Source organism: Brassica napus, chromosome C4 (genome assembly GCF_020379485.1).
Source record: "Brassica napus cultivar Da-Ae chromosome C4, Da-Ae, whole genome shotgun sequence".
In the NCBI taxonomy this organism is placed as follows: domain Eukaryota; kingdom Viridiplantae; phylum Streptophyta; class Magnoliopsida; order Brassicales; family Brassicaceae; genus Brassica; species Brassica napus.
In genome coordinates, this window is record NC_063447.1 from 5,929,218 (window position 1) to 6,000,687 (window position 71,470).

Consider the following 71,470-nt stretch of genomic DNA (forward strand, 5'->3'; position numbering starts at 1 on the left):
AAACACATATAGGTGAAAACTAATTTTTGAAAAAGCATTTTAGTTTTCCAAAATCTAACCCTAACAATACATACAATACTACAACATATGTTTGCCAAACTCCTAAACCAAAGTATTTCATGATTCACTACTTCCACTCATCTATCTTCAAAACAAATCAATTTTATCATATCTTAATTTATATCACTTAAAACTGTTTATAATTACTTGATTTTTATTTTTCACGCATCAAAATATTTTTTTACAAGATTTATAAATTATTTTTAAAATAAACCGGTACCACACGACTTACACTTCAGTCGTCCAGACGACTTCCAACATCTCAGACGACTCAGACGATTTACTAGGGCTATATTCGTAAAAATGGCTTCTGTTTTTTTGTTTGGTCACAAGGGGCTGAGCTGTAATTTCACTAGGCTTTTAGGTTAGTTTTGCATTTGATTCAAGTTTGGGTATAAGTTTGGGGTTAAAATCAAGTTGTGGGTTAGTTTTGGCAAAAACCCCTTAATTTTTTTTAGAAATTTAATTTTTATGTTTTTTGTAATCATATATGTGTATACCATTTTTTTAAATTATTAGTAAGAGGTTTTGATAATTATATTGAATTTGTAATATTGCATAACTATACACTTATACCCAGTGTTTTGAAATCCGATCCAGATCCGCGGTTGAATCGGTAAATCCGATGATCCGGTATGTAATCCGATTTGATTTTTAAGAAAAACTCATTATTTAATACAGTAAAACCTACAAAAACCCGCTAAAACCTAGAACCCGGCTACCAATTAAACCATTAGTAAGAGGTTTTGATAATTATATTGAATTTGTAATATTGCATAACTATACACTTATACCCAGTGTTTTGAAATCCGATCCAGATCCGCGGCTGAATCGGTAAATCCGATGATCCGGTATGTAATCCGATTTGATTTTTAAGAAAAACTCATTATTTAATAATACAGTAAAACCTACGAAAACCCGCTTAAACCTAGAACCCGGCTACCAATTAAACCATTAGTAAGAGGTTTTGATAATTTTATTGAATTTGTAATATTGCATAACTATACACTTATACCCAGTGTTTTGAAATTCGATCCAGATCCGCGGTTGAATCGGTAAATCCGATGATCCGGTATGTAATCCGATTTGATTTTTAAGAAAAACTCATTATTTAATAATACAGTAAAACCTACAAAAACCCACTAAAACCTAGAACCCGGCTACCAATTAAACCAGTGGTTGAATCAATACATACTTTTTAATTATTAATTTTTTAAAAGTTATATTATTAGAATGTTTTTGTATTCTAATTAGGAAGTTAAATTTTTAGTTTTATAAAAAGAAAGATGATATGATTTTGTAGATTAAATAAAACCCGCTAAAATTCAGAATCCGACTTACCAGTTAAACCACTGGTTGAACCAATACATAACTTTCAATTATCATTTTAGTTATATTATTAGAATCTGTTTGTAATATAAATAGGAAGTTAAATTTTTAGTTTTTATAAAAAAAAAAAGATGATATGATTTGTAGATTATGAATCTATTAACAAAACTAATTGTTTGATTTGGATTAGTTCATTTTTATTATCAATTATCTATTATAATTTTATGATAGTATATATATATGTTGTAAAATATAATAAAAGAAAATCCACAAGAAACCTGTGAAACTAATTGGTATGAAAAAATATTTTATATTATTTTCTATCACCCAATAATACATCATATTTGTTATTATCCTCTTTATGTTGTATAATATAAATAAAAAAAATCTTCAACTGAGTTTTGATAGTTCTATTAAGATAGCATTGTTCGCGTTTTACAATGATCATAAAACGTTATAAATTGTTTCAACTGCGGTTGCGGATGGTTGTAGATAAATAAATGTAAAAATTGTTTCTAAATGTATTTAAAATTTAAAAAAATAAATATTATAAATAAAAATATCATAAAATTCATTTTATATTTTAATTTATAGTCACTAAAAATATTATAATTTATATTACAAAAAAATTAAACCAAGAATATCCACTATAATTTGAAGTATTAATATTTCTGTTGCTGAAGATATGTAATTTAAATAGTGTAATCCAATTTCTTAAGGTTATTAGATATATCATAGTTTTCAGGTTCCTTAACGATATAAAAAAAACAAAGCCTATATTAAAGTTCATAACCCAATTTGGTTTAATCAATTTACGGGTTAGCTGTATAAATATTAGGATGATATGCATTATAGAGGGTTGTAGACTTGTAAGAAATGTATGTTACGGAACTAATATCCGTCGACAGTTTTACTTGTTAGCTATTGTTAGTGGGTTCCTACTATTAAAGAATTAAAGTAGTGGTTACAAAATATATATTTAGATACATTTAGAAATTATTATGGTTTATTTTTATAAGTATATATTATAGGATTATTTTTTGGACTAAATCTATATCAATAGGTCATGTTTCTAATTTAATAGTATTGATCATATATGGAGTCATGAACCTAACTAAATGTACTTTATCAAGATAAACCCAATGAATATATACACTCTATAACTTGGCTTTCTTCTTAAGCAACACCGTCGTACGTGCTCATACTTTGTAGTAAAAGTAACAAGATTATACTTAAATATATGTGCTTTTAAGGGTCAATCATTCCTAGAATACACAAATTAATGGTCAAAGCTTGAATGAAACAAATGTATTTAGTACAAATAGATATCTTGATTGAAATAAATGTATTTAGTACAAATATAAATCCTATGTAGGAATCCAATGAAATGAAGAAGAAAAAGGTGAAGCATAATAAATATAGGATTCTGAATGATGCTTTGCGTGACAAAACTTGGGATCTAATCTTTGGCAAAAAGAGGGTGTTGCGTAAAGCCTAATAACTATGAGTGCGAGACATCGATGCATGCAAAGGGAAGACATAAACTTAGCAATGGTCCTTTTTGGTCCAATCCCTTGAGCTTAAATTAAGGGTTTTCATTTAAAATGAGTGATTGCTTTTTTTTTTTTTTCAAACAATGAGTGATTGGCCTTGTTGAACGTTTTCTCATTCTTTTCTTGTTAGAACATCAAAATAGATAGCTTGCGCGAAGGACTAACAAGAGTTATTATAATATGGCATAGTTAAAGAACTAGTGAAGACCATGAAATTCTAAAACTTTTAACTCTGAATAAATTGAAAAACATAAATTATACTAATGATTATAAAACATGAAAATTAAATTAACGTAACATATATATGAATATATGATGCAAGTACTTGACGTAAAAGGTTCCATTTGAGGAAAAAAAAAAGGTTCCATTTGAGTATTTGGACTAATATAAGCATAAGGTTCCATTTGAGTAAAGGTTCCATTTGAGTATGTACACTTGGAAAAATCCAGGTTATTTAATTGTATAAATTTTTTTTAATAAATCTAAAATATAGATTTAAGTAAATTTGTATTTCATTTTGTGATTTGAAAAAGTAAATCACTTATTTTCATATTTTAATACATTGGTAAATCTCTGATTATTTTAAGTTCGTTGCTAGTCCACCAATTCCTTAATCTGTCGGTGGAAAACTTACTGTGGTTAGCTTTCAAAAGATTTCTCCAAATAGATTTTGTTCAATACTTGCTAACACCCTCATTAAAAGTATTGACCAATATTATCAAAATATTTTTTTTAACGCTAAAATGATTAATCATAGATAAACACCAACTATTGACCCAAAAGACTAACATCATCTTTTTTTTTGTCGACAACAACTGCTAATCTAAGAAAGAGGTCATGCCAGTTTAGATAGCCAAAGTTATAAATTATATACTTTTTTGGTAAAATATTGGATTGGAGATATTATAGGCAATTTAAGTTGAAACCATCAGAGATATTTAAATTAGTTCCATGATTTAAAATTTAGAGGCTAGAGCTAAATTTTTCTTATTTAATATTTATAAATACTTACACTGGCTAGATTGAAGATATTTTCATGTTAAAATCCGTATTGAAAATGCTCTAAGACCATTTCCAGTAATATTTCATTTTCACATTTTGCTTTATCTTTTGTTTCAATGATATTTTATTTTTTAATTCTTCAAAATTTACAGAATTAAACAATATTTATTAAAATTTGGAAACCACTGTTCAGTTCTTTATTTTTGTTATTTACAAACCAATCAGTAACTTTAACATGTTGTTATTATGTATTTAAATAAATTATAGGTGTTAATGTCATCTAATTAATTTCAAAATTTATATTATTATTTTCATCTAAATGATGTTGATAAAGAAAATCATGCAAATATTAATTTTTGAAAATTCTATGTTGATCTAGAAAAATTAGAATAAAGTAAAATAATTTTCATTTCAGAATGCTTTGGTGAGTCATTTAAAAATATATACATTTGGTGTTTCTTTATAAATCTAATCTATTTTTATTAGTAAATTTGAAATATATAAAGTGCTGATAATAATTAATTATAAAACGGTAAAGTAAAAATGAAACAAATTTTGAAAATATGTTGCTACATTTTTGAATAAAAAATCAAAATTTTAATAAAAGATAAAACTAACCATTCATAAATACTCTGAAAGTTAGAACGAAAGATCATAAAGAACTCAAAACCCTTTTAATGGGATGATTGTCAAGGATGTAACTGTAAAATTTTACTATAAAATTTAGTTTGTAGATTTTTTTTTTGAATATAGTTGTATTTAATGTAAGTGTAGAAATTAAATACAAAAAAATTCTAGCAATATTTTTTTTGCTTTGGGAGATAAGGTTCATGCAGCTACTTTTTTTTTTAATTAATTAAAATAATATTGGTAAGTTATATAGTTGTAGATAAAAATTTAAATTAAACAATTTGATAGAGACCAACCAGTTAAAAAAAAACATATTGCCACGAAATCTTCTTCTTTATATAAATACCTCCAATCTCTACACGACGTGTTTTCCTTTTGTTTCTAACGACCTCACGTGATCGTTTCAAAGGAATCAATTTCTTTTTGAGTCCCAATATGGCAATATAGTTTGGCCCCGAAAATTTGGCCCCGAAAAATTCCATTACAAAATATGTAGTCGCTGTCAAACACCGTTTATGCAATTTGCTTGTACAGCAAAACGCACAGCTTTTGTTAATTCATATACTGGATGTACATACTTCTTCTGTTTTTAACAAAATGTTTGGTTTAACATTTTTTTCTCCTGTTAGGCAAAGAGTGCCATTTTAGAATTCAGTTCAATTTATTATTATTTTCAGTTTAATATTAGTTACAAAGTGCATTGATTTTATAAATAAAATTATTTATCTCAGATACTTTAGTTAAATAGATAAAATGAAAAAACATAAATGTATTTTATTCATTTTTAATATGTGAAAGTGTCTAAATGACTTTTTTATGAAATAGAAGGAGTATAATACAAACCGACAACATAATGACTTGATATTTGTTTGTGAGTTCATAACAATTGCTTTAGAAAAGTTAAACTAGTAATTGGTATTTATTAACTAAATATTTTACGAACTCGAATATGTCGTTGTATATTTTTTTAATAATATTAATTTTGAAAATAGTAAAAAGTATAAAAATATAATTAAATTTTAATTATTTAGTTAAATTATAATCAATTTTAAAATTAATATATAGGAATTAATTTAAAGAAATCATAATATAAATTAAAGTCTTAAATTTTATTAAACAAAATCATTGTAGAAATAAAATTTGTATATGTATTAAATTAATCGACTGAAGAAAAATAAGATGATGTTTACAAAAAAAAAAAAAAAAGATGATAGTGATTGTGAAAAAGTGTAAATTAAGATGTTGAACTCATACAACTATAGTAACAAAGAAGAAAAAAAAACTCATACGACCATTATATACTGTCTTAGAACGTAGGATACCTTCTTACATTTAGATCTTAACTCACTTTACAAGTGGTAGAAGCGCATATGTATATATATAAAATTCTGCAACGAAATAAATGTAAAGACATGAATTCGTTGGGAGACGAGTGGTAGATACATAATTCACATGCAGGTGCATTTTTACTCTCATGATGCGAAAGGGAAGGCCTCTTAAGCAGTTAAGCTTCTATGTGACTATGTGTGCATGTGCATACTTTGGTTAATTTGACAACTACCAAGTATGCAATTGCAAGTTCATGTATGTTTGGACACGGAGTACAAACGTAAATTTACTTGAAAAAATATTGCATTTGTGATCAATTTGGAGCAACTGCTACATTTTCACCAATTCAATAGAAAATACATTTTCGTATCTCTAGTTGAATCACCATCCAAAATCTATCGTCGTAAACAATTTTGTTAATATGAAAATTTTGCAATAAATTTAGCTTATAAAACACAAGTTTTATGCATCTCCCGTTTGTTTTATTCTATGTTTAGATTGAAACTCTAGATGGATTTATTAAGGCTTTGAATGAAATATGCTACGAATGAGATGCAGATGAAGATGCAGATTTTATGCAGAACATTAAATTTGCAGATAGTTCTGCATTTGTTTTCCAATCATCTTTTTAAATGCAGAATAAAAAAATCCAGTTAAATCTGCATGCAGATTCATTTTAGGAAGTAAATCACTCATCTGCAATTAAAGGGGAAAATGTGCTGGGTATTTTGCAGGAGACAAATTATGTATTTATTTTTTATTTTTTCCAGCATTGATTCTTTATTAATAATTTCAGTTAGCCCATTTAATTCATTTTAAAACTAAAAATGAACTCCTTTAAAATTATAGTTAAATAGTTTATTTCATTTGTTATCTTAAGTAATAATTTATTTTAGACAAATTTGCTAATAAAAAGATGTAAAGCATATATTATTTATTTGTATAGTATATTCTATATAAATTTTCGTGAATATTATAATAAATATTTAGTTTAAATATAATAATTATTATGAACATTAATTTTGGAAACTAATTTATAGATCTGTAGATAAATAAAGAACTGTGTTGGACAGCATGATGGAGACAAATCTGCATGCAATATCGTTTGATTTATTTTTTCAGTTTAATATTAGTTGTTTATCAATAGTTTTGTTTAATTCACTTGATTCATTTTTAAACCAAACATTAATTTTCTTTATAATTTGTTTATAAAATGAATATGAAACATATATTACTTAAACCAAACATTAATTCACTTGATTAATTTTTTACGTAGTTCTTTAGACAAATTTATTTATAAAATTAGTAAGAAACATATATTACTTATTTATACAGTATATTCTATACAAATGTTCCTGAATATTATAATATATATTCAGTTTAGACATCACTAATAATTTTTAATTTTAAAATACTTATATATAAATATATAATTTATAACTTGTAACTTATTAAAAACCTGGATTATCATAATATTTTTTTGGGTTTTTCGAGTTTATAGGCGGTTTTTAGAGTTTTTTTTTGTTTTTTGAATTCTAACTTTAAACCTAAATCGAATCGAAACAATTTTTTAACTTAATTATATTTATAAAATAGAAATATGACCCAAACCCGACAACATTCGAAACAATGCAATAAAAAAAAGTTGGTTTTCCTAAGTAAATCCTAATAATTACAACCGTAATAACCCATTCCGACCCAAACCATGCAGAGATTGGAAATGCTAGTTCTAGGGGTGAAAAAAATGATTTGGAAAAGCTGAAAATCGGACAAGAAAATTTTATGGTAAACAACAGAGGAATTATTGCAAATATGGAAAAAAAAATCTTTTAGCGTTATTGTATGTTGTAATTGTATTTACCTTTTATATAATGTTTAAATTTCCTTGTATTTATTAAAATAATAAAAATAATTTGTAAGAATCTGTCCTCTTGTTTTAGATATTTATCTTACAAAACTATTTTTTTAACATTTGGTCATGGAAACTATCTTGTTTTAGAATTTGTTCTCTTGTATTTATTACTATTTTTTCAAAAAGGTATATTGCATATCTATCTAGACAATTTCCTCCGGTTATGGAGACGTTTCATTCAAGGTTCTTTGTGGGAGTATATCGATGGTTTGATTTCACCCGCAACGAATCATTAATTTCCGTGAAGGATCTCTTTATCTTTTGCGATGCCCGGTATCCAAGACTTCAATTAACAAATGAGATTGATATTCAATCTCGAAGTGTGTTATTGTGTTTTGATGAGCGGATTTGGGACCCGGGCATATTATATTCATGGAGGTTTGACGCATCAATGGAAAAGCAAATAATGTTTGGCATCAATAATATTACAAGACCGTGTAATCTCATCAAAAAGATGATGGCCAGAAACGACGATTTCATTATTTTGGGGTTGATTCTGAAGAAGGAAAGAAATCGGTTTACAATCGGTTGGCGAGTAAGGCTTCGGTATCCAAAGCATCGTAGAAATTCACTTCTTCATCGTTTCTATTTAATGTTTGGCTTTGTAACTAAAAACTTGTGTTTAAGTCTGTTTATTTTTGATGTAAGATCGATGTATGAACAACTCTTGTATGTGACTTAATCAATGAATGAATCAGTTGTCGTTAAAAAAAAACATTTGGTCAAATATGCTAATTTCATAAATAAATTAAATCAGTTAGATCTGCATTTGTTCTGCGTGATTTGCTTGATCTTCATTTGTTCTGCGTGATCTGCATTTAGAGTTTGATATGCATTTTTTTGATTTGAATGCCATTCGAAGCTAGTACAAATGCAGATTAAATGCAGTACATTTATGATGCAGATTGTTCTGCATTTTATTTTTCATTCAATGTTTTCAATACAGAACAAAATTTAATTATAAAATATTTAAAGATTTGGATGCAGATTAATGTTAGTGTTTATTTTTTTAATCTGCAGAGAAAAAAAATAGAGACTGAAACCATGCTGAAAACCAATCACATGCATGCATATTTTTTCTCTCTCTCTATTAATGTTTTATATTATTTTATTGTTAACTTATTTAAAAATACAATAACTTATTAATGTGTAGGTAAATTACTTTATTTAAAAATAATCACATATTCTCTTTAAATATATTTTAATATTTTATTATAGTTTTTTGTTTTCATACAATAATTTACCTACTATTACTAATAAAAATATATAAAAATATTTGTGTTTTACATATATATTATTTTGTATCATCTAAAATATATAACTATAGTTATTTTATTTATATTATTGATAACAATTAACATAAATAAAATAAGTAATATTGTTTACAAAAAAGTAGTTGTTATATTATGATATTTTATATAAATAGTTTAATGAATTCATGCAAGCTATTTAACAATTTATATTTTAATTTAATATATTTATAAATCAAAAGGTTATTTTAAAATCGCTTTATATTTTTATAAATAAAATATATTGTATTATGTATATATATATTGTTCTTTAATATATATTGTAACACTTTTTGTTAACATATAACACATTAACAGATTTTATATTTTTTAAATAAGTTTTTAAAAAATGTTTCTTTTTAATTAAAATAATAATAATAATAATTGTTTATATAATAATTTGGACATTCAGCTCATTTTTTCAAATATTTTCTAGATTTTGACCCGTTTGGGTTCAGTTAATAACATTTTTGGTTCGGATATGTTTTATAACACCCTACAAAACTCATTCAGGTATTTTTTACATTTTGGACTTGGTACAAGTCAATTTTTCGGTCCGGGTTTAGTTCGAAATTCAGGTTAAGGATTTTATGTCCAGCCTTAATTAACGTATTTGGATCTTAATTGGATTTTAATTTGGACTATAAAAATAATTAAAGGGAAATAGAATACTTTTTGTCATTTTAATGAATTTAATATATTAATTAGAATGATAGTTTTTTTTTGTTTTACGGCTTTTTTGTTTTACGGTTTTTGTTGTTGTAATGTTTAAATTTTTTTGTATTTATTAAATTAATAAAAAAATTGATAAGAATTTGTATTTTGTTTTAGATATTTAATTTATAATTTTTTTTAACATTTGGTTAAATACACTAATTTAATAAATTAGCTTAACCAGTTAGATTTGTATTTGTTCGATTTGTTTGATTTACGTTGTGTTTTCTTGATCTGCGTGTCATTCTAAACTTAAGGTTAAAAAAAGAAGAGAAACTCGAGATGGATTTGTTTAGCTACCGATGATTTAATTCTTCTCTGATACGTGGCCAAATGGTTACAAGTGCAGAACAAAACGGTGAGAGCTGGCACAGGTTGGGCCGACGTGGTAAAAAATAAGATTTGGAGTGACGTGGTCGATATAAGAAGATCTGGTTGGTGCATAGATATGCCTTGTCATCGCCATATATTACAATCCTTAATGCTCCTCGACAACCTGTCACTCCTTAAGATCTTCGATCATTTACTCTATTTTTATTTTTATTTTTTTTTAAATAGAGTAATTATATAATAGAATTAAATGTTATTTCAATGATACTTTATTTTAAAGTGAAAAATAGAATGATGAACAAAAAATAAAAAAATTACTCTATATATAAAATAAAAAATAAGTTTACACTATTATAGATTAAAAAATAGAATATCATTGGAACATTTTAACTCTAAACTTTATTTTATAACGAAAAATAGAGTGTGGTTGAAGATACCATAAGACCATCTCCAACCCATACCTATTTTTCCTCTATAATTCCTACAAAAATAGAGTAATTCTATTATAGGGTAAATTTTGCTCCAACGGTTTACTCTATAATAGAGTTACTCTATTATAGAAAATAAAATAGAGGGATTTTATTTTTTTACTCCAAATATAGAGTGAAAAAGTGAAATCCCTCTATTTTCTCTTCTGTAAAGTAAACTATTGGAGTAAAACTTATCATCTAATAGAGTTATTTTATTTTTGTGAGAATTATAGAAGAAAAAATATGTATGGGTCCGAGATGCCCTAACTATTTTCCCATTTCCCAATTATCACTTAGAAAAAAACCTCTGATGATTATTGATATTAATTGCTGTTTAGTATGGCAATTAACCATACTACCTTGAAAAGTTGAAACTGATACATAGTATACATTATAATTTTATACTACTGTTAGGTTGCTGTTTTTGATGATGTTGGCGCGCCGATTGCCTAAAGGTTAAATACTTGAAGTGCGTTAGTGTGCATGTTTTTTATTCAACAAGAAAAAGTGAAAGTTTGTGTAGCAAAATTACGGAAGCTAATTTAAAATTCATCGAAGTGCAGTATCGAAATTTAAAACTAAAAATTCATCTATTACTTCTAAAATTTTTAAACTAAGGAAGTATATGTATAATTTAACAGATGACCGTTAGCTCTAAGAGAATATTTATATATACTACAAGCAAACATAACCATAATTAAATTGTACGTGTTTCTGCATAAAATATTTTTAAAAGGCATAGTCAGATAAACGTAGCTACTACATAAACATAAGCTATACATTAATCATACTAATATGAACTTACATCCTTGATTCTCTACTCACTCGATATGAAGCTTTGACTTTTCTCACGTGAGGAACTAAAAGAAATGGAAAGCCTTCCTCTTTAATGTATTTTTTGACAATTTTCATGACACAAAACATTGACTGACCAAATAGGACTGTATCACTTTACGTACCGCTAATGCACGGCGCAATAGGTGGGCCGATGAATGCGGGCGATGTGGGTCCTCCATTTATTTATTTGTTTTAACTTTTTTTTTCTCTGTTTGAAACTCGATTTGATAAAAAAAAAAAAAAGCACCTTCTTCTATGTAAAGTGGGAGTGAGTCTCTGTCTATACTTGGAAGTGAAATATTTTGAATGTGGGTGTAAATAACTGGCGGCAATCGGTAGAAAGCTACTGAGAGATAGATATTCAAATGGAAAGGCAATTGGAATAACTCAACTGGCGGCAACTGCTTACAGGGCCGTGCCTGACTTTTTAAAGGTTAGAAGCAAGGAAAAAATTTTTGGCCCCAAAACTAGTATTATGGTGTTTGAACACATGACATTGACCAATGTATAAGCATGCTAAACCACTAAACTATCAAAGATTCTTGTCAAATTGGCCCCTAAATTGCTTATAAATATATTGGCTCCAAGCATATGCCTGACCAGCTTGTGGTCAAGCACGGCCCTGACTGCTTATCATGTATAAATTCAAACTTGTTGCAGTGGCTTATGCATGAAAATAGAAAAGAGGTTTATGACCAAAAAAGGTTAAGAAACAATGTGTTTACTGTTAAGCTTAGCAAAATATGCTCGTGATTGATGCTGCAACTTGTTTTTTAAGCATACCAAATCCTTTTTTTTTCTTGTCCCAATTCGTAATGAAAACCTCGCTTTTTGTATAACCAATAAATGAATAAAACTAACGTTTCCTTTTCAAAAAAAAAAAAAAAAACTAACATTCACTGTGTGATGTTTTTATAACCATGGATAAATGAATAAAACTAGCATCCATCGACCAAGGGAAGACTAAAAGAATTAACTCGATGGTAAGCATAACAAAATATTTCCATCAAGTTAATTCTTTTAGTCTTTGCATTATTCTTTTTGGTCAACTATAGTCTTGCATAACCAAGAGCTCTTGGCCTAGTGGTAATGGAACTCCAGCTGGAGTGCCCGTCCTGGGTTCGAGTCGCCTTAGCCACCTTCCCGCCTATAACCGTGCGTGTCCGGATGGAAGACCTCGTGGGGATTAGTCTAGGCTTACCGCCTAGGATCCCCCACGGATATCAAAAAAAAAAAAAAAAAAAAAAAAAAAAAAAACTAAAGTCTTGCATTTAGATTGATAAAAATGATAAACAGCTAAAGACTAAGAGCATCCGCATCAATGAACTCTCTCTTGGAGTTCATAAGAATTTTTTAATATTTTTTGATGGAACCATGAATAGTGATGAATTTCTATCGTTTGTGCATATGTATTAGTGAACCTGAAGAAGAGATTCATAGGAATAAAATAATAATTTTTTTTTTTGGTTTTTAGTTTTTAAAATATTTGAAAAGTTTTTATTCAATACATTAAGAATATTAATGAACATACAAAGATTATTCATCTACATTACCAAAAATTTTTCATACATTTTCAACTAAATCAGCTTTCAAAAGATGATGTTTCTCTGAATCTCGAACTTCATTGCGAACGCCTAACATATTACCGATATTAAAACTTGTTCTCCTTTTCACCTTGGAACTTTTGCTTGACTCTCCTGACTCGAACTCAGATGTATCAATTTGGGTATATCCGTCTCGTTCATTCTCTACTATCATATTGTGCAATATGACACAACTTCTCATAATCCTTCCTATCTTTTCCTTGTCCCATAGTAGAGCTGAGTTTTTAACTATTGCAAACCTTGATTGCAATACTCCAAAAGCCCGTTCGACATCTTTTCTGGTGGATTCTTGACGTTCGGCAAATAGCTCTGCTTTAGGACCTTGAGGGAGTGGGATGGATTGGATAAATGTTGACCAATTTGGATAAATTTCGTCAGTAAGGTAGTAGGCCATACGATAAGTGTGGTTGTTGACCTTGAACTTAACTTTTGGTGCTCGACCTTGTAAAATATCATCAAAAACTGGTGACCGATCAAGAACATTGATATCGTTGAGGGTACCTGGTAATCTGAAAAATGCGTACCTGATAATCCGAAAAATGCGTGCCATATCCAAAGAAGCCGAGACCTACTGACAACACGTCCACACGCACACATCCACCAACTGCAACCCGTGACCTGCAAACCTACAACCCAAAACATATTCAGCAAATATCAAATGCCATCAAGTTCATATCAACCATTAACCTACTAAAAAATTCATTAAAAAAATTCACAGATATCTAATGCAATTAACCCACTGACCAAATCAAAGCATTTCAGAAATGAGTTTATTTTTAAGAGACAATTCTTGTGGAGAAAGTGTATCTTCAGTTTTTGCTAGCAAACAGTCAAGGATTTTCTGTTTGGATATAGTATTTTTGGCAGCTAATATGCTCTCTACCTGATCAAAAGCTGCGTCATTCATGTTCTTCTTGCGTTTGGCTGCTTTGTTAGCCTTAACGCCAGGAGGCCTAACATCTTCCTCCGCAGGTACCTCCTCCGCCGGTTCCTTCCTTTTCTCCTTTGCACCATCTTTCGAGAATGGGTGTGATCTCCATTTTTGATCAAACCTAAGCTCCCTCCAACAATGTTCCAGACTGAACTTGACATGATAGTCATTAAAGAAGATGTCATGGGCAGCCTTCATGACATCATTCTCATTTTGGCCACTCGCTTGCTCCTTCAGAGCGGCTTCATGGCTTCCCACAAACTTGCAGACCTGCTCATTCATCATTCCCCACCTCTGCTTACATTGACTCCACTCCCTAGGAACGGAGCCAATGAGCAGAGGGCTAGCATTGACATACTCCTCTATGCGCCTCCAAAACGTACCTGCCTTCTGCTCGTTACTCACGATTGGATCCTTGCTGGTGTTCAACCAAGCACTGATCAAGACAACGTCTTCTTTGGTTGTCCACTTTCACTTTGACGCCGGTTTAGGAACCTCTGAACACCCTAAGTCTATTGTTTGACTGCTCTGAGAGGCTATTAGGTTAACCAACCCGGAAGAGTTAAAGTTAAAAGGATCCATTTTGATTTTCGATAAATGGGTTTAAACTTTGGTTTGTGTTTTCAGAAGTAGATTGCCTATGATTTTAAACTAGTTTTTGCTTTGAAAGGACAAAAAATTAAAGTGGGTCTAACTACCAAACATTGATTAAAGTTTTTTAGACTACAACTACTACACATAGAGTATTCAATAAACATCAAATCAGTTCTAATTCAACTCTACCTAGCAGCCGAATTGATTACGCAACCAGCCAAAACACAAGTACACGGGGTTGAAACTCAACCATTCATCAAGATTCATTTCAAATTCAACTCAACCTAGCACACATAGTTCAGTTCAAATTAAGCTTGAGTGTTACCTTTTGTTTTCAGTCGAAGCATAGCTTCTCCAAGTCCGCGACCTGCACAGAGAGGTTATAAACCTGCCCAGTGAGGTTATCAACCTCCCGATTGAGGGCTTTAACCTCTGCCTGGACATGGAAACAACAATCACAATGTGTTAGTCCGTTAATAAAAAAAGAAGGAAAATATTACAAATTTTAAACAAAAAAAATGGAAGTCACATTACCTCCAGCCTCTCAATCTGATTATTGACCTCCGGGATCCAGTTGATCACCAACTCAACCTCCTCCAGACGCTTAGTGAGACGTTCGATATGCTCCTGGACACCAATCACCCAAGGCTGACGGTAATGAAGCCCATCAGCCTTGTTAACAACAAAAACACATATGAGAATCTCGTTAGAAAAGAAAATTAAATGGAAATAATTTAATTGAGAAGAAGCGCTTACCTCGTACTTTTTGCAGGTGAAGAACCGCTTCCCAGGAAGAGTGTCGTAGTCGTCCTTCCCCCGAACCTCGTCAATGATTCTCCCACCACAGGGACACCTCGTCGAAATCCCGTATTCTAAATCTGCCATGTATCCTTGCATATTGATCAACTCATTCCGCCTCTTTGTCTCTTTTCTCTCTTCTGCGGGATCCATCTGTACCAGAAAAAACAAAGATTAGAACACAATAAACGGTAAAGCGAAACCAGAAACTCGATTTCGAACCCTAAGTAGAAACCCCCAAATGGATTTCAAATCCCCGATAAACGAACGCTAAATGGAACCCGCATGACGATTATTAACCCTAAATCGAAACCTCCATATCGATTTTGAACCCTACATCAAAACCCCCAAATCGATTTTCATTAACCGATAACGCTTTTGACCCCAAATAGATTCAATCAAACCGTCAAAGTAGTCGATACTGACCTGAGATCGTTTACGAGAGACTCCGACGTCGATTCGATCGAGAAAATCTCCGGATATCGCGTCGCACGAGAAATCGCTTTCCACAGAGAGAAACCCTAGCTTTCGAAAATAGATGAGAAAATGAATCCTCTCACGCGTAACCCTATTTTTCTCGCATTCGACGCGATAACGCGTGACCACTGCCTGTTCGACGCGTGGCTTGAATCCGTATCATACGGGCTCACTCCCAAGAGACGGATCACCGATTTAAACCCATTAAAACTTTTCTTTTTAATTTCCGGACCTATGAACCCCAGCCCATGAACTCCTTTTAATCCGCTGATGCGGATGCTCTAACGTCAGTTTCTTTGAACTAGATTTATCAATGCAGGTAAAATAAACAAGTGAAAAACGATAAGAGTCAAAAGACAAAAAAGTCTTTATGTCTTTTGCATTTGGTCAGAGAAACAAACACTAAAATGCATTTGTATAAATACAAAGACTCTCATCATAAGTATGAAACGCCTCGCACAAGTAAACTCGATATTTTAAAGCTGTGGAACTCTTTTTAGATCCAAGGAAAACAATCAGATAAAATATTTTGAGTATCAATATTATCGTAAGTGAAAAAATAGATTTTAATCTATTTAAAACATGACAAAACCGTTACAAACCTACCTCCACCTTACGTAGAAATAGCAATAGATTTTTTTTTTTCAAACTCTATTTTGACAAAAGAAATCAAAATAAAGAAAATAATATTTCTCAATGTCTCTCTAACTCTTAACTTTAGAGTTTCCTTCCCTCCATAAATACCGAACCTCACTCCTTCTTCCTCACCATCATCTCTCCAACTAACAAAACCTAACTCTTCTTCTTTAGCAAGAGCGCAAGCTCAAAAGCGCTATTGTTACTTTCTTCATCTTCTTCTTTACCTTCGTAGTAATTTAGAGCACTTCTTCTAACAACTTACACAAAATGGCTAAACTAGCAATTCTCTTTACAACATTTCTCCTTTTAAGCCTCGCCGACGCCAAGATCCCCGGCGTCTACTCTGGAGGCGCGTGGGAAACTGCACACGCCACTTTCTACGGTGGCAGCGACGCCTCCGGCACTATGGGTCAGTCCAAAAAAATAAACAGAACAAAAAAACAGAGTAAATGCACCATTTCATGTTTTTTAACAAAATAGTTTTTGTTTACAGGAGGAGCTTGTGGTTACGGGAACCTATACAGCCAAGGCTATGGAACTAACACGGCTGCTTTGAGCACGGCGCTGTTTAACAACGGTATGAGCTGCGGAGCCTGCTTTGAGCTAAAATGCGCCAATGACCCACAATGGTGCCACTCAGGTAGCCCATCGATCCTCATTACCGCAACCAACTTCTGCCCACCAAACTTTGCTCAGGCAAGCGATAACGGCGGATGGTGCAATCCTCCACGTGCCCACTTCGATCTTGCCATGCCTGTCTTCCTCAAGATTGCCCAATATCGCGCCGGCATTGTCCCCGTCTCATACCGCAGGTACAAAATCTTGCATTACACGTTTGGGACATTTGCAATATTAACAAGAACATAAAATGTTCAAAGGGAATTAGTTAGTAAGATGGTGGCGAGGTAGTGGTGCAAAGGATTGGTTCCATTGTGCCTCGGACAAACCACACTTAAAATGGATTTATTTTTAAATCAGAATATATAAAAACTGATTATTTAAAGGAACTGCGATTACCCAAAAAAAAAAAAAACTAGAAACTGATTTTTGTGTTATTTTATTACTAGTATGATATTTACAACAAAATGGTATGTTTATATATGAGAAAAGATGCAACTAATGGATTTAGTTTATTAGGTGTTCTCTAATGCACTAATCCATAAATTAAATTTTCTAAAATTTTGCTTGACATGTAAAATATGAGTGATTGGACGAGTGTTAAGCAAATGTTGGTCCTTGGATTTTGTAGGGTGCCTTGTAGAAAGAGAGGAGGGATAAGGTTCACAATAAACGGTCATCGTTACTTCAACTTGGTTTTGATCACTAACGTGGCGGGAGCAGGAGACATAGTGAGGACGAGCGTGAAAGGTTCACGGACTGGTTGGATGAGTTTGAGCAGAAACTGGGGTCAGAACTGGCAATCTAACGCTGTTTTGGTTGGTCAGTCACTTTCTTTCCGAGTCACAGGCAGTGACCGTAGAACCTCTACTTCATGGAACATTGTTCCTTCTAACTGGCAGTTTGGTCAAACATTTGTCGGGAAGAATTTCAGGGTCTAAAAGCGAGTTTCGAGACGGAAGAAAAACTCTCCGCTAATTTCGCTTTTTTTTTTTTGGGTTCAAAAGTTTATATATGGAAAGGAGAGAAAGGTATGGCGAAGAATAGTATCTTTGACTTTTGTGTGTGTTTCCTTTTTAGTTTTTTTATTTTATTTTGGGGTTTGGTGTTTTAGTTGTGAAGGGGGAGAGAGAGTGAGAAAGAGGAGTTGAAGTGGCTGTGAGAAAATTTTGTAACAGCCCGCAACTACTTCAAGTATTTTACAATGGTTGGGTTGTTGTAAGTTAGAACTTGTAACGTTTAATTTCATGTAATCTAAAATATGGTTGTGTTAGACTGTTAGTACTAATCTTCTGGTTTGTTTTTAACTAGCCAATTACAAAAGAGTTACTCTAGGAGTAAGTGTGAAGTTAATGCACGTTAGTGATAGATCCACGGGGATCCCACTCAGGATTTGGTAACGAGAAACAAGAATAATTCAATGGCTATAGGTGTAAATGCCTTTAATGAGTGGGAACTGTTTTTTGACCGATGAATTAAAAAAGTATTTCCCGACAGCATTTGATGCAAACGTAACACAAGTCTACACTTGCTATTCATTTTTCGGGACTTTTTCTTTTGGTGATATGAACGGAGCATGTCTTCTCCACTTAAAAATTTAGATAAAGTTAATTATTCACTTCCATTATACATATTTTAATTGTTTTGTATCACTCCATTGGCATTTATCATGAAAGTATTTGTGTAAACATTGTATTCTTCTATTCTACATGATATATAGCATTTACAATGACAATAGATGACGAAATTCGTGGCCATATATGTTTGAATCTCTACCATTTTTGCTATATGAGCTTTTGATTTTTTTTCTTGAAACATCACATGACCGTGGTCCATGGGTTTCAGGCTCCCTGGCCGTGGTAACTCGCTATAGATCCATTCCTTAAGATACTCAATAGCATATGTGAAATCTTTCATGTGCCATTGCAGAAGCTGTGGAACCACAATGTTCTTCTTGCTCGAAACACCCACAGAAGCTTCTAAATACTCAATTCTTGTAAATAAGAAGCCCATCACTGTAGAGAGTACTTTCAGGTGTTATATGATTTTTTCAGTTTGATTCTTCTTGACAAAACAGTGAACAATCACATTAACCATTACTGAAAATTCAACTGCGTCATAATGCTCTCTCTATTGTCTATATACAAAGAAGATAGCTTAATGGAAGATAGATACACAAAGCTACTAAGTCAAAATAAAAATGCATCATAAAGGAAGATGTATGATAATTCAGGTAAGCTTTTTGAAGTAAATTTTAATTTTTTTTAATGGATTTAATCTGTTAATACCGTTGATTGAATAACACTTCTTAAGTTTCCTCACTCGTCACCAGAGTATATACATCAGAGACATAAGCCTAATCTATAAAGCCAAGTCCTCACTTCTCTATCGTACTTTTTCAGTCCCATCATCCCCCAGTGCACTGACCAACCCAAAAGGCAAAGTTTCACTTGAACCAAATCTCCTCTTCAAAGCCATTCAATTGGCAAAACAGGAGATGTGTCCAATCCAGGACATCAACAAGAAACAGCTTCTTCTGCCTCTGGCTTAGACTCTTGACCATCCGTCTCAGCGAGTAAAGGGCTTTTCTGGAACTTATTCCTCAGCTGACCACAAGCAGCATTCGCTTCAAGCCCTCTTGTTTGCCTCACGCTTGCTGTTATCTTACGAGACTCCAATGCAGCCGCAAAGGCCAGGACCTGCACGATCCATTAACTAAAGAGATTAGAGACTTGCTGCAGCCAAAGTACAGACCAAACCAAAGACATAATGCTCAGGCCTAATTGTTATCAACATACCGCTTTCTTGTAAGGTCGCTTGTACTCTGATCCTTCAATAGGGTTGTAAGGTATCAAGTTTACGTGATACGTTTTGCCCCATTCACGTAGTAGCTCCGCGAGTTCTAAAGCGTTCTCAACTGAATCATTGACTCCAGCTGCATCATCATTTACCAGCTTGTGTTGAAAATTAAATGTTATAAACGAGGGAGAAAAAAAAATTAAAGTTAGCTTATATCTCAAGTCTCAACACACCTAGAAGAGCATATTCAAAGGAAACTCGTCTATTTGTTTCTTGAAAGTAATCACGACAATCACTCATAATTGCTTCCAGAGGATAAGCCTTGGCACTAGGTACAATTTTCTCCCGGAGACTCTGGTTTGGAGCATGTAAGCTTTGATTTGACAGAAGAAAAGCTCAGGAATGAGTAAATAATGATGTGGCAATCAAAGAGAGAAGATATATCAGGACATAAATAAAACGAGGAAGTGAAGAAGCAACCTGACAGCTAAGGTTGACTGAAGCTTATGAGAGGCAAGCTTCTTGATTGTGTTTGGAACACCAACTGTCGATATTGTAATCATTCGTTGCCCGATTTCAATGTCCTGAGTGTAAAGGAAAAGCATACCAAGAGACAAGAGTGACTGCTATATCTTACTATTGTACAACTCAATATCTCTACACAAGATATAAATGAGAAAATCAAGTGCACCTAGTTTACAACTTACAGTGTCATACTTATCCGTCAAATATGATTTTTTTTTTAAATGGTCTTGGATTGTGAATGAATTTACAGTGCATAGATACTTAGCAAGAACTTCATTCATTAGCAAGAAACATGTCGAAAGGGAAGATGGCAAATGTTACCTTGTTTAAACAACGATGAGCATCAAGCACTGACTTTAAGTTCAACATGGGCTCACCCATTCCCATGAAAACCACATTTGTCACTCTGTGCTTGAACACATCCTCTATAGCCAACACCTAGAACATTTAAAATCGCACTTGAAAACTCAAAGCCACGTTTAAATGGGGGATGAAACAACTAAATACACTGATACTCTTCTTCAAAGTATGCCTATGGTATTCTATTTAACCAAACTCCAATTCATAAATCTGTATAATGATTTCCTTTTCAATATAAGCTGCAGAAAACAAGAGGTGGTAATAGAAAAAAAAAAACCTGCTCAATGATCTCGTGTCTCTGAAGGTTTCTTGAAAACCCTCCTTTCCCAGTAGCACAAAACGAGCAACGCAGTGGACATCCAACCTAAATCAGAGAGCTTCAAGACATCAGTTTTTTAAAACTCAATCACGCAAAAACACAACAAGATAGTCAGATTCACCTGCGAAGAGACACATGCAGTGAGGCGCGTTATTCCCTTCTCTTCCTGGACCGGTATACCAACTGTTTCGATCAACAGGTTATCTTCAAGCTTCAACAGCAGCTATAAAGATAAAACAATGGACACCGTTTAAACATCTATCAAACAAGAACATTGTAAAGTTTAAGTTAGTTATATGTTGAAAGTACCTTAATGGTACCATCAGTGGCAGTAACAGTTTGGTAAATGGGAGATCTTCCCACCTTATACCCACTTTCCACAAGCTCTTTTCGAAACGTTTGCGGCACTATCAAAATTCAAAGATTGGTTAAAATCATCTTACACACATGTCTAAGTAAGTAAGAAACCCAAAATCATTTGCTTACAGTTGCTAAAGTCTTCAACTTGCTTAGCCTTCCTCTTATAGATAAGATGATGAAGCTGCTTCCCTCTGTATCCTTCCTGCAAAACAATTTCACCCTAAAGTCAGAACCTTTTTTTTTTTCCAAGTTCTTGTAATTTTGTAAAAAATTGGATCTTTTACTTGACCGAGTTTGATAGCGAGCTGTTGAAGCTCCGGCTCCGACATCCCGAGGAGGACCTGCGAGTCCACGTGCGGAGCACGCGCCGGTTTGGATGAGGCCGGTTTCAGAGATGGCACGGCGGTTGAGATTGCGGCGGCGGTCGTGGAGAGGGAGTAGCGGCGCACGACCATACGGGAGATGGGAACAGTGAAGACGAGGTTGTGAAGCATAGCAATGGTATTGGTTGTTGTCGTCATCATAGCTTTGAGGATCAGACAGAAGACACAAAGAGTAAACGTAAACCCTTTCTTCTGCGGCTAAAACCTCTCTTGCGACAAGAAGTGAAGCTTGTTTTGGTCTCTAAGCGGATAAGCCGAAAAGACGGCACGCAGTTCGAATGAAGGAGAAAGAGCCGACACGCGTTGTTCAATTTGAATGTTGATTTCTCTCGATGCTTTGACTAAACAGTGGAATTAACCAATCCAAAACCGAATAAAAGTGATTAAAACTCATCAAACCGATAAATTACATATAGTATGATTTTTTTTTCTTCGTATATACTCTTTCCGCTTAATATTAAGTGTTATTTTAATTTTTTAAATTTGTTTCATTATAAGTGACGTTTTACATGTTTAAAACAAATATTAAATATTTTTCGAGTTTTTACGTTTACTTTTAATTCATTAATTAATAAATATATATATATATATATATTAAATAGGGATAAAACAAAATTTTAAATCATTTTCTTAATATTTGTGGAAAAACTATAAACCACACTTATAATGATGAAACTAAGGGAGTATAACATGTTATAGATTTTTATAGATTTAAATTGTGGTTTATGGACATTACAAGACAATTTGTTGCAGTGCATCATCACTGATTAACTTATAGTATTCTTACTTGTATCGTTTTAAAAGTTTCGATTCAATACTGGAGATAACGGAAAATCTGTATACATCAAATGTATTGAAGAACAAAAAAAGTACGAGACAACAGTGGTTATAACACAAGAAGAAAAATAACCTCATTCGTATATACTTACTTCATTAGATACCACAACAGACGAGGAAGCGTAAAAGGCTAAACACATGTTCTCTGCGGTTGGGTAAAGTGACTTCTCCATTATTAGTCTTGACCTGTACGGTTTGTCCATAACCGTACTCTATCTTACACAATAAAGTTGGGTTGAGTCTCTCCTCCTGCGTCCACGTCATCACTTATCTATGGGCGTTTTTGGACACGTGACAGCTAAAAAATTTAAACTATCGATGTCTTTGTAAATTTATCATGGGCTTAACATATATTTTGCTGTTTAGATTGAAGTTTCGTTTGAGTTTTTATACATCATTTTGTCAAGCCCATTGAAACTTAGGGGTTTCTCGCCTTCGACGACCTTCGTAGCTGACGGTCAATTTTTCCAGAAAACTAATCAACAATGAACTCACTGTAACGTCTCAACCTCCTAATCTGTTCAGCGATTTCTTCTTTAACCTCTGGCTTTCATCGTCTTCTCATCTACATTTTCTCTGTCAAGCTTTACGAATCCCCCATTCGAAACGGCTTCTCGGTTATTTAACACCATTATGTCCTTCAATCATGGATCTCAACTAAGTATTCATTAATTAGTCTCACAGAACTCCTGAATCTCATAGCTATTTACCATCTCCGCCTTTGTGCGTCTTGTCGTCTCGCAGTGTTCAATTATACCTAAGAAAGTAAGAATCTGCAAGGAAGTTACAATCATGGCAAATCCTCAACTGCTTCTTTCTGAGTTGAAGACAATTATGATGAGACGATGTTACTCGCCAACACAAACACCTACTTTCCAGGTCAGTTTATAAACTTTTCCTCCATTTTGTATGAATTTTATGCATAGGTTTGACGATGAGAACGTTTTATTTATCCACAGTTTCACTCCATATTGGTTAGATTAAATTCATTGGTTTGACGATGGAATGATTTACTTATTCACGGTTTCATATTAGATATTGTGTGTGAAGTCATGGGGTTCAAAACCACCTATAATAGTGAACTCCAGAGTATTCAGAGTTTTGTGGTTAACATTTAGTTACCACAGTATGTCAAAGCCTCACTGCTCGGAAATTTTGGTTAGATGCAGTGATTTATATGGTTGTTTTATCAATTTTGAAATAACAAACCTGTACCAATCTTCAGGGGCCGACTATTTGTTTAAGTGTGTTCGATGGGATGGCCACTCTCCTTTATGAGAAATTGGTGGCCTCATGTGTTGAGCCTAAGGTGTTTGGAGGTACTAGGATTTCTGGCCAACTTAATCATGTTAATCATCAACCTCATGACGTGGCTCCTAAAGTTTTTACTTTTAATTTCATGGCAGGTAGTCTCATCCTAAACGCACCCATTTCCACTACGACAAAGAAAGTGTGATGGCCAAAATCATTATGAAGAGTAAGATTAAATCCCTCTATTTGTTCTGATAACTAAATTCATGTTTTCCTATTCACTTTCTTAAACTTTGGATTCAACAAAAAATTTCCCCATGATGTCGCTACTTCCTCTGGTTCAATACGAAGGTGTACATAAAGTTGAGACCGTCACTGTTGCTGAGCTTAACGCTTATGTCCTTAACTCTGACCCACAGGCCACATGTGCTATTTTAACAGTCTTCGTCTTTTGTTGATTCTTGTCTGTAAACTAAAATGCTCTCTAATCTATTTGACCACAATATGTGGAGTTCCTCTGTGCCGGTGAAGTTGATAGTATTGATATCACTAATGAGTGGTGTTACACCTCCTGCTTAAAATTCTATAGAAAGCTTCAGAGCGGATTATAATACTCACATATGCAGCTTGCTATAATGACAACGATGTTGGTGTTCTCAGGTGATCATGCATAGACTGGCGCTATTTGGGTCTCTTAGAAGTACACATCTTAGTTGCGTTTGTAAAGTAACAACCACTGAACGATTTGGACGTTGTGATTTCTGCAGGTTTCATGTTCACTTCTCTGTGTTAGATGGGTCAGAATATGCTGGGTTCGTAGCATTTGATGGTGATATGACCAGACTCACAAATGCAGAGCTTCAGAGGTTGCCTAACTTATGGTAACAAATACATTTATTTACTTAAATTCATGGTTAACATTTGCTTGATATTTATTTCCGTAACTATTTTGTCTTCAATGTATTTCATTGCAAAGAATACATAAAAGTGAAAAAATAGTTATTCTATTAATTCAAGTTTTTTCATTTTTATGACTTTTTCCAAGTTTTTTAATCTTAACTCTGATTTTTCTGCGCAAGTTCATGTTTGTAGAATAACCAAACCTACATTTTTGTACAGGACCCAGGTGTGGATGACCCAGATTAGAGACCCCTGCCACAGCGCTTAAAGAATTTAGTTGGCAGCACCTTCACCGGTCGAAGCTTTCTCCATTCAACTTCTTTTCAAAGCATCAGCCCTTCACATATCAAGGATCTTCGACAGCAACCAACGTCCTCCACTCCCAAACTTTGCTGGAAACGTAATTTTAATCAGTTGGTAAACATGTTTACAAGTTATTGTTCTAAGGTCTTCAGCCTTTTATATTGTCTAGGACTTAAGTCTTTTACTTGTCTTTGTGCAGAGAGGTGCCAATAACCTTGGCGATGATATGCGAGGAGCTGGAGCAGTTAAAGCTCAGCCCTCCAGTAATGTTACTAACATTGTCCCTCTAAACCACACTGGTATGGTTGCTTGTAGCGTTACAGAGGAAGCTACAGGGGCGAGTAGTTGCAGCGTTGTAGAACCTGTTTCGGGTGGAGTCACAGCTGACGGTGCACAAATTCCAGAGGATGTTGACGTCGTAAAAAACCATGCAATGGTTAGCTTCCCAGCTTTGGGAATGTCCAAGCTCAATGCCCGAAACTGATTTTCCTTTTTTTAATCTTCTTAGCTTAAATAAATTGTCTACAAACTCCCTTCTATGATTTATTTCGGTCTTCTTTTTGTTGCTTTCTATTTTCTTGGCTAAGTCATCCAGAAACCTTTTGGTCGCAAACTTATTTTATAAAACCCATTTATAAAAGCTTATCGTATATTAGTTTTTTTTTGTCACAAAAATTTCATTAATAATAAAAAGAGAGAATGAACCCAAAACAATGCCCAAACTCAGGAGTCCATTACACAGAAGAGAAAATATGAAAATTTGTTTTAAACTTTTACTTAGCTGAGAAACTTGATATCAAGTCTTACAAAAACGATTCGGAACAACGCAGTATATTACTACGAAAACAAAACCTCTGATTCCATGATGATCAAGCAATAACAATGACTAACGTCTAAACCTTAATCGTTTTATATACATTCAAACAGTCACACAATGCATTTGGTAAGGAATTATAGATAAGTACGATGGTTATTACAGTTAAATACATTAGATCCGCTTAGCAGGTGCTTGCTCCTTAACGGATCCCCTAGAAGAACGTTTGTTTGATCAACATATTGGATGAGTTCCCAGTTATGGACTGATCATGGTTGAGTTGATTGGAAATTGGACTCACTCTGGTTCCTCCTCCCTTTGATCTCACCAGTTATTGGATAAGTTCCCTTAGATAAAAAGATAACAATTTTTTATTCAGCTTCTGCGTATGTTTTGGATGAACATATTCGTTGATCGTCTTCTAAGGCAAATAAAGTTGAGCCACTACAGAGACACTTACACTAAATGAATTAGGCACACCCAACAGTCTTGAAACGACTAAGATAATTATTGTTTAAACTTAGGCAGGAAACTTATTCATTAACGAATTTCTAATGCAATTGCCAAAAATAAAAACGTTAATATTTTCCAAATACCAAAAATATATATTAAATTAAATTTGTGTCATTTAAATAATAGATAATTATTTTAGATGTTCAATATCATAGTGTATTTTGGATAAATATTATGAATTGAAATCATGTTTGAACTGTTTGGTATAAGTTCATTTTGGGATTTTGAATATTTCGAATTCTATCAGATATCTATTTAGGTTTGAGTTCGGTTTGGATAAAACACATAATCCGAAATATCATAAAAGAATATCTATTTGGTATTTATGTCGGGTTCAGAATAGTTCAGATTCATTTTTATTGGATCAGATTCGGTTTATTTGTCTAGATCTACATTTTTCATTTTCGAACATCAACTTTACTTTATGTTTAAAGTTCAACTATATTAACTTTATTACAACTATCAACTATTTATTCTATTTTTATTGAGTCGATCAGTGAAAACCACTTATGATATTCTTCTTTGATCTAACCAACTTCAAAACAAAGTTGTATACTACGATCGCTAACAACTATCAAATGGATCAGAAACTTATCATTCTCTTTCAACATATTTACATCTTCATATATTTTAAAATATTTTATTTACTGAAACCATAAAATTAATTTAAAATTTATTAAAAACAAAACATACGAAACCGCCGGAATACCAGTAGTATGTTATAAAGGATTTTCGCAGTAACAAGCACCCACCAGAAAAAAATTCCCATTGCCGTTGACCAGTTTCCCAAGTCTCAAAAAGGCTTAGGTGATGTGCCTGCTAAAAAGGTTTGGGTGTGGACCGTTTCTCTGGTAACTTAGCTCCGGTTTTAAAACCTTGCGTCTTGTTAACCGGATCGGTCTGAGTTGGTTTTCCCAAGTTATCCTGAAGTTGCTGCAAGGCACGGACCACTTGGTCCATGGTCGGGCGAGCCTTGGGTTCCAACGAGAGACACTGAACCGCAATGCTGGCCAATCTCACCGCCTCTTCGGGTAGGTACTGTGTCTCTAGCCGAGCGTCCACGATTTGGAGAACCTTGCGTTTGCTTGCGAAGTGCGGTCGAGCCCATTCCACAAGGCTTTCTTCGTTAGCCGGCCTGTTATCGTCCAACGCTTGTTTACCCGTCAAAATCTCTAAAAGCACAACTCCAAAACTGTACACATCGCTTCTTGCATTTAAATGACCTGAAAACAAGAATTCAAACTCTTATAAAACTTTAAATCATATTTTATATCAGGAAGATTTGTAAAAATATTTTACCAGATGACATATACTCAGGAGCAGCGTAGCCATATGTACCCATAATCCTTGTACTAACATAGCTTAGATCACCAGTTGGACCGTCCCTAGCTAGTCCAAAGTCAGAGAGTTTCCCATTATAGTCCTGTTAATTGGATACAAAAGTCATCGTAAAATGTAACTCAAACAAAAGTGAGTCCATCAAATTATTTGACTGCGGTTTCTTGTGTTACCGCGTCAAGCAAAATGTTGGAGGCTTTAATGTCTCGGTATATGACTTTGACAGGGTCACTATGAAGAAAGGCTATCCCCTTTGCTGCATCAAGGGCAACCTTGATCCGTAGAAACCATGGGAGCGGTTTAAAATATGTACTTCCTGCTTCAAAACCACTTCCATCAGAACAAAAACGCATAACAAGAAAACGAGCTATGTAATGTTTCATCGATCAAAAATGGGACTCACTTCTGAATAGATGATTCTCAAGGCTGCCTTTTGGCATAAACTCGTATACCAAAAGATGGTGTTCATCCTCTAAGCAGTAACCAACAAGTTTGACTAGATTCGGGTGACTCAATCGTCCCAAATAATTAATCTCTGTCTGCATCAGAACATAACTCAGCAACATCAGACACAACCACACACACACGGACATAACTCAAGTTTTGAGGAAGTGAACACAGTACCAGCCATTCACGGTGACCTTGAAGACCTTCTCGGTTAAGCTTTTTAACAGCGATGACTAAACCGGTTCCGGGTTTAGTCGGAGTGAGATTGGTTTCATCCAACCACCCTTTAAAAACACAACCGAACCCACCTTCTCCGATCACACTGTCCGGTCTGAAATTTCTAGTTGCAAGTTTGAGCTCGTTGAAGGTGAAGTTCTTGACCGGCGTTGACTCAAGTATCTCCCCTTCCGTCTTCTGAGCCGCAGCCACCGTCGACTTCCCGCTCGACATGCTTAAGCCGTACAGAACGCTGCTCTTACCTGCACGGAAACAAACACACGTGTTAACCAGTCTTAGAAACCCTGTAGAAACAGAGATGTAAAGAAGAGATGGTACCATCGTTGAAAGGGTTTTCGGCCTTGACTCGAGAACTGAAGCAAGAACCCATCAGACTCCAGAACAGAACAGAACAGAACAGGGTCTCGTTCTTCTCCCAGTTTTGAGATTCTTGATCGTTCTTCTTTAGCTTTCTTGAACAGGTTTTTGTAAGCAGGAGATAACGAGGAATTATAGAAACTTTTCGATCCACGAGGAAGAGAGAAAGAGATGTGAACAGAGATCGGAGAAGGTGAAGAATTGAGAGAAAAAAGGTTGGTGTTAATGAGAAGCACGGGGGATGAATAGAAGAGAAGAAGAATAGTCGCGTTTTGTCTTTGTTCTACGTGTGTGTGTGAAAGAAAGTCAAACAAGTGGACACGATAAAGTCTAGTTTGGCCCAAAAGGTTTTTAAAAAGTCGTTGGATTCTATTTTGACTGAAATGATATTTATTTTAGAAAGTACCATCTCCAATGTAAAATTTTTAACTTTTTATTCAAAATAATAATTATATATTGGATTTGGGTTTACTTTCAACCGTACTCCATTTTTGAGTAAAAATAGAGTAATAAATAAAAAATAAAAAAATTATTTTATTTATGGAATAAATTTATGTTTACTATATTATGAAATAAAAAATAGAATAGAATAAAAATATTTCTTATTTCAAATTCAATTTTAAAGTAAATCATGGAGTGGAATTAGAAATGTTGATATGAAATTTGATTTCTTATTTTTATTTCTAGGAAATTGCGAAGGGAATTATCCGTCGTATTACTGGGTTTGGGTGATGTTTTGGTTTAGTTTACCGTCACTGTCTCAAAGATTACCATTACCATTTTGGTTTAGTGTGAAGACAAACAAACAGAGAAACAGTAAGACCTTTTATTCGCTGCCGTAATAAAAATTTCATCTGGTATCGTAGTGTGTCATCAGACTCACCACTGTCATGCCTGACGTAAACATTTTTTTTTATAATTAACGTAAACATATTATACGTAATTAACAACTAAAACTATTTGGTTTTTTTTTACAATGATTATTTTTTAATCTCATATGCTTCATCATTGTGCAATTAATAATAGAGCCTTAAATTTATTCGACGACTGATTATCGTTTCTTTGAAACTTGTAATTGATCAAGAGTTTTGTTTATGATGTAGTTTGTGTCGTAGGGTCAGATGCTTGATAAATTTAAATTTTGTCATCTTTTTTTTTTTTTGGTTTTGAAATTTTTTTTTGTCATCTCCCACCTCAAATATCCAATTTCTAATTTGCAAGCCGAACCATTAGTTATTTTTTTTTAATGATTTAATTCGTTTTCACCATTTGATTATCTTCAATTGATGTTTTGAGAACAATGTTAGTAACTTTGTTTTCATATTTTGTAACTATGTACCATGAATTTTCACATTAACTAGAATAGATTTGCTTTCTCAAAAAAGAAAACTAGAATAGATTTGTATTGAGTGTTAAAAAATCGAGATGTCATGTACGGGAAACATTTTGTTTATTATCGATCGTACGGAAGTAATGAAAGTCGTTGTTCTAGATGCAAGAAGTTTTACATACTACAAAGTAATTGACCCAAGCTTTCAAATTTCTTCATTCTCTTTCTCTCTCTACATATACATATACAAAAGAAAGTATTAAAAAGTCATAATCACGCATCCATTAAAATGAATATAAGGTTTGACTTGGGAGCTAGGTTGGTGATTATGCGTCGCGTATTGTTTTGGACGTCGTTGTCTGTTTGGTGGTTACTTGAAGACTTTTTTAAGCAAGACTATTTCCTCTAAATATTTCTCGACATGTTTGGTGGTTACTTAAAGACTTTTTTAAGCAAGACTATTTCCTCTAAATATTTCTCGACACGGGTTGGACACTCTTTACGTACGGACGTTCTCTTTTGACTTACCGTGTCTTGTCTTCCACACAATAATAGCTCACGAGAACTTCTTTTTCCCTAAAAGTTACCATCTGCTGGGAATATATAATACTAGGGGTATTCCGGCGCTGGATCGGACACTGGTTTCTCTTATGTATTTCATAGTTTCTTACTCTTGGTGAGTGAATTTGAGAATTTTTTTACTTATGGGTTAGATGCAGTTTTTTGGTTTACGTATGTATTACCGTTTTTTTTATTTGTTTAATTTAAGAGTCAGTGGAGGAGTAATATATTTTTTTAACTTTAAGAAAAAAATAAAGTAATAATATTTTTTATTCATGATAGAAAAAATGTAAAATCCAGTTTGTATTTACAAAGCAAAGGAAACAATGACATATTTTATTTTGATGAACCAACAAATTACTTTCCAAAACACGAAGGAAAAAACAATGGCAGCATATGAACCATAGCTTACACTTTTCGCTGGTACTGAAGGTCAAGTTTACGCTCCACTTCTTTTCTAGTTTCTTTATACTTTTCAACCCGGGCTACTGCAGAGCGAAAGGTTTCAATCTCTTGCAACATTTCCGTTTCAGCAACTGATACTTGACTCTTAATATCTTCATGTTACCAGTCGATCCAAATTATCATTCAGTTACTATATACCAATTGAAAGAAAAAAAAAGCGAGAGTTGGTGGCAAATCACCTCAAGTATAGCTCATCACAAGCAAAATGTTTCCCTTTCGTACAGATTTGGCTATGATCTTTTTCTTCTTCTTCTTCTTCTTCTTCATCACTCTCTTCATCTACATCACTTTCCATCTCATCTTCTGATACACGCATTACAAAACCTCCACCTCTCCTTCCCATCCTTTTTAAACACGCCAATGTAAAAAACATGAGAAGCTGTTCTCTACTTTCTAAATATTAAGCTAAACAAACCCTAAACCGATGCACAACTCAGTAAAGAGCTAAAACACTGAATCAAAAGACAGAGAGAGAGAGAGAGAGAGAGAGATATACCGTAAGGTTGTCTGAGTCAAAGGCTGAGAAAACTTTGAAAATACATTGAGCTTCTTCTCAACAGACTCGATTTCAGAGAGTAAGCTATCAAAGTTCCAGTTAGGCTCAGGGTCAATGCTAATCCCATCGACCCTTCTCGGACAAGGAGGTTCCAAAACAATCCCCCTGCAAACACAAAAAGAAGCCAACTTTGAACAAATCTTGGCTCCCTCCGGCACCCATCGAGCTTGCTATGGAAAGCAAGAGCCAAAGAGTCAAACAGACTAACACAGACTGTTGTATCCCTGCACACAATCGATTTTACAAAGTCATATGGTGTAATGTTATTGGAAAAAAAGTATAACAAAAATGGATATTAGAGGGTTACTATGAGACAATGGATCTTACGTTTTCATCGTTACAGAGTTCGGAATCGACGCTTTCAGATGGTGAATCACATCGTCGCGGCCGCATGTGAAAAGAGGAAGACCACGACCAAACCTAATTTCTAAATCCGATTGGGTCTCTAAACGGGCTAAATTACGGGCCTTACATATTCATTTAAATAAAAGCCCAACTCTCAAACAATCGTTTATACGTAACAGCCAAGGAGAAAAGAAGAGAGAACATAGTCTACTTTATTGTATAATACTCTCTTTGTTTCATATTAGTCGTCGTCATAGAGTAGACATTTTTTTTTTATTTTAAGCGTCGTTTTGTATTTTCAATGTAAAATTTATTAATAATATTATCCAGATTATTTTTCTATTGGTTGAAATATTGTTAGTCGTATAGATAACGATGTTTTTATTTTGGAAATATGCAAAATTAATTTTTTTCTTAATTTGTGTGAATAATCATAAAACGACAATTAAAATGAAACAGACGGAGTATTTGAGAAAATATTTTTTTTTTTTATTTCTCTTACATGAGTATAATATTTATATATTTGTGCTATCGTATGAGGTTAGAAAATTAAATGTGTATTAACTACTCTATTAATTTAGAGTCTTACTTTAATCTACTTAAAAAGCTATCATTTAATTTTGGACTTATTCACATCTCATTAGAAGTAAATATCATATATGTTTCATATTAATAAGTGTCATTTTAACATTTTTTTCTTGTTACAAAAAAATACTCACTCTAATCCGAAATATAAGACGTTTAGAAGAATTTCTATTTCCAATATATAAGATGTTCTCATTTTTCTAGGTAATTTTAAGTTTATAAAAAACTGTGTAAAACTGTGTAGCCAATCAAATTTAATAGTTTTATTTTGTAATTGGTTGCGTAGTTTTTAGTTTATAATTTCAATGATACTTTTTAGATAAAAAGTAAATTTCTTAATAAGTGTGTACTACCTAAAACATCTTATATTTAGGAACGGACGGAGTATCATTTTAGAATTCCAGTACAACTTTCGGCTTAAATTAATTACAAATGCATTGATTTTATAAATAATTTCATTTATCTGAAATATTATTGGCTGAATATATGTAATCAATGAGAATTTAAATGCATTTTAATCATATTCTTAATCTATGTGAAAAATATCAAAATGACATTTTTTTATGAAACATATGGAGTATAATCTAATTTATTAAATTATTATAGTCATATTTAGACTTAATCTCCCAGATACATAGATGTTTAATTTTTGGATTACATAACTTTATTTATGAATTAATTATATTTTGTTATATCTATTAAATTTAATTAGACAAACATCACGGTGCTTCCCTTTCTCTTATACTACGAAACATAATTCATTTACAAGTGATCTTTGATGCACAAAGTAAATGTAAATCTCTGATCAACATAAAAAATACATATCCCACTATTGTATACATTTTGGTATTAAAAATGTAATTCTATATTGTAGTAATTTTATAGTATAGTTTATATATATACTTGATCATTAATAATCTGATGTGCTTTCATAAAATAATATCTATAAATAAATTGATAATTTGACAATTTTTATATTTTATTATATAAAATATTCAAAATTAATAAATTAACCAATTTTCAAATTTTGGATTTTCTATATCAAAACAAATCAATTGTTAACTGAATCATGTATATATAATCTAATATAAAAGCATATACTCTAAATTTGATTTAATAAAAACTAAAAGAATATATTTTTATATTCAATCTAATAGAAACTAAAAAATCTATAAAGCATAAACTAACCAATTTTCAAAATTTAGATTTAATATATATATTCTATTTAAATTGAATTACTATTTTATTTACTGTTGACAAGTCATAGTAGGACCATTTACTTAATTACATAATAGGACATATTTAGTTATTTATACTAATCAATCAAATATATAAAATTTCTAAAATCTTAATAATCAATAAATATACTAATAATCAATCAATTTTCCTCTAAATTTGTATGTTTATAAAACAAATCTGTTGAGACAAAATCTAATAAAATTCTACTAAACTTTTTAAATTATTTATTAAATAATGCATTAATTAATTTAGTAATTATTAACATAATCTTATTATAAATAATTAATTTAGCTAAAAATCTATTATAAAGCAAATCATCATAATCTATATTTTATTAGAATAGAAGTATTATATGAATTAAATATGAAACAATATATTAAATTAGTAAATTAACCAATTTTACCTTTTAAAATGATTTCATTTATAAATTAATCATTCACCATTAAAATGGGTTAAAAATTGTAAAGTATGTAATATTTTTATACAAAAGTAAAATTATTAATATATGTTCTGAAGAAGATTTTCTATTTGATTATTTTATATTATGAATTTATCGAACTGAGCTCGAAAACGTAATAACAATTAATAAAAGGTAAAATGTATGAAAAATCACTATATATTAATAATGTAATAAGAATCCTAAACAATAATATTAAAGGTTACAAAATATATAACACTAAAATGTAAATTATATATTATTTTTTATATAATAATATTAAAATGATATACTTATAAAATAAAAAATATCCGCAAAGACGTGCAAGTTAAACTCTAGTTTTGCTTGTTAAATATGACATTTCCATTGTTGCGGCAGTTGATTTCAAACTAATTTTTTGATATCCATGCATGACTCTTAAATCTTATGTATGTATCTGTATTCATATATGATCTTCAATTATCCAAACATTCAAAACATAGTAAAGCTTGAATGCAGTTTAAGAAGATATTAGAGATAACTTCCCCATCCTTTAGATTATCAAGAGTGGAAAAGGCTTAGACAAAAAAAAAGAGTGGAAAAGGTGAAGGTATTTACGTAGGTCATATATGTTGGTCGTGTCCTCGTGTTGGGTTTGTGTAGTGTGACTGTGCGAGACATAGGTCAAATCCATGTGTAGTGTGTGTGTGTTTAAAAGAATTTGGCAAGTAATATAGCTAAGTCCCAGAAGGGGCGCCATAAGTTAATGAAAGTAAAGCGCCGATTAATTTGTTAAGAAAATTTGTATTAGCTGTAAAAGCTATTTCTCATCCAAGCAAAAGAGTTATGAATAGTATCTTTTTACATAGTTGCTATCACATTCCAATGAAGAGCACCTACATTTTGTGGGCTGTATGTTGTGCTCTCATACTACGTCTTCTGCTGCTTATTATCCATAAAGTATTTCAGAGACATGGATTTGTTACTTAGAATGATAGCTTTTCTGTATAGAGTTGCTATATTCTGTTATATCACATTTTGAGACCAAGTATTTCCAGCTTCTATGGAAGGTTGTGACCACTTCGATGAATTAGATAAATATGTTTGTGCATGCAGTTTTTCAACTACTCTATGCCTCTGTACGAAAGGGATGTTCTCTTGGCGGTTCGTACCCTAATCCGTACTATTAAGGAACAAGATCTTCACTCTGTGCACTACAAGAAATATGCACATTCTTACCACACGATAAACGCTATGGTAGGGCTTTCATAGCGAAACTTGAAATGCTATGTCATCGACAGCCATCATAGATACTCCCCTACGATAACATTTTTTTAAATGCTATAAAATGTGCAGATACAAAAGCAATACTTGAATGATATTATTAACTTAAATATAACACTATTTTTTTGTTACAAATTGATTATGATTTATATATTCGTGCTATCATAGATCTTTCTGGAATAAATTAATTAAAAATTAAATCAAAATTGCTTTATGATTAAAAATTAAATAAATTTTATTTATAAATTAAATTTAGTTTACAATAAATTTTGGTTTACAAAACTAAACCAATAATACATAAATATATTACTACTCTACTCTTAACTAACCAATTAATTAATGTAAATCTAACTAAACCAATTGATTAACTAAACCTAAACCTAAACCCAAATCTAAACCTAGACGCTTCAGCCGCCATCGCCACCTTCACAAAGCTTCAGCCACCATCCACGATCCAAACTCGCCACCGTCTGCTGTCCTCGCCACCGTCGTCACTCTCTCTCTCTCTCTCTCTCTCTCTCTCTCTCTCTCTCTCTCTCTCTCTCTCTCTCTCTCTGCCATCGTCAACAGCACGATATCACCAAGTCATCAAAACCATCACGCTCAGACACCATTGTCGACCTTGAGACCACCACCACCAAGCTTCTTCAGCCTCCTCCACCTTCTTTAGCTAAGAACATGAAAACAAATACACAGAGAGAATCGAATACATAAGAACAACAAAAAATCAAAATCAAAACACAGAGAGTGAGAGGTGACCTTAGTGGTGGTGAAGAGTGACATTTGAGAAGCTTCTGACATTTGACGGATCAGATCTCATGCTTCACTCATCAGACATTTGAGAGGTGACCTTAGTGGTGGTGAAGTGTGCGCCGGAATCGAAGGGAGTGGTGGTGGTGATGAGCACCTCGGTGGTGGTAACGAGCGCCTCGGTGGTGGTGGTGGCGACGAGTTGAGAGGAGGCGTACGGAGGCAAGTTTCAGAGACTTGGTCGTCCTCTCCATGATTCTTCTTCTCTCAACTCTTGGATTCAAACTCCAATCAACTTTAGATCTAGTCCTTGTCGTGAGAGAGGAAAGAGAGAGAAGAGATGAGACGTCGTGAGAGAGGAAAGAAAGAAGTGCAATCCTTGTCTTAACAGAATTGACCAATAGGAAAGAAGCATGAGGATAACCACAAGGTTCATTTGTGACCATTTGATTAAAGTCAATCTATGATCAAAATTAATCAATATGTATAAAACTGTTATTTTATTTAATAGTTATTTTAGTAATTTTAATTATATTTTTGAGTAGTTTTGTTTATATAAAAATTAAGTTATCCATTTACATTATAAAAGTAATGATATAGAATTAACAAAATGATTAGATTTCACTTTTTATAAGTAAGTTTAAATTAAATAAAATTATTGACTGGTTTGTGTAATTTCGAATTTGGAGTATGTATATCGTCTGGGGTATATATATGTTAGAGGAAATATATTTTTTATTTTAAATTTGTGGTTTAAGGTTTGTAGTGTATAGGGTTTGAAGTAGTGTATGTGGTTTGAGGTTAAGTTTTGGGGTTTATGATTTGAAATATAACATAACGTTTGTAGAGGAAATATATATTATTTTAAATTTATGGTTTAAAGTTTGTAGTATATAGGGTTTGAAGTATTGTATGTGGTTTGAGGATAAGTTTTGGGGTTTAGGGTTTGAAGTATGATATAAGGTTTGTAGAGGAAATATATTCTATTTAAAATTTATGGTTTAAGGTTTGTAGTGTATGGGGTTTGAAATGTTGTATGTGGTTTGAGGTTAAGTTTTGGAGTTTAGGGTTTGGAGTATGCTATAAGGTTTGTAGCCATTTCCTATAAGATAGACTTGGAAAGTTTTAAATATCGATTTTATGGTTTATAAAAAAAAATTATGATTAAGAGTAAAGTTTAGTTTTGTGATTTAAGGTTTGGATGTTGGAATATTAGGTTTAGGATTAAAGTTTAGTATTTTGTATTAAAGTTGGAAAATAACAGATTTGAAGACTAGATATAAGATTTGTAGTTAAATTTTAATAGTTTGATTTGAAATTTATAGGATATAGATTTTGATTAAAGATTTGTGTTCAGGAAATTATAGTTTAAGATTAAAAAGATTAATTTTGAGTTTAATTTTAAGATTTGAAGTTATAATATGAAAAAGATTAAAGTTTTAAGGGTTTTCTTTAGAGTTTAGGGTTTAAAACCATGTTTAAAATTTAGGGGTTCAAAGAGATTTTTTAGCGCTAGAAAAATGCTATTATATGTTTTTGATAGCATATTACTGAAGCCGCTTAAATAATGTTTTTGGCGCTTAAGTCTACTTTCCCGCGAAGTATTAGTGGAATCAATAATTTTGTCTTCCCCCTCACTTAATTTTCAAAATAGCATTAATTAAGTGTTATTTATGTTATTTTCTATCATAGCGTTTATCTAACGCTATTATATAAATCCGGAAATTTCTAAATCATCTACGATAGCAGTTCAGTAAAACGTGCTATAACAATCTGCTATCAATGTAGACTTTTTTTGTAGTGGTGAGATCCGGTACATGTAATGCAAGTTGCATCAGTTTTTATTTCAAAGCTCTTAAGACTCTCGGGATATAATGCTGCTGTCTGTTCATCAAGATGGCAAGGCGGTGGCAAAGTTCCTGGTGGTAAGGTTTTGCCCGTTACTGAGATTATGTGGGCTATAGACAATTTGTACAAAAAAATTAATAAGAGTTTTTAAAAGAACTTTGGTGACATACATCTACGTACATTATCTCTTCAAAATTTAGGGGTTATAGACCAATGTTTCTGTGACAACTCGTGCTGTTGACCCACCGATCCCGTGGACCCACGCTCACAGCCCTGAAGGGCACCGACCCTAACCCATCACATGTAGATCATCACTGACTCCCCATGTAGGTTAGTGGTGCTCTTGGTGGTACTGGAACTCAAGACCTTATCCTTTAACAACTCTCCCAAAGGATAAGCTGTCACCAATTGTCATGTGGGAGAGTTGTTAAAGGGTGAGATCTTAGGCTCGAGTAACGCCAAGAACACCAATAACCTATATGGGAGAGTCACTGAGGGCTCACATGTGAGGGATTAGGATCGGTGCCCTGCAGGGCTGTGAGCATGGGTCCACGGGATAGGTGGAGTCCACGGGACGGGTTATCACAGTTTCATTTGCCTATGTTCAGGATCGGTTCTGTTGTATTGTACAAGTATTTGCATATAAAAAATCTTGGAAAATTGATATGATTTTCTTGTATTCTTGAAATCACAGGAGACAATGAAACATGGACATCATATTGAGTAACACAGCTGTTGGCCAAGACTACCGTTTGATTGTCGACATTGATTTCAGAAGTAATGTTGAAATCGCTAAAGCCTAGAGCCGTGGATTCTTACCAACTGATAATGGAATCACTCTCAGTGGTCTACGTAGGAATGCTGGAACAGTAGCTAAACTAAACAAGTTCCTCCAGTTATGGTTGATGCAGCTAACCTCTCCTTTAAACAGAACTCGATGCCATTGCCTCCATGGACATCATGTGCAATCCAAATGGTATTCACCGCACAAGAGACATCTCAGAGTAATCAATCAAGAAGGTCCTGGAATGTTCTCACTCGAGTTGCACAGACAGTGTGATGAGAACTTAACGGGGCAATTCAGTTTTCTCTTCATGCTGAGAGAGATTCATGAAGAAGAAGAGCAGGAAGATGAGAGTTCACGGTGCTCGTGCTCCTTGAGTAGTTGAGCGTATATAATGCCAAAGAAATTTTGATGTGTTCGAGTTAGGCCTTGGCATTCGGATAACCGGATCGGGTTCGGATCGAGTATCTCGGATATTTCGGATATGTAAAAATTGGTACCGATCGGGTATTTATAAAATTTGGATCGGATTTTCGGTACTTGTCGGATCCGGATAATTTTGAATATATCCAAAGTAACCGTAGAAAAATTGATTCCGGTTCAGGTTTAGCTGATTTTATCCAAACATATCCAAAATGGGTGCTTTTACCCGACTTATCATAATACTCGAATCAATTATAAGAGGATAAGACCTATCAGAACTCTTAAATTAAATAAAAGCAGACTTGAATAAACTCACAAGAAAATAAAATCAGTCTTGAACAAACTAAAACCAACCTTTATTTAATGAGTTTAAGAACCAAAAATCGGATATTTCGGGTAGTCGTTCGGATCTCGGATAATACCTGATCCGACAGGTATCCGAAACATAAATGAAAGCATATTTAATCGGGTATTTCATCATATCCGGTTCCGACCCGAAATCCAATTTTTTGGATCGGTACCGGTTCGAAACTTCGGATCTGGAAAATATGCCCATGCCTAGTTCGAGTCTCTTTTTCTGAGTGTAATATTTCTTTTAAGCTGAGTCGTTTCTAGTATGGATTCATTAGGGTTACAATTAAGGGTGAGCAATGTATCTGTAAAATTTGATTCGATCTGTTATTTTTTTCGATTCGAATCGAAACATTTGGATATTCGTAATTTTACGAATCAAAACAGATATTAAAATTCAATATCCGTTAAAAAAGAAACAAATCAAAAGTACTAATACTTTTAAAAATGGATATCCGATCCGATCCGATCTATTATATACATATTTATACATATATAAAATTATATAATTTTTATATCTCCATATAAGTTTTATAATATTTTTGTTCACTTAATTTTTTTTTTTTTTTGAAGTATGTGGTTACAAACATTCTTAAGAGTACATGTTTTTTTTTAAACTCCTTCCTTCCTCCTAGCCTCGGTCGTGATCTTCCCACTCTCGTCAATGACAGCTGCCATAGGCAGGGCCAGACCTGACTTTTTAAAAGTTATAAGCAATGAAAAAAAATTGGCCCCGAAAATGGTTAAAAGGTGATTCAAACTCACAACCTTGACCAATGAAACAAACTACTAAACCACTGAACTACTAAGGATTCTTGCGAAGTTGCCCCCGTGATTCAAACTCACAACCTTGACCATTGAAACAAACTACTAAACCACTGAACCACTAAGGATTCCTGCGAAGTTGGCCCCTAATTTATTCATGAACATATTTCCCCCAGGCCCATACTTGAACAGCTTATGGTGAAGCCCGGCCCTGGCCATAGGTGTCAACTATGGAACATTGGGGACCCTTCTACCCGCCGCAGCAAGTGGTGGACTTCATCAAAACAAAAATCATCATCGACAATGTCAAGTTCTATGATGTGAATCCTGACATCTTCCGAGCCCTAGCAAGAACTGGAATAGACAGCCACCATTATGGAATGGTCCCTAAGGTAACATTCCAGAGATGGCCAACACTAAAAATGCTCATTAATGGGTCACTGCCAATGCCTGCCATTTCACCAACATACTAAGATTAAATACATCTGTGTGGGGACGAGATTCTTCTTACTAAAGACAATAACTTGATCTCAAATCTTATTCCGGCGACTCAAAGTTTTCACGAAGCTTTGAAAGTTTCCTGACTACCAAATATCAAGGTTAGTTTGAAATTTTTGGGAGATTGAGAAAATCGATCATATCAAGAATTCATGGGCGGATGTACGTTGTACAAGGAGGGCAGTTACCACCAGTAAAATATGACAAAATAGTTAAAATATGACAAAATAGTTATTAGTGTTACCAAATTTCAGAAAAAACGCTTGTCACAATGGATTTTGCCCCCATCCTATCTAAGCCTTTGTCTCCTGTTCGAAACTTTTGTTTCTTCATAGGCATATTTTTTTAATTTATTGAGTACAAGATATGAGCCCGTTGCACGGGTTTTGTTTGATGTTTTAATTTAATAAAAACTATAAAATAATAAATCATTTTATAATAGTTTTATGATTTTTTTTTTGTATATGTTGTTTGAGATTTATTTTATAATTAAAATTCGTTTTTTACATATATGTTCAAGTTAATATTTGTATTTAATAATCATTGTGCATAGCCGAATTATTATAAACTTTGTACTTAGGATTAGAGAAAATACTATACCTAAACGTTTAAACTAAACACAATCCAAAATAAAAAATTGAATGAAAAGTAAAAAGAAATGAAAGTCAAATACAATTAAACTTTTTATTATACATGTTCTTATGTATTATTTTAACTTTTTATTAAATAAGTCTTTAAAATTTTATTTTGTTAGGATTTTTTAAAAAAGAAAAAACATTCTATTTTATAAATTTCCTATCTATTTACAATTAAAAAAATAAAAAAAATAATATTAATACTCCTGTACAATTTTGTTTAAGATTTTAGTAAAAGAAAATTATTGTCATATAACCTATTACAATTATCTTCTCAATAGAATTTCCAAAAAAATAAATTGATATCAACTAATTATTTTTAGTTATTAATAAAAAAATTAAAATTACTATTTTTACAATTCGTATCAATATTAATTTTACACTTATTTTGTTAATTAAATAATTTTTAGTAATCAAATAAACTTTTACAACTCTCTTTTGGTTAAGACTTAAAAATATGATACATATATCTTTTGTTTAGTATTTTTTTTTTATAAAAAAGGAAAATAACTATCTAATATTCTTTTACAGTTTTTTAGGATTTTAGAAAAGGAAATTAATATTACATAATATTTTACAACTATATTTTTTTTAGGATTTAGAAAAATAAAGATCTATCAAATAATTATTTCCAGTTAATATTAACTATTTTTAAAAGTTTCCATTTTAAAATTGTTTTTTTCAATATTACTAATATTTTTTACAAATTTTCTTGTTAATATAATATTTTTACAATCATGCTTATCATTAAATATTTTTAAGTATAAATTACTTTTAAATAAAATTTTAAAATTCTCTCTAGTTAGGATTTTGTTTTTAAAAAAGAAAAAGAAATTAATTGGTTGAAATTAGAAAATATATATATACTATTCTTAGAAATCTATTTTATTTAGGATTTTAGGAAAATAAAAAGTTATTTTCACATAATGTCAGTTTTTATTGACACATTCACAAATCTATTTTTCTTAATTGACACATGTCACAATCATATCAGGTGAAATATTTGAAGTTAATTTTGGTTTATATTTTTTTAACACAAAATTATTAAAAAGTAAAGTTACTTAATTATAAAAAAATATGATTATTTTTTATTTAGAATTTTAAAAAGGGAAATAATTATTTAATAATTGGTTTTTCTTTTAGATTTTTATACAAATATTTTATTCTTAATACAACAAAAAATCTGTTTATTATTTATATATTGTTTCTTACACACACAAACACATATTCATCATATTCACACATACTCATGTACGACAACAACATCAAAAATAAAAATTATGGTAGCTTCATAAAAGATAATAAGGATAATAAAAAGTGTAGTTGCATCTAGAAATTAAAAACAAATATTCAGGTAATACTTTACATGTAAATACTATTGTGTTTTGTAAAAATAATACGTGGAAGATTGAACCTAAAAATAGATGTGAAATCTTTGTAGTTTTCTTTGTCATAATTTTTTAACATACATCTTATATATTAAAACAAAAGTCACAACCTTGATTCATGTGTCATTTTTTAAAACACAGACATAATGGATCTATTCCTACAAAATCATGTTACATTTAATATCTAATCTTATCATTTAAATATTGGGCCTACCAGAAATTTTTATTGAGCTATCCATAATTGGATTTAAACAATAAATGATCTATTAGATTTATAGATAGTATAAATTAAATAGATATAATTTAATGTTGTAATATTATACTTCTATATGCAAAATATTTAAATATTTTTCGATGTTAACTTTTTAAATTATAAAGATTTTTTTTTAAATAAGAAAATTATATTATCTAACAATGATTAATCTCTACTACCTTAAACCAATGAAAACAAATTTTAAACTATATAGCTTATTTTTAAAATTAAACAAAAACTAAATATTTAATTATTTAATCGATAATATAAATTTATGAAGCGAAAAGTTTAATTTTTTAAAAAAACTTTCTAAATTTGTGAAATGTTATAATATCTTTAAGTATGACAATAAAACAATATTTTATTAATCGTTATATATATAGTTATGATTTTAATAATGAAATAATAATCCGAATATATATATATATGTCATCTTAAAAAATTTAATGACCTAAGGTGAAATATAAAATAAAGACCTTTTTATAAGTTTTTTCTCAACTTTTATTTATTTCATTTCCATGAACTAAATAAAAAATTGTGGTATTCAAAGAAAAAAATTAAAAATGAATTTTTGTGTATAAATTAGATTTTGTTAATAGAAAAATTGAGAATGGTGTAAGTTAATTTTTTTGTTCTTATTGTATTTAATTATATATTTAAACACATGTCGCAATATTTGAAATAAAATTATTATAAAATAATCTTTTGGTTACGATTTAAAAAAAAGAAAATTACTATTAAATAATATTTATATTTACTTTTTAATAAAATTCATTTTTGTTAATATTTTAGTATATTTTTTTTAATTATGAGATAGATTAACACATGTCACAAATATTAAAATATATAATTGCCAAGTGTCACGATTATGTTAATTACCAACTTTGAAGAACCAATCTTAAATAATATTTATATTTACTTTTTAATAAAATTCATTTTTGTTAATATTTTAGTATATTTTTTTTAATTATGAGATAGATTAACACATGTCACAATATTAAAATATATAATTGCCAAATATCACGATTATGTTAATTAGCAACTTTGAAGAACCACGCTTTATATAATAAGATTCTTTAAGATGGAAAATCACATCTTCTATTTCTGTATAATCCAAATCTGCATGATTTCATTACCTTTTATTCCCGACAGAGAAATTCTTTCTGTTTTGCGTAATTATTTTTACTTTTACTTTTATTTATTTTCAGCATGGAAACACCAGTTCCTTTCTCTAAAATAATTACATGGTCTACAGATTTGCCATTTATTTATTGCTTTAAGCATATTTGTGGTCTTTTATTACCATATTTTTTTATTTTCACAATTTTATTTACTAGCTTTAGCTTTGTATTGAATTTTTGTTTTTTAAATGCAATATTTTTTAATTTTTATGACTTAATAATTTTTAAAATAATATATTAGTATTAAATTAATTTTAAACAAATATATATATATATATATATATATATATGTATTTTAAATATATATATATATATATATAATAGTTTTCCCCCAGTAAAAAAAATTCTTAGATCCGCCACCTATGTAACATGGAAACGAGAGCGGGTACGTGAAATCAGAAGCGTAGAAGCGAGATTTTTTAAAAAAATTAAGAAGCGAGTGTATGCATATATATATATATATACATATAAGTTTTTTAAAAAAAATCTAGAACTAAAAATTATATGATTTAATTAAAATAAAGCATTTATATTTATAATAATTTTGAAATGATTTCATATTAAAACTGTGAAATACACCTAAATTAAATTTAAAATAAATTATTATATTAATTATTTTTAATACTTTATAATATATATATATATATAAGTTTTTTTTTAAAAAAAATCTAGAGCTAAAAATTATGTGATTTAAATTTAAAATAAAGCATTTATATTTATAATAATTTTGAAATGATTTCATATTAAAACTGTAAAATATACATAAATTAAATTTAAAATAAATTATTATATTAATTATTTTTAATACCTTATAATTAATTGACATAATATATTTGAATATATGATTTATCTTTAATAAAAACCTTAATGCATAAAGATAATTTATAGTATTAATTTTAATATTTGTATATTTCTATTCTCTCTATTCAATATCATTAAAATTTGGATTTTATATAAATTAAAAATTATAATTTTATATTTTTATTGATATAAGACATTGTGGTTTTTTTTAAGGAATGAAAGCGTAACTCCAAAACGGAATCGTAAGCTTCCAACGTGTTTTTAAAGAGAATATTTAGAAACGTTTTGGAAGCGAGATTCCGTAAGCTTCCACATAGTTCCAATTCTGAAGCGGGAAATGGACGTCTGATGAAGCTTCCGTGTAATGTAGTCCGCCACTAATCAAGATTATGAAAAACATGAAGATAAGGAAAGATTTAGGAGATAGAGATGAATCTAAATCTAGAAAAAGGTATAAAGTCAATATTTGTCTAATATATTATTCCATATTAGTTTAGAAAATTAAATTGATTTAGTATCTGTATAAACTGTTCAACAATACAAAAACTGTCCATAAAATGGAGATTGAACATTAATATAAATACCTACATATCCTTAGCCTATTGTTATCATCCAAGTTCATCCCTCTGAACAAGCTATGGCGACAACACCACATTTTTTAACTCTCCCTTCCCTCCTCCTAGCCTCGGTCGTGATATTCCTACTCTCATCAAAGACATCTGCCATAGGTATTAACTATGGTACACAGGGGAACCTTCCACCGCCGCAGCAAGTGGTGGACTTCATCAAAACAAAAACCATTATCGACAGTGTCAAGATCTATGATGCGAATCCTGACATCCTCCGAGCCCTATCAGGGACTGGAATAGACGTCACCATTATGGTCCCTAATGGTAACATTCCAGCGTTGGCCAACGTTGAAAATGCTCGTCAATGGGTCGGTGCCAATGTCTTGCCATTTCACCAACAAACTAAGATCAAATACATCTGTGTTGGGAATGAGATTCTTCTTACAAAAGACAATAACTTGATCTCAAATCTAATTCCGGCAATGCAAAGTCTTCACGAAGCTTTGAAAGTTTCCGGTCTACCAGATATGAAGGTTAGTTTGAAATTATTGGGAGATCGATATCATATAAAAATTATGGAAAACACGAAAATAAGGTAAAATCTAAAAGACCGAAACAAAATATATATAAATCTGGAAAGATCAAGAAGAAATTTACCAGTAGAGAGATCAGAGCTCCGAGTAAAATATGAATACTTTGAATTTGGAGACATAATACACTGTTAATGTGCTAAATTCATCGTTGTATAACTTGTTTTAGGTGACCACTCCACATGCGTTTACGGTAGTCTATAACCAAAATGCACCAAGCGAGAGCAGATTTAATGACGAGCAAAAAGACATTTTTGCTAAGATCTTGGAGTTCAATCGTCAGGCCAAATCCCCATTCATGATCAGCGCTTACCCTTATTTTATGGTGGACCCGAACAATGTCAATTACGCTATATTTGGTCCGTCAAATGCTATAACGGATACTAAAACGGGAAAAACCTATAACAACATGTTCGATGCAGTCATGGATGCAACTTATTCAGCTATGAATGCTCTCGGCTATGGCGATGTAGATATTGCAGTAGGAGAAACCGGTTGGCCTAGCGCTTGCGACGCTGCATGGTGCACGCCTCAAAACGCAGCAAACTACAACATTAACATCATCAAGCGTTCACAAAATATAGGGACACCTCTTATGCCTAATCGCCACGTCGATATCTACTTATTCGCATTGTTCAATGAGGATGGTAAACCCGGTCCAACCTCTGAGAAAAATTGGGGGCTATTCAAACCAGATTTTTCTCCGGTTTATGATGTTGGGGTCTTACGAGGTGGTGATACAGGTCCACCGCCAAGTAGTAGTGAAAAATGGTGCGTGGCGAAACAAGAAGCGACAAACGAACAACTACAAGCGAATATTGACTGGGTGTGTAGCCAAGGTATTGATTGTAAGAACATCTCACCTGATGGCATATGTTTTGACAACAACAACATGAAGGCACGATCGTCGTTCGTCATGAACGTTTATTACCAAAGCAAAGGTGGCTCGGAAGAGGCTTGTAATTTCAGCGGTAGTGGTGTCGTCACTACTACCAATCCAAGCACTAGCTCATGCGTCATGCAAAACGTGGAAGGCGGATCCGTACATGGAACTTAATCAGTACCGTGATTAGAACCTTTGCAGCTGTACTCAATAAAAAAATGTAATGAATTGTATTGTATCACAAAACAAAATGATATTATTTTGAATCATTTACATATAAATGAATGAAAATAAATAATTTAGCATTACTTATAATAACTGATGTTAATATCAACTAATTTTTTGTTACAAAAAAAATATGAACTAATTTAGAATCAGTTCAATTTATTCTAATTTGTATCACTTTAACACAATTGACTTTACTATATAAAGTTATATCAATTAAAAAATGATGGAATTATTGTTTGATTAAAATCATTTTAAAATGATACAAAATTACATTAATAAAAAAATGATGCTAATCAAAAATGTTAATATAACAAAAAATAATTAGGTGAATCAACCTCAGTTATAAAAACGAAGGTAACTGTTTTTTTTATCTCTACAACTTTTACTGATTTTCCTTACTATTAGAAATGTTATTTTTTGAAAAGAAATGTCTTTAACGTTAACGTTAGGTCCTTTGATTGGGGCTGCCTTTTTCTAATTATCCGTTTTGTGCTCAGAATGACGTTCCCCGTTTCCGGTTTTTAAATCAGTATTATAATAGTTGAGTTTTTCTTATTCCTCGGTGCGCCACATCAGCGTTTCGTAGGCCTCATTTTTAAAAAATGTGAAAAAATGTCAAGCTAATGTTTTGGACCCGGGTTATTGAGATATAAACACCAACATTTATACCACTAAGCTAACTGATACTTTGTACATTGATGGCCGAACCTAATATATATTTATGAAGGTCGGAAGCCCTTGCTTCTTCGGCTTCTTCTGAGGGTCGGGCCTACAAGTGTATTATGGGTTTCATTTTTTAATGGGATTCATCACGTTATTTGAAAAAAAAAACTCAAGTTTGCAACAATTATGGTTTTCCTATATTGTAAACTGTTGTCGTTTAACATGAGTTCGAGTTCTTTTCATCATTGTCTCAAACAAGTCTGAGTTACAGAGTTGCGCCGTGTGTGTTCGTAATCTATTTTTTCACCGGTGAACTATTCATGTCCCCATCTTAAATCACTTTATCATAAATGTTCCTGATTTGTAGCCCTTTTGTAAACCCTATATATATGATTCTCATCTTTGATGAACCCAATATGCATCTTCTAGAAAATGTTTCTCTCTGCCTCTCCAGTTTCTCAAACCGGTGTCCCGACGTCCGTCACTCAACCTTCGAGTCTCTCCGTCTTGGTCGTAGTAGTCAGAGCATAGCCTTTGGCTTCCTCTGCTTCTGGGATTCCCTGAACTTCAAGAAAGACAAGGAGTTTGTGGGAATCACGGTTCTCTTTTTTGATGAAAAGGTAAGTTAATCTTTGATCTATCACACTTATTTAACATAATTATTTTAATTGATTTCCTAATTCTTTGTTGAATAATATTATTTGCAGATTCCGTGATTTATGGGTTTACTCCCGTCAGACGTGCTAATCATTACATGTCATCTTTGAAAGAAGGTTCCATTGTGAAAGTCGATCATTTTGAGGTTGCTAGGTGCTCAAGCATGTACACGATAACTGATCATCTATTCCTCATTCGTTTCATCTCACTAACCATTATTGGTGAAGTCATCACAGGTGCTCCTGAGATCAATCTCTAGTCAAGATTAAAATGTTTGACAATTGCCAAGTGATTGCGAACACAAACCTAGAAACTGGTAAACATAGCATATTCGGCAGCTCAAAGCAAGATTACAATCAGGCAAATTCAAGTGGAATGACATACCAACAACTGAAACTGGTAATTAGTCAACAACTTATCCCATATTTTTCTTATTCCTAAAAAATCCACTATGTTTCTGATCTATTTTTTCATCTACGCAATTTTAGCCTCTGTCATGGATAGCTCTCTCCCAAAGATTGCATTGACTATGGTTTCTGGAAAGAAAAAGATCTTGCTCCTGAAAAAAAGACTGTGACAACCCTGTTGTAAGATTTTAGTTTGTGCAGAACAAAAAACCTTGATTTCTTTTCTATTTAGTATAGTGATAGTTGTTGACAATCATTAGTCATTTGCCAATATGTTTTTTATGCAGCATTTCAGAACTAATTTCTCCATTCCAAGCGGAACAGCAGATGGAAGCTAATTTTTCTGGAAGCTCCTCGACTTCAAGACAAATCAGAAGATAGATGTTGGTGGGAGGTTGATCAAGGGAATACTTCAGAGAAGTGAGACGGCCTAGCCAGACTTCATCTTTTGTACAGCCTGAGCAAAGAGTGGAACCCACAAAACACGAGAGAAGAAAAAACAAAACACGAAATTAACATATTCAGACCTTCTCTCTTGCATGTCTAACATCTGGCGCCGACGAAACTCAACACCCACGGCAGACGAAGCTAATGCAAGTAAACCTCTCATCAATCATGCTTAAAATCAATCTACGCTTTTCAATCTCACAAACTAAGAAACAATTTTACCTACATGAATCGGGAAATTAGTGCCCACATTCCCAACATAGAGAAAAAGAGGAGTTGAAGTCCTAACAGTTTTCTCAGTATCAGACTAAACCACAGATTCAAAGTCCATCTATTTTGAAACCCTAACATTTTAAAGTCATGCTTTTAAAAAAAAATATATTTGGCCATATTTCAGACTTTTTTGTCAATCCCAAATCATCTATAACAAAGTCCAGAAAAAATATATAAATAAAATAATTTTCTAAGTATGTAATTCTAAAAATGTTATAAATTTTTTTAAACATATTACAATTCTATTTTTTTCTAAAAACAATTGGTGAAATAAGAGGAAAATTTTATTTTATTGTTATTTAAATTGTTAAATTTTTAAATCCAAATTTATTATTTTTTTTCCATGTCCTATTTGATTTATATACAAACAACTACCTAAATAAACACTAACAAGTTCCATCACCCTCCCCGTTGAACATATAAGATATAAAAATATCAACATATGACTTCGTCATTCATTTTTATATCAAACTCATCAACCTATGTAATTTCCAAAGTCCCATCCATCACATTATAGACAAAAAAACAAACAAATAATAAAATTCCGTAAACAAAACTATACAATGCATCTATAATGTAGCCGACCCCGCGCTTGCGGGGAGACTATGCACCTAGTTGATGTAAAAGTTAACATCACTTTTTAACAACTGATATATATTGACATCAATTATTTAATTAGGCAATTATCTCAAAAAAACACTAAAGTGAGTTTTTTTTTTTCACCACAAGAACACGCAACAAGAAAAATGACCAAACGTAAAATAAATTTCTACTATTACTTTTTAGATATATAAATGCAATTAACTATTTAAATAAATAATAAAAATAAATTTTATTTATTATTATTATTATTGAATATTACATTTTTGCATTTAATTTATGTAAATATTCAATATTTCTGCATAATTTATTAATAAAGTGATATTAATTATTTGCACCACAATTTTTAGAGTCACTTATTTAAGTGATACAAAAACCTATTACATCATTTATAAATTATAACTACAATATATAACAAATGATGTAATATAACTTGTTTTTTTCAGTGAGGCCAAATAAAACCACATATATAGTCGACAAAAAAACCCACATATCTTTTACAAAAAAAAACCCACCACATATATACACCTTTTTAGTTATATATTATATGATCATGTATACAAATCAAGTAATCGAAAAGTTTATAATATAATACAAAAATAAGTTTCAGGATCATTTTAGTACATTTTATTTTTGTCGTACAAATATAAAATTGTAGGGACTGAAAAATATAATATTTGTATTAATCAAATATAAAATCTTCTTTCGTATTATTTTTTTGTTGGCCTAATCTGCTTCTGCTTTGCACATTTAACATGATTAAGTCTTTACATTTTTACCAAAAAGAAAAAAAAAACATGATTCAGGGAATATACTCACAGATTTTTTTTGCATGTACCGGAGTTTATTGTCACAGATTTGACGAGTACTAATGTAATACACTCACAGATTTCACAGTTCCGGCTCCCATTCAGGGATGGACTTTAATAAATTAACTAGATCTCGATCCGCACAACCGCGCAAATTTTTGTTTTCATTTATTTTCATATAAACATTTTGTTTTCAATTCTAAAATTGATATATATTATAATATATATGTGTCTATCAATTTTTAAAACATAATAAGTTTACGGTATATTTTTCATTGAATAAATTGTTTTAAACTTTCACATGTATTTGTAAATTATTCTATATATATATTTTTGGATTATTATTTCCTTATTAAAATCGTAAATATATATATAAAGATTAGTAAAATATTATTTTATTGTCATATTCAAAAATATTGCAACATTTCACAAATTTAGAAAGTTTTTTAAAAAATTAAATTTTTCGCTTCATAGATTTATATTATCGAGTAAATAATTAAACATTTAGTTTTTGTTTAATTTTTAAAATAAACTATATACTTTAAATTTTGTTTCATTGGTGTAACATAGTAAAGATTAATCATTGCTATGTAATATGATTTTTGTTATTTAAAATTTTTTTTTTATAATTTTAAAAGTTAACATCGACAAATATTTAAATAATTAACATATGGAGGTGTAGTATTACAACATTAAATTACATCTATTTAATTTATGCTATTTATAAATCCAATGGATCATCTATTGTTTAAATCAAACTATTGATAGCCCACTAAAAATTCCTGGTAGGCCCAAAATTTAAATGATAAGATTAAAGATTAAATGTAACATGATTTTTTTAGGAATAGGTCCATTAGGTCAATTTTTAAAAAAATCACACATAAATCAAGGTTGTGACTTCTGTTTTAATATATAAGAAATATTTTTTTTCTCTAAAGTAATACCGTCATTGTGTAATTTGGTTTTAGGTGACAACTCCAAATGCGTTCACCATATGCTATAACCAAAACACAACAAGTCAGAACAGATTTAAAGACGATCAAAAATACTTTTTTGGTAAGATCTTGGAGTTTAATCGTTAGGCCAAGTCTCCATTCATGATCAACGCCTACCCTTATTTCATGATGGACTGGAACAATGTCAATTACGCTTATATTTGGTTCGGTCAAATACTATAATGGATTCCAACACGCAACAAACCTACAACAACATGTTCGATGAAGTCATGGATGCAACTTATTCAGCTATGAATGCTCTCGGCTATGGCGATGTAGATATCGCCGTAGGAGAAACCGGTTGGCCTAGCGCTTGTGACGCTGCATGGTGCACGCCTCAAAACGCAGCAAACTACAACCTTAACATCATCAAGCTTGCACAAAATATAGGGACGCCTCTTATGCCTAATCGCCACATCGATATCTATCTATTTGCATTGTTTAAACCGGTTCAACCGTTGAGAAAAATCGGGGGCTTTTCAAACCGGATTTTTCTCCGGTTTATGATGTTGGGGTCTTACGAGGTGTTACTGGAGGGGGTGAACAAAGCAACAATGGGAAATGGTGTGTGGCGAAACAAGAAGCTACAGACGCACAGCTAGGAGCCAACATTGATTGGGTGTGTAGCCAAGGTATCGATTGTAAGACAATCTCACCTAGTGGCACATGTTTTGACAACAGATTGAAGACACTAGCTTCGTTCATCATGAACGTTTATTACCAAAGCAACGGAGGCTCTGAAGATGCTTGTAGTTTTGGCGGTAGTGGCATTGTCGTTACTACCGATCCAAGCACTAGCACATGCGTTGAACCGAATTAATAATATAATATAGGCGGATCATACATCGGATATCCATATCCCACGGCCATGAACGCTTCGAGGAATTCAGAAGCGGTTATTGCGAGATTGTGACATTTAACAACGGTTAGAGTAGTGAACCGGGCTGGTTCATTAACTCTTGGTACAAGATTAGAGAATGCGATAACCGGGTGGTTATTGGAGTCAGCTCACTCCGTTGTACCGGTCTCCTCTATATAGCTGAGAGAGAGAAGAAGATCATCATCATCACGAGAAGTAGAGTGAAAACGACGAGCTAGAATCAGAGAGAGAGAGAGAGTAACAAAAAGATCAAGAGCTTGTAGCGGTTTGCATAAGACTCTTGATTTCATCTTTCTTGTACGATCCCTTGGAGTGATTGAGTAAAATCGTTTGCTTGTGCCGTCAAGCACCCAGATGTAGAGATCTCACATTGAGACTCGAACTCGGCAAACAATCTGTGTGTGTTTGTTTCTTCTGTTTCCTTTATCGTTCTTGGTTGCAAACGAGTGCGTGAGAGGTGTGAGATCAAACACTAAGAGAGTAGATCAAAGTTAGGATTCGTTAGACTAACAGATTGTGAAGCGGGAGTTGATTCATAAGAAGTGGTATCATAGCTAGGTTCCTTAGGATGAAGGAATCGATGGCGAAGGTCAAGATCGCTTGTTTCGACTGTCAAAGGGATTTCTCGATGTGGAAGAAACGCATGATGGCGCATCTCTCGATTCTTGGCCTCAAGGATGCTTTGATCGAAGCACTGGCGACTTCTGGATCTGAGTTAGAGTTGAAGAAAGGTGAGGCAGAATAAGACTTCATGGAGCAGATCAAGAAGCTCGAAATAGAGAAGTCAGAGAGGGCGGAGAAGGCAGTGAACATGATTATCCTGAATCTTGGTGATCATGTACTGCAGAAGCTAGAAGATTATACAACGGCGGCGACGATCTGGTCAGCACTTGAAAGGTTGTATAATTCCAAAACTCTTCCCAATAAAATTCATTTACAGCATAAGTTCTATACGTTTAAGATGATAGAATCTAAATCTATAGATGAGAATATAGATGATTTCTTGAAGTTAGTTTCTGGGTTAAGCAGTGTAAATGTTTCCGTTTCAGAGGAGGTTCAAGCAATACTGCTGTTGAGCTCACTACCACCTCAGTACAACCAGCTGAAGGAAACATTGAAGTATGGAAGAGAGACGTTGACAATTGAAGATGTCACAAACGCTACAAAGTCAAAGGAGATAGAGCTGAAGGATGTGAAAGAAGCATCAACGTCGCAACGCTCTGGTGATGCATACATCACGCGAGGAAGACCTGATAGGCGAGACGACTACAGGGGAAGTAACTCAAAAAAATCCAGATCACGGTCAAGATCGAAACTGACGTGCTGGTAGTGCAAGAAAGAAAGACACGTCAAGAAGGACTGCTTTGCCAGGAAGAAAAGAATGGAGTCTGAAGATAATGGTGAAGCAGCTGTGATGGTTGATAAGCTACATGAAGTAGATGCTTTGACCAAGATCCAAGGAAAAGATGGATCATAGACTCCGGGTGTTCCAATCACATGACGTCCAGGCGCGAGTGGTTCACGGAGTTCTCGGAGGCAGCATGAGGGAAAGTTCTGCTTGCTGACGATAGAGCTGTCACAGTACAAGGAATCAGAATAATCAGAATTAATGCCACGGGAGGCACAGTCAAGCCCCTCATAAACGTCAGGTATGTTCCTAATCTCAAAAGGAACTTGATTTCTGTGAGCTCACTTGATCTGCATGGCTTTAAGCAAGAAGGTGGAGCTGGAAAGACTTCGTTCTATAAGAATGGGAAGTTGGCTCTGTAAGGTATCCTGTGTGGTAGCCTGTATTTTCTGGATGGCGAAACAGTAAAGGCTACAGCACTTACAACAATATCGAAGGATGACACGGCTCTGTGGCATAGCAGACTGGCATACACAAGCGTCAAAAACCTAAAGCTGCTAGCAGAAAAGGGAGTTCTCGACAAGAAGAGAATCAATGATTTGGAGTTCTGCGAGAATTGTGTCATGTAAAAGAACAAACGCCTTAGCTTCAGTGTAGGTAAACACAAAAGTGAAGAGGTGTTGAGGTATGTACATTCTGACCTTTGGGGATGTCCCAATGTGCAAAAGTCTCTAGCTAGAAAATAGTACTTCATGTCCATCATAGATGATTACTCTAGGAAGCTTTGGGTTTACTTTCTAGCTACTAAGGATGAGGCTTTCTTGAAATTCTGTGAGTGGAAAAAATTGGTAGAGAATCAGGTAGATAAAAAGGTTAGATGTCTTAGGACTGACAATGGCTTAGAATTTTGTAATATTGCGTTTGATGAGTTTTTTAAGCAGCAGGGTATAGAGAGACACATGACGTGCGCGTACACTCCCCAGCAGAATGGAGTTGAAGAGCACATGAATCTTACGGTGATGGAGAAGGTCAGATGCTTGCTGAATGAATCTGGACTGGAAGAAAGGTTCTGGGCTGAAGTAGTCGCTACTGCAGTATACATCATCAACCGCACTCCTTCATCTGCAAATGACTACAACATTCCTGAAGAGGTGTGGCTGGGCAAGACACCGGGTTACCGACATCTGAGAAGGTTTGGGTGCTTCGTGTACGTGCATATCGATCAAGGGAAACTCAAGCCAAGAGTGTTGAAAGAAGTGTTCATTGGGTACCCTACTGGAGTGAAGGGGTATCGTGTGTGGCTACTTAAAGATCGAAAGTGCATTATTAGTCGCAATGCAGTGTTCAGAGAGGATTTGGTGTACAAAGATCTACAAAAAGACAAAGGAGTGGAGTCAAAGCAGGAAGCGTCAGGAGGCTCAGACGAGACCATGAACATAGTTGAGATATGAGAAAGTTCAGAGTCTGCAGAAGAGATTCAGGCTGAAGGTGAAGCTTCGGAACCTATACAGGAGGAAGAACATCAAGTTACTAGAAAAGTGGAAGATCTAAGAAACTATCAGCTTGCGAGAGATCGAACACGCATGGAGATAGTGAAGCCAACAAGATTTACTGAGGACTCTGAGTTAGCGATTGCATTATTGGCTGCTGAGATTATTGAGTCAGAAGAGCCAAATAATTACGAAGAATCTATAAGCAGTAGAGATTGGAAGAAATGGAGTGCATAAATGGATGATGAGATGATGTCATTAAAGAAGAACAAGACGTGGTATCTCACTGATTTGCCAGAAGACAAGAAAACTATTGGGTGCAGATGGCTGTACAAGCTGAAGCCGAGAATATCTGGGGTTGAGGAGCCAAGATACAAGTCAAGGCCGGTAGCAAAAGGCTTCTTAGAAGGAAGGAGTTGACTACCAAGAGATATTCTCATCGGTGGTGAAGCACGTATCAATTCGAGTTATGCTGTCTATAGTGGTGGATCAAGATTTAGAGCTGGAGCAGCTCGATGTAAAGACGGCGTTTCTACCCGTCACTATAGATGAAGAGATATATATGGACCAGCCTGAGGGATACATTGAAAGAGGACAAGAAGGCAAGGTGTGCAAGCTGGTGAAGTCGCTCTAGAGATTAAAACAAGCACCGCGTCAGTGGAACAAATGCTTTGATCAGTTCATGATCAAGAATGGTATCGTGAAGAGCGAATTTGATCTATGTGTATACATGAAGAAACTGAAAGACGGTGATTACGTCTACTTGTTACTCTATGTCGATGACATGCTGCTGGTGGCAAGGGAAATGACAGAGATAAAGAAGGTTAAGGAGATGTTAGCCAAAGAGTTCGATATGAAGGATCTAGGGTCTGCCAAGAGGATTATAGGAATGAATATAGAGAGGGACAGAGCATGTGGCGTACTGAAACTGTCTCAGTCGAGTTATCTGAAGAAAGTTCTTCAAGATTTCAGAATGGGTGAAGCTAAGTCTGTGTCAACGCCTATTGGAGCTCAGTTCAAGTTGATAGCGCTTAAGGAAGGAGAACAAGGATTTTCAGGTTCAGATGATGAAGTACTGTACGCCAATGCAGTTGGGAGTATAATGTATGCGATGATAAGTACAAGACCTGATCTTGCGTTTGGTGTGGGCCTTGTAAGCCGATTTATGAGCAATCCAAGTCATGAGCATTGGTCAGCAGTGCAGTGAATTCTAAGATATTTGGTGAAAACTCAAGACTTGGGTTTGGTGTTCACGAAGAGTACAGAGAAGTTCGTTGTTGAGAGTTTTTCAGATTCAGACTTTGGAGGTGATCTTGATCGCAGAAGGTCTACAACCGGTTTTGTTTTCAGAGTTTGAGGCACAGTTAGCTGGAAGTCAAGACTTCAACAGGTCGTGGCTCTATCAACGACAGAAGCAGAATACATCTCATTGGTGGAAGCTATCAAGGAGGGTATGTGGTTGAGAGGTCTGACAGAGGAATTGGGGTATGATCAGTCACAAAGTTGTGATTGGGTGGGACTCACAAAGCGCCATATGTTTGGCTAAGAATAATTCCACGACAGGACGAAGCATGTAGCGGTTTCGAAGCATGTAGCGTTGAAGATGAATTTTGTGAGAGACATGATAGAAGCTGGAGAAGTGGTGATTCAGAAAGTTCACACGTCCAAGAATCCAGTGAACATGTTGACGAAGGTGATTCCAAGCAACAAGTTTGATCAAGCACTTGTTGATCTCAGAGTAGCTAAGTGCTAAATTCACAGCTATGCTTGACGGTATAAGAGATGGACGTTTGTTGTTGATGTCAAGGTGGAGATTGTTGAGATTGTAACATTCAACAACGGTTAGAGTAGTGAACTGGGCTGGTTCATTAACTCTTGGTACAAGATTAGAGAAGGCGATAACCGGGTGGCTATTGGAGTGAGCTCACTCCGATGTACCGGTCTCCTCTATATAGCTGAGAGAGAGAGAAGAAGTTCATCATCATCACGAGAAGTACAGTGAAAACGACGAGTTAAAATCAGAGAGAGAGTAACAAAAAGATCAAGAGCTTGTAGCAGTGTGCATAAGACTCTTGATTTCATCTTTATTGTACGATCCCTTGGAGTGATTGAGTAAAGTCGTTTGCTTGTGCCGTCAAGCACCCAGATGTAGAGATCTTACAATGAGACTCGAACTCGGCAAACAATATGTGTGTGTTTGTTTTTTCTGTTTCCTTTATTGTTCTTGGTTGCAAACGAGTGCGTGAGAGGTGTGAGATCAAACACTAAGAAAGTAGATCAAAGTTAGGATTCGTTAGACTAACAGATTGTGAAGCGGGAGTCGATTCGTAAGAGTTATAAATAACAAGTAGAATGAGTCTCATTTTTTAACATCTCAATTATTAATTTTTTTTTTGTCGGGAAAATTTCATAATAAACCATTATTGAAAAAATTACAAGATTTTACAGAATCATGAGAACAAAGAACAAACTCCATTCTGTATTACAAGTTACTAAACGTCTAGTTAAAGTACCAGCACAAGAATATTACATTTGTGTTATTGCTAAAGTTTAACACTATAACAGTATATAATTCGAATTCAACACAAAAGAAAATCAAAGGCTTATAACTTATGAAACTTATCGTAAATTTGTAGTTTTTTTTTCTGAATTTGCATACTACTAATAAATAGACCACAAAACGCTTTTAGCTGGTAACAAAATCAAAACGTTTTAAAAGATTTTGATCTTGATTTCCATCTAATGATGATCCCATTATTTAAAGAAGAAGAAAACCGTTCAAGTTCAATATCGGTTTAGTATCCGGTTTGTGAAAATGAATGCTTGAAGAAGAACCGAGAAAAACCGGACCTAAATGGTTCAATCACAAAGTCAAATCCTTGAGCAAAGGAGATCTAGATTCTGGGGAGCATCAAATGGAATTTCTGTTAACAGTCGTGGAACTGGGCGTCACGCTGATACTGATCGTCTTCTCCGTCGTCGTTTTAGAAGCTTGGAGAAGGAGACACAGTAGTAACGTGTGCGTTCTTACTCGAATTTTCCGATTTGCTTCTTTCTCAGCTTCTATCGCTGTGTCTTGATCTTTCTTACATTGGGTTTTTTTCTCAGTTCTGTCGAGAGCGTGACAACTATACTCGAGGATCCGACATCCTTAAAACAAGTACTGTCTGAATCCAATATTATATTTTCCGGGATTTGCTGTTAGTGTGTTTACAGTTAATGGAACTGAGAAAAGGTCTTTCCTTTGAATCCTATTGGCCTATAGAACGTTAGAGGAGAGTTTATCTAACATTCAGCTGTATCAATTGGTTCTTATTTTCTGTTTGGTAAAGAAGCTTGAAAAGTTGAATGTTATAAATAATGCTAGATTAAGCTGGTTTGGTTGTGAGAACAATTGATAAGTGGTTTGATGTATGGTCTCGTCCAGACATTTGACACTCTTAGGCTAGTTGGCAATGAGGAAGATTAGAGTTTCACTTATGCTTTGTCTTGTCAATAATAATTAGTTTGACACGCTCTATATCATCTGAGGAGGAATCCGTTTTTAGCTATTTTTTCTCTGACACTGCTTTTTCAAAATTTTATCATCAGGTTCGATGCCCTCACATATCAGACCCTGCGGAGATGTATTTGTCTTTAATTGTCCCGGCGTTTAATGAAGAGCAGAGACTTCCTGCAGCTCTACAGGAAATTATGGAGTAAGTTAAAACAATACCTTCACTTTTTTTTAGAAACTCCCTTTCTTCAATTAAATTATGTTTCTACTTCAATTCCGTAGAAGTGTGCTTCTTCTTATTTGCAAAACAGCAGTAGTAGTCATATTTAAACACACTATATATAGCCACAATTGTAATTATCTTATGATTTGCAGTTACCTTCAAGGTCGTGCATCACGGGATAAGAGTTTTTCTTATGAGGTAAACAGTTTTTTTTTTTAATTCTTCTGGTCTATCTCTTTTCAGTTCAGTAAGGTTGATGTATACCTTAGATATGGCCTTTTGTTATGGTGAATATGAATGAGTCCAAAAGCTCTATTTAAAATATAAAAAAATTATCACAACTTACTTGTAGTCTATCAATATCATACATTCATACTGCCTACTGAGTCATCATTTTTTCCCCTTAAAATTCTATATGAATGAGTGGAGTACCTTTCTCTTTCTAGGTGGTGATTGTTGACGATGGAAGCGTTGACGGAACAAAAAGAGTAGCTTTTGATTTCGTTAGAAAGTACACACTTGACAACATAAGGCTTATACCCCTCGGAAAAAATCAAGGGAAAGGAGAAGCTATTAGAAAAGTGAGTCCAAACTCCTAATAGCATGCACCTCTGTTTATTTATTCTCTCTCTGTGACTGAATAAAAAAAAAAAAATTAATGGGAGCTTTCTACTTTTTTCTTGAAAGCTTTGAATAGGGAATGATGCATTCTCGTGGTGAGTTACTTCTCATGTTGGATGCTGATGGAGCAACTAAAGTAACTGACCTAGAAAAACTCGAAAACCAGGTTTTGCCTATTGAAAAATTCCAGACAGTCTAGAAAACTTTGTTTGCATTTTTCGTGATATCATGTGAACCTCTTCAGATCCTTGCAGTAGCTAGAGAAGAAAACTCAATCAGAGATCCAACATCAAAGCTTGTGGATTTTAGGATAGGTGATGTGCAAGTGTCTGCATTTGGTTCTCGTGCTCATCTCGAGGAGAAAGCTATTGCTACAGTTAAGTTTTTGCAAACATACACATATGCTTTTACATATATACATGTAATAAATGTTCTTGGATTTTGGATGTATTTGCTCAATTTTCAGAGGAAATGGTATCGCAACTTCTTGATGAAAGGTTTCCATCTTGTGGTTCTGTTGGCTGCTGGTTCTGGAATAAGGGATACACAGGTAACGTTTTGTCTAAATCTTATGTAATATTGCTTTTGTTTCACTGAGACATGTGTCTTTTTACAGTGTGGTTTCAAGATGTTTACTAGAGCTGCTGCTAGAAGACTCTTCACAAACATCCATCTGAAAAGGTATTGTATAGTGAAATCGATGATGATAGAAGCAAGTATGCTATTTGGAAACTGACTCTGTGTGCAGGTGGTGTTTTGATGTGGAGTTGGTGTTCCTGTGCAAGCGTTTTAATATTCCAATGCTGGAGATCTCTGTGAAGTGGTCTGAGATTCCGGGGTCTAAAGTGAGTATGTTGAGCATTCCCAACATGCTTTGGGAGCTTGCTTTGATGTCTGTGGGATACAGAACTGGCATGTGGAAGATCCATCAAGCATGAGAAGGACACATACATAAAAAGAACAGAGAGGGTAGAGTTTTTCATGTATCTAATCAAGCAAGGAAAGGCTATAGAAAGTTGGTTGGGTCTTTTCTTTCAATAGATGTAAACAATAAGCTTAACGAGATTTATAGAAAAACTACTACAGCTCTAGCTTTTTAGTAATAACACTTTCAAACATCCTCTTCATGCCATGCGTCAAATCTTCTCTTACCTTAAGTCATAAATCTCTTATAGCTAAGAAATTCAACGTATTATCTTTGTCGACTGTGAAATACCAGTTGCCTACACTACCCTTCTCTGTATGCTCTGGAAATAATGTAAGAACCTCCGATGTCTTCTTCAAGTTCACGGCAACTAGATCGACCAAGCATATTAAACTTGTACGTATGATTTTTGTGAAGCATGTTATATAATTTAAGACCCAATATTAAATGTCAAGGGTCCATAGCTCAGTGGTAGAGCAATTGACTGCAGATCAATAGGTCACCGGTTGGGCCCTTCTTTTTTTGTTTAAATATTCAATCAACTCTTTTATAATAAAGGACTTCTCTATATATTTAACGCCAGCAAAAATATTGTAACACTGTTACAAATATATATATATATATATTGTAACACACTTCGTGGCAGTCTGTGATTGAGATACGTAAATGTCTACTTAACATCTATCTCACACATGTTTTTTTCAAAATACCAAAAGGTTCAAAACCACATTATATCTAGTTTCGGTGATCACTCGAAATAACGAGATCTGGCGATGAAATAGTGTAGGATTACACATATTGTTTCTAACGTATAGGTGTAGGAACATATTGTTCCTACACGTATGTTGCGGTTTAAACCTGGCACGGGCCCTGTCAATGCTCGCATACTCAAGACAAGTCAATGGTTCGGTCCACCATTGCAAAGTCAAAGTGTGTGCAATTGCTGGTCAATCCTTTTTTTTGTTTCACACATTTTCCAAATCTTTACAACGCGATTCAGCTAAACTCTACAAAAGCAATCAACCACCCCTGAAACTCCAAATCACAACCTCTTATTTTGAGCCTTCATCTAAGCCAAAAACTCACGGTTGAGTAGCATAACGTTCAAGTCTCATTTCTTTCACCAACCCATAAGTGTCTTTGTGACTATCCACTATCGGATCTCTCTCACGGAGGCTAGCCAACAAAGAAAACTCACGCCTCTCATCCAAAAGAAACCTATTAACTTTCCACTGTGGATCTAAAGTTGAATGTCTCCCAATCTCATCAGCCTACAAGAAAACACCATTCCAATCTTTAACAACCACAAAAAAATAAACCTTAGAAATAATAACACTGTATATATACTTACTGAGAAAATGCAGATTCCTAGTGACTTCAACGCGATTGTGACATCACAGAAAACTCGGAGGGTATTATCGAAGAGTTTAAAGTTTAACAAGTTGTACTTGTGTAGCAGCTTGTAAGACGGTCCGCAGATCGTAAGGTAGATATTTCTTTCTTTGTGTCGGCTCGCGAATACAATAACAAACACTTATTGTGTGATTCATAATATTAAATACCCATGCTGATAAGTGTTGTTTTTTATTTTATTAATAAAACATGTGGTGGTGGGAACTAACTAGTTGTATTTTTAATTCATTAACTTGTGTTTTAAACCTTTCCCAGTTCAGTCTATTGTTTGTCACCCTAGTATAACATGGAAAAATAATTTCCCAAAAACAGATGAAGTTTCTTCTTGTGGAAGAAGATTGAAGATATAGCTACTATGAGCTTAAGCGTAGAAACGAGTGGTCAAAAGAATATGAGCAAATGTTTTGGAAACAAGTGATATCTATTACTTGTGTGCAGACTGCAGTGAAAGGATATGAGTTTACCCAACTGAAAAGCGTTGATACATAATTGACCCCAGATGTGGTTAGACATCTCAAATCATCCAAATACCTATTCAAATGCACTGAAAATCATACTTGAACTTATGAGACTAGCCGACAAGGCTTGCAAAATGTTGGATGATCTGTTCTGACAAGGGAGGAAGCAAATCAAAGTATATAATTTAACGCTTTTCCATGCATTATAGAACGGAAATAAGAAATTTTCCAAAGTTCAAGAATTCAAGAGAATAAAGAGATTCAAAGAAACCAAGTGGTAAATGACAAAAAGAATCAAACTAAAAATGGGACATCAATATCGATGCTACGAAAAATGTGTGATTGGTCGATGAAATAGGCTGCATAACTGTTGATGCACATCAGCACATCATGAAAATTATTGAAGTGGAATCACTGACACTCAGATAGTCAGATTTGGTGAGTCTCTGACTTTAGCCAATCTAATAGTATCAATCAGCGAATGAAGAAGCGCAAAACAAGCAAATCTCACTCTCTACTTCCACATCTTTGATTTTTGTACATCCCCCTATTGCTCACATATTATACCTAAACTGCATATCAGCATGTGCGCCACATGGGCTAAGGGCCTTTATGTGCTATCCATATTTGATGTTTTTGTAAGGGGAAACTATGTGAAGGTAAATACAAACTCTTTCTTTTTATAAACAAATATTTAAACTATATATTATTTTATTTTTTGAAACACAATTAAACTTATATATTATATATAAATCCAAAAATTTCTATAGGAAAGGAATGGTCAGCCGTGGCTTTCGTTAAAGGGTAAAATTTCGTAATCATTTTAGGTTTTTTATTGCTTGTAAAAAGATGTTATATATATAGCGAAGTTTCCTTTAACCAATAAAAAGCTATATAGAGAAGTTTCACTCTCACACTTCACTATGTAACACTCATTTTTGGAATTTATTTATTTTTTACTTAAATCTAGTTTTTCTCTACAAAAACCTTTATTTCTCAGAATCATAAACAACCTTCATAGATTCCTTCTGCATTTCACATTTGTTTCTTTTTTAAGGATTTGATTTGTCATAAAGGCATTTTCATTGTGATTAAATGATGAACAAGAGATGTGAATCTTATCTTGAGGAAGAAACATGAGATCTTTGAGCAGTGTTGGACTTGCTCTAAGCATAGTCTTTGGTTGTTTGCTACTAGCTCTTCTCGCTGAGCTCTACTACCTGCTCTGGTGCAAGAAAAGGAGGTCGACAACGACTAGACCTGATATCCAAAATGACTATTCTACCCCTGCAACAAGAGAGCTTCTCTTCATCCTCTGTTGCAGCACCAACCCTTCTTCTTCCTCGTCTCCTCCTTCGTTCTCTAGCCCTAAACCCATTGGAACTCAACAGCAATGTCTTCTTCCTCATGAAGGCGACGAAGGTGGGTTTGGGAACGTGGTGGGTCCAGGGCTAGTGCCGAGGTTCCTGTTCACTATCGTGGAAGAAACAGTGGAGGAAATGGAATCCGAAGATGGTGTTTTCACAAAAGGAAAGAGTTTGAATGATTTGTTTCTAAATATGGAAAGTGGTTCAACTCCTCCGTTTCTCACTCCTCGTGCTTCTCCTTCTCTGTTCACGCCTCCTTTCACTCCGTTAACGGAGTCTTGTAATGGAAGAAAAGAAGAGGTCTTCTTCGAGTCATCGACTGATGCTGAGTTTAACAGGCTAGTGAGGTCATCACCACATTCACCAGCATCATCTTCATCGCCATTGCCGAGATTCAAGTTCTTGAGAGACGCAGAGGAGAAGCTTTACAAGAGGAAAGTGACCGAGATTTCAGAAGAAGCTGAGGAAGTCAGCTAGGGTTAAATTGGTAAAAACAGAGTTTTAAGAGCCAGATTGTTGAAGATGAGGTTTTTCATCAAGAACATGACAAAAGGTGGTCCAAGAACTTAAAAGAGTTTCAAATCTTTATACAATTGAAATTTTTGCTAATTTTTTTCTTTGGATTTTAATTGTCTTAGTAAATTTGATTTTAGCGTTTTGGCTGCTATGCTTACCTTGTCATCAGTATTCTTTGGTCTGAATTATTTTGGCTCGTCGTTGGATTAAGCCAGTTTTGTAAATTTTCAGTGGATTAATAATTTGTTTAGCCAATAGTTTGTGTGATTATTAAATCATGATTTTAGATAAAGTATAAATAACAGGCCTTGGATTCGTTTTTGTTACTTTTCTTTTCCTGCTTCAACACTGTTGTGGTTGACATTTAAAGATGCACGTACTCAGCAGTTTAACTTTAACTTAACTTTTTAAAAGGCATTAGCTCTGAAATATTCTTGCTCGGATTAAACCGGTTTTGTAAATTTTCAGTGGATAAATAATTTGTTTAGCCAATAGTTTGTTGGATTATTCAGTCATGGTTTTTGACAAAGAATGAAAACAGGCATTGGATTCGTTTTTGTTATTTTTTATTTTCTTCAAGACTGTTGTAGTGGACATCTAAAGATGCACGTACTCAGCAGTTTAAACTTTAACTTAACTATTTAAAAGGCATTAGCTCTGAACGAATGTTAATATATTATGCGGATATTGAGTTAGAGAACACGTGAACGTGCAAGAGAAGAAAGATATGAATTGTTAACTGATTATTATCATTCGCTTAGAAACGCGACATTGATAATATATTGTTTTTTACGGTCTTGAAACTTTGAACATGGACCGATAAATTGGAATAATACGATAAATGAATAAAGACAACACTCGTTAGAGGCCAAGTGGGGAATCTCTTGCCCCTTTTGTCTCAATCTCTTCAGTTTATGTCTGATACTTCCAAGTGGCCTCAACAACACTTGAATTGTCAAATTACCTCTTCTAATGATTCTGCATTCCAACACTGGAAGTAAGCTTAAAGATAACTTGGAAGTTAAGTTATCCTAATAAGTTTAGGATTAGAGAAAATGAAATATGTATTCCTAATGAGTTTAGGAAATAAGTTCTCTATATAAAGAGGTGCAAGAGTGTTGCATACCTTTGTGAGTTTTAGAGATTGTGTTTGAGAGGCTTAAGGTTTTTGAGTGTTTCCTTAAAAGAGATTAATAAAGAGAGTTCTTTATTTGTGTTCTTATACAATCTTGAGACTATATTTGGCATCAGAGCCACAATATACAACAGTCATCGAGAATCATGAGTGATATTACCACCATTGTGAACAAACCGAAGGAGGGAGGATCATCCTCAATAAAGTGCCCTATGCTGACCACAACTAACTACACGGTTTGGGCAATGAGAATGAAGATTATGCTCAAGCTTCACTAAGTTTGGGAAGTTGTTGAGACAGGGTCAGACGAGGTGGAGAAAAACATTATGGCAACCGCTCTGTTATTCCAAGCAATTCCAGAAACCATAATTCTTCAAGTAGGAGACTTGGACTCTGCGAAGAAAATTTGGGATGCAGTTAAAGTTCGTCATGTTGGGGCTGATAGGGTCAGAGAGGCGCGGCTACAAACGTTGAAAGCCGAGTTTGATCGTCTTAAGATGAAAGACAATGACACCATCGATGAATTTGTTGGAAAGCTTACCGAAATCTCGGTAAAATCTGCAGCCTTAGGAGAAAATATTGATGAACCGAAACTCGTCAAGAAATTTCTTTCAAGTTTACCAAGCAAAAAATATATTCATATTGTTGCATCGTTAGAACAACTTCTTGACCTCAACACGTCCAACTTTGAAGATATCATTGGGCGCTTAAAGGCTTACGAAGAAAGAATAAACGCAGCAGAAGAAGAGACTCAAGAACAAAACAAGCTCATGTATGCTAACATGGAGAGTCAATCACATCGTGAGTATCACGGTGAATACAGAGGAAGGGGGCGAGGAGGAAGATATTCCAACAGAGGACGTGGACGGGGTCGATCATATTGGGAGAATAGAGATTCATCAAGGGTCGTTTGTTACAGATGCGATAAAACTGGCCACTTTGCTGCGACGTGCCCTGACCGGTTACTAAAACTACAAGAAATTCAAGAAGGAAAGGAAGAAGAAACGCAGGAAGCAGATGGTTTGATGATGAATGAGGTAATATATCTAAATGAGAACAACTTCAAACCTAAAGAGTTTGAGTCAAGCATGGATGGAGATAGAATTTGGTACTTAGACAATGGTGCTAGCAATCACATGACTGGAAACCGAGACTACTTCAAACAGATGGATGAGACAATCACAGGCAAAGTACGGTTCGGTGATGACTTGAGAATCGATATCAAAGGAAAAGGATCCATCTTGTTCATCAGCCAACGCGGAGAAAAGAAATTACTCGCTGATGTGTATTTCATACCAGCATTAAGGAGCAACATCATCAGCCTTGGACAAGCTACAAAATCGGGATGTGAGGTGAATATGAAGGGAGATCTTCTCACATTACACGACAAAGATGGAAAGCTGATTACCCGAGCCAATCGATCTCGAAATCGACTCTATAAAGTCATCATGGACATAGCTGACGAGAAGTGTTTAAAGCTTGATATCGAAGATGAATATGCAAGATGGCATGCGAGGCTTGGTCATATTGGAGTTGAGACAATGAGACTTATGATACGGAAGGAACTTGTACTCGGCATGCCAGACATCAGCATTGAAAGGGAGACATGTGAGTCTTGTTTACTTGGCAAACACGCTAGACAAGTGTTCCCCAAGTCAACTTCTTTTCGAGCAGAAGAACCTCTGGAACTCATTCATGGCGATCTCTGTGGGCCAATCACACCAGCAACACCAGCAAAGAATAGATACATATTTGTTCTAGTAGATGATCATACAAGATACATGTGGACGATTCTCTTGAGTGAGAAAAGTGACGCGTTCAACAAATTTAAAGTTTTCAAATCAATGGTGGAGCAACAAACAAAGAAGAACATCAAAACGTTTCGAACAGACAGAGGAGGAGAATTCACATCATTAGAGTTTCAAAAGTTCTACGAAGAATCAGGAATTCAACGACACTTGACAGCTCCCTACACACCTCAACAAAACGGAGTAGTAGAAAGGAGAAACATGACTTTGTTAGAGATGACTAGAACAATTCTTAAGCACATGAGAATGCCTAATTATCTATGGGGAGAAGCCATACGACATGCCACCTATCTCATCAACAGAGTCGGGACGAGATCTCTCCAGTCACAGACACCATACGAAGTCTTGAGAGGAAAGAAACCAAGCGTTAAACACTTGAGAGTGTTTGGGTGCATCGGGTACACAAAAGCCGAGACTCCACACCTACGAAAACTTGATGATAGAACAAGAACCCTCGTGCACCTTGGTACTGAACCCGGCTCCAAGGCATACAAAATGTTTGATCCAACCTACAGAAGAGTAGTGGTGAGCAGAGATGTCATATTCGACGAGAACAAAGGGTGGAAGTGGAGTAAAACTACCGCAAACGAAGAAGAACCAGGTAGTTTCAGCATCACTTACGATAACTTCGGTAACCAAGGAATAAGAGAGGATGAGACAGAAAAGGAAGCTCAAAGTCAAGATACTAATGCGGTTAATAACGATGAAGTAGTAGAAGAAGAAGAAAGTGAAGATGACACCGAAGAAGTTCAGTTGAGAAGATCAACACGAGCTACCAAAACTCCAAGCTATCTATCTGACTACATTCTTATTGGTGAGGAAGAGGGAGAGCGACTCTTGCTCCTGATCAACGAGGAGCCATGGGACTATGAAGAAGCTGTAAAAGAGAAAGTGTGGAGAAAGGCCTGCGATGATGAGATCGAGAGCATTATTAAAAACAAGACGTGGGATCTAGTAGACTTACCTAATGGAGCAAAAGCAATCGGACTCAAGTGGGTTTTTAAAATTAAACGCAACTCAGACGGGAGCATAAACAAATACAAGTCAAGACTAGTAGCAAAGGGGTACATACAAAGGCATGGTGTAGACTTCGAAGAAGTGTTTGCTCCGGTTGCACGTATTGAAACAGTAAGGTTCATCATTGGACTTGCAGCCTCAAATGGATGGGAGATTCACCACTTGGACGTCAAAACCGCGTTTCTCCACGGAGAATTAAAAGAAGATGTCTATGTAAAGCAACCAGAAGGATTTGTGATCGAGGGTAGTGAGAATAAAGTCTACAAATTGAAGACAACACTGTACGGCTTACGACAAGCTCCTAGAGCCTGGAATGAGAAACTAAACAATGTACTCGAGAGACTACGATTTGTTAAATGCCCGAAGGAGCCATCCTTATACCATAAACGTCGAGAAGAGAGCCTACTACTAGTGGCAGTGTATGTTGATGACCTTCTGGTAACAGGATCAGACCGTGATATGATTATTGAGTTCAAAAAGGAGATGTCAAAGGTGTTTGACATGAGTGATCTCGGTCTTTTGACATACTACTTAGGAATTGAAGTACGGCAGCATGAAGAAGGGATTACTCTGAAACAAGAGAGCTATGCATTGAAAATACTTCAAGAGACAGGTATGGAGGAGTGCAATGCGGTACACATACCGATGGATACTGGACTCGTGTTGTCAAAAGCTCAGAATGAAGCTAGCGTTGATGAAACAGAGTTTCGAAAGTTCATAGGGTGTCTTCGGTACTTACTACATACACGTCCTGATCTCGCGTTTAGTGTCGGGATGCTCAGTCGCTACATGCATCAACCTAAAACTTCTCACCGTGCTGCATTAAAACAAGTATTGCGCTATCTAAAGGGAACTACGAACTTTGGATTGACGTTCAAGCGAGGGAACAAGATGGAGTTGATTGGCTACTGTGATAGTAGTCATAATATAGATGAAGATGATGGGAGAAGTACCACATGACATATTTTCTACTTGAACAATTGTCCTATTACATGGTGCTCTCAAAAGCAAGAAACAGTGGCATTATCTTCATGCGAGGCTGAGTTTATGGCGGCTACAGAAGCAGCAAAACAAGCCATATGGCTTCAGGAGTTACTCGGAGAAATCACTGAGACGGTCTATGATCGTGTGAAGTTGTTCATCGACAATAAATCTGCTATAGCTCTAACAAAGAACCCGGTGTTCCATGGAAAGAGCAAGCACATTCACAAACGCTATCACTTCATTCGAGCACTACAAGAAAACACACCGAATTCCGACGGAGGTTCCGACGGACACCAAGGTCGTCGGACATTTGCGACGGAATACTGACAAATTTCCGACCAAATCCAAAAAAATGAAGTCGTCGGAATTCCGTCGGCCATTTCCGACGGAATTCCGACGACATACGGTTCGTCGGAATTTTCCGACGACTTTTTGACGACATTCCGATAAAAAATGTAACCGTTGTAGTCGTCGGAAGTTCGTCGGTATATTCCGACAGAATTCCGACGACATTCCGATTAACAGCAAAGTCGTCGGAATTCCATCGGTATTTTCCGACGGAATTCCGACGAACCATGTGACCGTTGCCGACAAATACATATGACCGTTGTATAGCCGTTTGGGATTGGACAATTCCGACGGAATTCCGACGGACTTCTTTATATCCGTCGGAATTTCGTCGGAAAGTCGTCGGAGGTCCGTAAGCAATTTCCTATAAATACAACCCCTCCTCATTCAACTCATTCACACTTCATTCTCTCTTCATTCTCTTTAGTCATAACAATTCCGTGAAAATCATGTCTTCAGAAGTTTATTATCGTTCGTGGATGGATAAACCTCATTTGGATCCGAACACCAATTTGCTTACGGAAGAATACGTTCAAGGGATTGGAGAATTCATGAGGCTTGTTCAACAGCAACCGGATGCAAAAAGTGGTATGTTAAGATGTCCCTGCTCTTCTTGCAATAATAATAAGGTTATAAAAGAATTTGATGTTTGGACTCATTTGTATATGAAAGGGTTTTCACGTAATTATAAAGTTTGGTACCTTCATGGGGAAACTGGTTATGAATATGGTAGTACTAGCGAACCTCAGCCTGTTAGTGAACCTCAGCCTGATATTAGGTTAGAAGAATCTAGAACGGATATAGATTATGGTGTAGGTACTGAGCAGATGGTACATGATCATTATAGAGGGGAAGAACCAAACCCCGAGTCTAGGAGATTTTTTGACATGTTGGATGCAGGAAAACAACCTTTGTATCAAAATTGTAGAGATGGTCATTCAGTCTTATCATCTGCAACTAGATTAATGGGTATTAAGACAGACTATAATTTGGCTGAAGAATGT

At 33.8% G+C, this 71,470-nt stretch overlaps 7 protein-coding genes, 1 long non-coding RNA gene and 2 pseudogenes across 8 annotated transcripts; 6 read left to right on the forward strand and 4 right to left on the reverse strand.

The window, feature by feature from the left end:
- Positions 1 to 13,018: 13,018 nt before the first annotated feature.
- Positions 13,019 to 14,572, reverse strand: LOC111205584 (glutathione S-transferase T2-like). The gene is made up of 5 exons (XM_048755399.1): positions 14,466 to 14,572; positions 13,943 to 14,408; positions 13,584 to 13,685; positions 13,299 to 13,380; positions 13,019 to 13,203 (listed from the first exon to the last, which is right to left on the reverse strand). Exons 1-5 carry the CDS (start codon positions 14,570 to 14,572, stop codon positions 13,019 to 13,021), a joined length of 942 nt encoding a protein of 313 aa, XP_048611356.1.
- A 2,027-nt stretch (positions 14,573 to 16,599) lies between these two features.
- Positions 16,600 to 18,389, forward strand: LOC106396968 (expansin-A4). The gene is made up of 3 exons (XM_013837482.3): positions 16,600 to 16,907; positions 16,992 to 17,310; positions 17,748 to 18,389. The coding sequence occupies exons 1-3, from the start codon at positions 16,766 to 16,768 to the stop codon at positions 18,055 to 18,057; spliced, it is 771 nt and encodes a 256-aa protein (XP_013692936.1). The 5' UTR covers positions 16,600 to 16,765; the 3' UTR covers positions 18,058 to 18,389.
- A 966-nt stretch (positions 18,390 to 19,355) lies between these two features.
- Positions 19,356 to 22,082, reverse strand: LOC106396811 (probable dual-specificity RNA methyltransferase RlmN). Its single transcript, XM_013837305.3, has 10 exons — positions 21,764 to 22,082; positions 21,606 to 21,681; positions 21,429 to 21,526; positions 21,241 to 21,342; positions 21,078 to 21,164; positions 20,762 to 20,878; positions 20,396 to 20,499; positions 20,149 to 20,288; positions 19,915 to 20,051; positions 19,356 to 19,815 (listed from the first exon to the last, which is right to left on the reverse strand). The coding sequence occupies exons 1-10, from the start codon at positions 22,001 to 22,003 to the stop codon at positions 19,633 to 19,635; spliced, it is 1,284 nt and encodes a 427-aa protein (XP_013692759.2). The 5' UTR covers positions 22,004 to 22,082; the 3' UTR covers positions 19,356 to 19,632.
- A 4,977-nt stretch (positions 22,083 to 27,059) lies between these two features.
- Positions 27,060 to 29,119, reverse strand: LOC106390394 (serine/threonine-protein kinase BIK1). Its single transcript, XM_013830849.3, has 6 exons — positions 28,821 to 29,119; positions 28,443 to 28,744; positions 28,222 to 28,357; positions 27,992 to 28,134; positions 27,780 to 27,903; positions 27,060 to 27,703 (listed from the first exon to the last, which is right to left on the reverse strand). The coding sequence occupies exons 1-6, from the start codon at positions 28,870 to 28,872 to the stop codon at positions 27,300 to 27,302; spliced, it is 1,161 nt and encodes a 386-aa protein (XP_013686303.2). The 5' UTR covers positions 28,873 to 29,119; the 3' UTR covers positions 27,060 to 27,299.
- Positions 29,120 to 34,679: 5,560 nt separating this feature from the next.
- On the forward strand, positions 34,680 to 39,406 carry LOC125585752 (annotated as a pseudogene).
- Positions 35,857 to 36,954, reverse strand: LOC125585066. Its single transcript, XR_007321944.1, has 2 exons — positions 36,399 to 36,954; positions 35,857 to 36,309 (listed from the first exon to the last, which is right to left on the reverse strand). It is a non-coding gene; the product is annotated as an uncharacterized LOC125585066 (long non-coding RNA).
- Positions 39,407 to 45,641: 6,235 nt separating the features above from the next.
- Positions 45,642 to 47,649, forward strand: LOC125585067 (glucan endo-1,3-beta-glucosidase-like). Its single transcript, XM_048753438.1, has 2 exons — positions 45,642 to 46,418; positions 46,645 to 47,649. Exons 1-2 carry the CDS (start codon positions 45,954 to 45,956, stop codon positions 47,530 to 47,532), a joined length of 1,353 nt encoding a protein of 450 aa, XP_048609395.1. The 5' UTR covers positions 45,642 to 45,953; the 3' UTR covers positions 47,533 to 47,649.
- A 1,527-nt stretch (positions 47,650 to 49,176) lies between these two features.
- On the forward strand, positions 49,177 to 53,257 carry LOC106392629 (annotated as a pseudogene).
- A 5,702-nt stretch (positions 53,258 to 58,959) lies between these two features.
- Positions 58,960 to 61,622, forward strand: LOC106381472 (dolichyl-phosphate beta-glucosyltransferase-like). Its single transcript, XM_013821374.3, has 10 exons — positions 58,960 to 59,174; positions 59,264 to 59,315; positions 59,747 to 59,853; positions 60,027 to 60,072; positions 60,321 to 60,455; positions 60,572 to 60,661; positions 60,740 to 60,871; positions 60,962 to 61,045; positions 61,112 to 61,176; positions 61,244 to 61,622. Exons 1-10 carry the CDS (start codon positions 58,975 to 58,977, stop codon positions 61,431 to 61,433), a joined length of 1,101 nt encoding a protein of 366 aa, XP_013676828.2. The 5' UTR covers positions 58,960 to 58,974; the 3' UTR covers positions 61,434 to 61,622.
- A 1,192-nt stretch (positions 61,623 to 62,814) lies between these two features.
- LOC106379523 lies at positions 62,815 to 65,429 on the forward strand. The gene has a single exon (XM_013819454.3). The coding sequence runs from the start codon at positions 64,428 to 64,430 to the stop codon at positions 65,133 to 65,135; it is 708 nt and encodes a 235-aa protein (XP_013674908.1). The 5' UTR covers positions 62,815 to 64,427; the 3' UTR covers positions 65,136 to 65,429.
- Positions 65,430 to 71,470: the final 6,041 nt, after the last annotated feature.

Coding starts and splice junctions, on each gene's coding strand:
- LOC111205584 (XM_048755399.1), bottom strand. CDS start 14,572: ATGGATCCTTTTAACTTTAACTCTTCCGGGTTGGTTAACCTAATAGCC. Junction 14,409..14,465: donor GTTCCTAAACCGGCGTCAAA/GTGAAAGTGGAC, acceptor GTTGAACACCAG/CAAGGATCCAATCGTGAGTA. Junction 13,204..13,298: donor TTTGGAGTATTGCAATCAAG/GTTTGCAATAGT, acceptor ATATGATAGTAG/AGAATGAACGAGACGGATAT.
- LOC106396968 (XM_013837482.3), top strand. CDS start 16,766: ATGGCTAAACTAGCAATTCTCTTTACAACATTTCTCCTTTTAAGCCTC. Junction 16,908..16,991: donor CGACGCCTCCGGCACTATGG/GTCAGTCCAAAA, acceptor TTTTGTTTACAG/GAGGAGCTTGTGGTTACGGG. Junction 17,311..17,747: donor GTCCCCGTCTCATACCGCAG/GTACAAAATCTT, acceptor TGGATTTTGTAG/GGTGCCTTGTAGAAAGAGAG.
- LOC106396811 (XM_013837305.3), bottom strand. CDS start 22,003: ATGATGACGACAACAACCAATACCATTGCTATGCTTCACAACCTCGTC. Junction 21,343..21,428: donor CCACTGATGGTACCATTAAG/GTACTTTCAACA, acceptor TTATCTTTATAG/CTGCTGTTGAAGCTTGAAGA. Junction 20,879..21,077: donor GACACGAGATCATTGAGCAG/GTTTTTTTTTTT, acceptor TAAATGTTCTAG/GTGTTGGCTATAGAGGATGT.
- LOC106390394 (XM_013830849.3), bottom strand. CDS start 28,872: ATGGGTTCTTGCTTCAGTTCTCGAGTCAAGGCCGAAAACCCTTTCAAC. Junction 28,745..28,820: donor CGAAAACCCTTTCAACGATG/GTACCATCTCTT, acceptor GTTTCCGTGCAG/GTAAGAGCAGCGTTCTGTAC. Junction 28,135..28,221: donor TGAGAATCATCTATTCAGAA/GTGAGTCCCATT, acceptor GTTTTGAAGCAG/GAAGTACATATTTTAAACCG.
- LOC125585067 (XM_048753438.1), top strand. CDS start 45,954: ATGGCGACAACACCACATTTTTTAACTCTCCCTTCCCTCCTCCTAGCC. Junction 46,419..46,644: donor CCGGTCTACCAGATATGAAG/GTTAGTTTGAAA, acceptor AACTTGTTTTAG/GTGACCACTCCACATGCGTT.
- LOC106381472 (XM_013821374.3), top strand. CDS start 58,975: ATGCTTGAAGAAGAACCGAGAAAAACCGGACCTAAATGGTTCAATCAC. Junction 59,175..59,263: donor AGGAGACACAGTAGTAACGT/GTGCGTTCTTAC, acceptor TTTTTTTCTCAG/TTCTGTCGAGAGCGTGACAA. Junction 61,046..61,111: donor CTGGAATAAGGGATACACAG/GTAACGTTTTGT, acceptor GTCTTTTTACAG/TGTGGTTTCAAGATGTTTAC.
- LOC106379523 (XM_013819454.3), top strand. CDS start 64,428: ATGAGATCTTTGAGCAGTGTTGGACTTGCTCTAAGCATAGTCTTTGGT.